This window comes from Mya arenaria, chromosome 13, assembly GCF_026914265.1.
Source record: "Mya arenaria isolate MELC-2E11 chromosome 13, ASM2691426v1".
NCBI lineage: Eukaryota > Metazoa > Mollusca > Bivalvia > Myida > Myidae > Mya > Mya arenaria.
The window spans coordinates 4,654,666-4,726,754 of record NC_069134.1 but is presented as its reverse complement, the minus strand read 5'-3'; the positions used below and the strand labels follow the sequence as shown (position 1 = coordinate 4,726,754).

Genomic DNA, 72,089 nt, shown 5'->3' with positions numbered 1-72,089 from the left:
TGACTGTATGTGTTATGAAAATACAAATTAATTTTATTTATATACTAGAAGGCCAATAAATTGTTATCGCTGTTAACAATGCACATCAAATATCAAGGAAATAGTAGTATTAGTGTCATCAAATTTACGCCAAGAGTGCCGAGAAAAAGAGAAATGTGCGCCGAAAGATAAAGCTCTTGGAAAAACTTTGAAAACATTTACAGTTGAAGCACGGGAATGAAAAATAACATTGAATATTGATCAGACGCATGCTTTTTATGAGACAATTTTCATGCCCACCAATTCGAGCAGATATTAAAGATGTAATAATATCCATCCTGTTTTTACGGTCAGCATCAAAATACCCCAATCAAAAGCACATGAGGAAGCCGAATGGAAGGCTTGACGATTAACCGGCTCTCAGCGTGCCCGGGGGGTTTTCGATTCAGAGTCATTATATAAACATTGACTTCTTTAGGAGTACAATGTATCTCGACAACGTTCGAAAGCTCGCGATCGTCGTTACTTGCCGCGTGTTGACAGGATATAATGTCGCCTCAATACCAATATTAGTTAACCATAGGCAACATGATCCGTATTTCGTACTGACATATATATCATTTCGCAAAGCATACTATTATAAACAGTTCAGTTTGTATTAGATAAGATAAGATAATCTTTATTTAACGTCGGTTTCATTCAGAAAGAGTACCATTAGCTATAAGATAACAAACATTGTTTTCGGAAAGACCAGAAATATATTAATACATTGATAACAAGAATACAATTAAATGATTACAACATATATAAAATGTCCTACAAACTCTAGTGTAAAAGTATTAGGTAAAAACATATTACATACCGACATAAGAAAGCATATTAAAAGGAATTATATACACGTATACATCAACTATTAAAGAAAACAATTAGTTTGGCAATGCTAAAATAAAACATTTAATTAGATAGAATAAAAAATTAGTATTTAAAGAGCAGTGCTGACAGATAGCAACTGAACTAATCAATACAGGTCACATACCTTACACCATTTATATTTTACAAACAAAGATAGCAGTCCTAGATCAGACTCTTGAACTCACCAATACTAAAGTAACACTGACTGTCCAAAGCCGATGTTAAGCGCACGGTTTTCTTTGATGTTCAAAGACAGGTCATAAATGTTGCGTTTGATATGCTTTTCACTTTGTGAATTTGGGAAAAGCAAAAGCCACGATCACTCAAAATTTCAAAGCTTCGTGAATGCTAAGTTCGTTAGCATATACGACGAGTCATGTGACTTTGAAATATCCAAATCCTATATCATCCGTTATATAAACAAAGGATCTACTGTCTTGTTGCTTAGTTCTTCCAAAACGTCATTTATCAGGAGACTCATATCTAATCTTCTGTTTGATGCGATGGCAGATTCTATATCTGAACCACTCTGTCATCAGTGCTTTGCGGTATTTCACCGTCTGAAAATATCAAAATCAGTCGTTAACATGGTATCTCTTCCCTTTACTGCAAATGCTAATATTGTTGGACAATCGTATCTCATTATTGCTATATGAATCGCATGATATTCCCTTCGGTATTCTGGAATTATATCGTATATCTGCAATTTGATCTAGAACGAATTAAGAATATCGTTTTGAATTAGTTGTGTGATGAAGAAATTACTTCATTTCGAACAGAAACGGCTTAAGCTGGCGAATATAACAATATCCAATGTTTTAATGTCTTAAGGTTTAATGACGTCGAAAAAACATTACTATCGAATAGTATACCGTTTCAACTGATGCTGTGATCATGTCCGAAATGCCACTGCTAAACAGTTCATCGATGATGTTCCATTATGTTTAGTGGTGGTTATTGCTCAACATTCTGCGAAACGCATAGCATGCCCGTACACAGTGTCTTACGCACGGTAGCAATTATAGTTATTGTTTTAGTTCAGTGTGCCAATTTTTCCCGTATACGTGGAAATTTGGAGATGCGTTGTGTAAGCTGGTCCACTATATACAGCGTGTGTCTCTCCTTTGCTCCGCCATGAACCTTACCTTGTGTTAACCTATTGCATATCCACAGTTCACGATTATTGATTAAACTCACCTCTATACATAATTAACATGTAATGCTGTAATGCGTATCGTAACATTGTTGAGCAAACCCAGAAGCTTAATTTACTTCTGATCCCAACGATGGTCAAAATAACAGGGCAATTGAAATAAGATATATAGGATCATATATTTAACTAGTCATTCGAATGAAGTCCGGCAACTTCCACGAAGTAAGTTTGCACAAGGAAAGAGCGAATATTTTTAATCATTTACAAAATTATATAAGTCAAGTATATTCACCTACCATATTTAGATAGTACACGGTTAGTGGTTCGACACGACGAATACATATTTAGCTTTTAAGCAGATGAGATAAATCATGTTGCATTAATTTAGAACATTATTGGAATCTTTTATTGATTAATCAGATGGTCATCAATGTCGCGAATATCGAGATTTATTCGTGGTACATGTATTACAAATGTTGCTTCTTCGATATTCTTGTCTTATGCATTGGCGCGTTAAGTTGCACCATTGTTTTGCACCGTCTTAATTTTCCCGCTCCTTTCAATGGTGCTGTTCGTGACTAATGACTCACATTTTCACTCATGCATGATTGCACTGTTTTTGACGGTGTTCCGTTTAGTATATATGGATGTTGTTTTGTACCAAGAACTTGATAAGACTTACTTTTGGATGTTAAACTCGCATTTGAATTATTAGTACAAATTATTAAATGTTTGAAAAATGATTATTCTTCTTTATTACTAAACTTTGATACAAAGGATAATTATTATCAGTGTGGAAAGAAGCTAAACTTCTATAGTCCAAATAATTACAATGATTAATGTGGTCGTTTCGCCACATTGAATGCTCCCACGAACCGGATACGAAGCTGTCTATTAAAAGTGAATGTTGCTTCGTAGATATCATATGAATCTAAGTATCTCCGGTTTAAAGTTAAAAATGAATTTTGGACCGAGTAAATACATATTCAACAAAGAAAAAGTGGAAAGAAAACGGTATGTACATATCACATAAAAGATACTAGTGTATTAATGTGTTGTTGTTGTTTTTGAAACAGTTGGCACTGACAAAAATGGAATAAGGTGTGGTCAGGTACCTAATAACGTTTAATGTGGAAGTATTGGGTGTTTAGTTTAGCATTTTAAAGAGCGAAATTCAAAATGGCAAATGTTACTTACATAAAGGGTTTAAGAACAAGGTTTCAAAATATATTTGAATCAGAAATTGGTAAAGCTGATATTTTATTAAATAATGAATCTAGTGAAATAAATCCAGATGACTTAATTTCAAACGTAAAAAAGGTGTTTTGAAAGATTGAATCATATATTGACAAAAATGGAGTTAAAAGTGAAGCATTAGCTTCTGCCATTGATGATAGTGATAGTTCATTAACTAACATATACTTGACAAGATTGTACATTAACTGCCGCGCCATGGATCGTTACTAAGAGTTAAAGCAGTACAAGGACAGAATAGTAAAAGAGGAAGAAAAGAGTGACACTATGAAAGCAAAACACATTAATGATTCAACCACTAGACCAAATAAAGACTTGCAAATAAATATGCAACAGCTTATGACCGTTCAAATGGAACAACAAGAACATTCAGACAGAAGGATAAAGGGAACCGTTAGTGAAACTACCAACAATGGAAATGACACCTTTCACTGGCGATAAAACAAAATGGATCGAGTTTTGGGATTCTTTTAGGAGTATCGTGCATGACAACAAGATCATATCGAACGTCGAAAAAATTAACTTTTTCATAGGCAACTGTTTGGGGAGGCTAGAAGTGCGATTGCAAGCTTAGCGTTATCAAACGAAAATTACTTGATCGCGATCGATATGCTTACGAAACGATATGGACATTCACTATAATCAGCTCATAAATTTGAAACCAGTGACAAATAATAACACATAAGCTTAGAAGTATTGAAACAACATGTGAACCAAGATGTATTTGTGTCTATCAAAGGATCAAACTACCAGGAGATGTTTTTATCCAGTTAAACGTCAGAACGGAATGGACAATAAGTGTACTGTGCACACTCCCAGTGACCGTTTACGTGAAAATGTTAATGTTCGTGAACGAGCAGCTTAAGACACAAAACCCCTGCTGTCAATAATAGACAACAACAATCTTTCCCCACAGCGACCAGCTTCGTCTCAAATAGATATCCTGAAGTAGTCGTAGGCAATAGCCTTCAGTACAGGCACTCACTGCTACAAGCACTTAGTCATATTTATTGAAAAGAAACACATAATTAAGAAAGTGCCGCTTTTGTCAGAAGAATCACTGGAGTGACGAATGTGAGCAATATAAAACTATTACTGGATAAAAGAAACATATCAAAGGGTGTTATCATAAGTGCTTAAAAGGGAGTAATTCATTTAAAGAGTGTAAGACAAATTAACTGCGTGGGTATTGTGGTGAAATATATGTACATCACAGAAGTTTATGCCCAAAATAGTTTTTAACTGAAAGGCTCAATGGCAAACATAGCAAATGAAATTTTAAGCACCTGAAGAATTAATCAGTGTTAAACAATATAAAAAATGAAAGGAAGCAGAGAAGAAATTACTAGCAAAGAGAGTTGCCTCTCTGAAAGCGAAAAAAAAACAAAAAAAACAGTAAAGTGATAATGAAAACAGTGCTAAATGGAATAAAGATGATTTCCCAGGTGAGGTTAATAAATATATTTTAATAATATTTATGTCATTTATCTGTATATTGTGAAGTATTAAAAGCATCATATAAATGTGATACCTTAATAGGTTCTAGGTGCTACCGTAAAGAGTGAAAACCCCGCGCAACGGTTCCATATTTAATCATAGCTTGACAGTACCCTTTACTTCAGCGTAGTCCTCGTGTATCCTCGTGGAACGGTTCCTCGTATGTATATGTATAAACTACTAAAACAATTCAGAGGTCTGGGTTAATTTAAAGCAGATACCATGTTTGTGTGTAACACGTGTCGGAGGGATTATAGGTCTTAGAAAAGCTTACAACGATATATAAAAAAACCCATATACTTGAGAAACATTATAAATGTACCAAAACGTTCACTTAATTGAAAGATACATGGCCCATGAAATTACACACAGTGGAAAGCTTGTAACTTCAAAACGGAATTATCGGGAAGATATTAGTGAGGATGAATCGTACTTTGATGCGTTGACTAAATCGCCTTATAAACCTGTTGTTGAGTCCATTTCTAGTGATGAAGATCTTTACAGGCTAATTGATATCTGCACATATCTACTTATGTATGTTAACAACAACAACAACAATAACAAATAGCAATTGCAGCTTATTGACGGAAAAAGTGGTGACGAGATTGGTGGGATTTCCACGTCAATGTTGGTATCGCTGAAGTAGATGAAGTTCCAGATGGCGTCAACGTTGGTAACGCGAATGGAGGGGTTACCCTCAACGTTGATATCACCAAGGCTGGAATTTCCCCAGTATCCGTCAGATGTAATTGATGTTGGGGACGCTGACATAGGTGGTTCTCCAGATGTCGTGGATGTTGGTGACGTTGACGTGGCTATTGTTGAAGATGTCGTAGATGTGGTTAGTGACGTTGCCAGTGCAGACGTTGACAGTTGAGAGATTTGCGGTGTTGATGATAATGATGGTTATGAGGATTGTGACGATGTGTCAATAACTACAATAAATCTCACCTTATCAAAAAACAACAAAAAAAAAACACATGAAAAATGGAGTTGATAAATCGGTTGTTAGGTCAACTTCTTTTGGCCATTCTCAGAATTTGTGTATAGAACATATAAAAAAAACATTACAAAATATCCTACTAAAGCTACTACAGATTTTTTTTTTCAAATATGACAAGACCATTGGCTGATTTGATCCCAGAAACGCCAAGTAAGAAGAATAGAATGAAGACACCAAAAAGACTTGGACGTGGACAAAGATGAGCAGAAGATGTTTGATGAATTGAAAGGCACATTATCGCGACCACCAATTTTGGCATATTCCATCTTTACTCAATTTATTTTACACACAGACGCATCAGGAAAATGACTCCGGTCGGCTTAATATTAAGGACATGATCAAACGCCAGCTTATCACTATCAAAACTACACAGCTCACAAACTTGAATTTCTTTTATTGAAATGGGCCGTCACAGAAAAGTATTCTGACTATTTGAAAATCAATAAATTTACAGTCTTTACTGATAATAACCCATTGACATATGTATTGACATCAGCCAAATTAGATGCGACCGGACACAGATGGGCGTCGGCACTAGCAAATTACAACTTTGATATACACTATAGAGCTGGAAAAAAGAATGCTGATGCAGATGGTTTATCTCGGTTTCCGTTTAGAGAAGATGAGTAAGAGAATATTATTATTAGATAACTCTGGTTAAAAGAGTTACATGGTTAAACAGGCAAAACCTCCCTTTGGCTATGATTGTTATACACCAATGATTTTGATAGTCAAAATAATCATTGAGTTAGACGTTTTTTACGTGCTAATCTATACTCAACGGCCAGTATTTGTTAGCATTTGTGGTCTTTTACATTTGTAATTGTTTTGCAATGTTTTGGAATGATCAATAATTTTTGTTACATAATTTCTTGACAGGTGTACATTTTGTATTGAAATCGAAATGACAGTTCTCTTTTTATTCTATTTCCATAACTTACACATGAAGGTTTGGTTTACAGATAATCAGCGTGTAAATTATACGGGCACCGTGAGAGAGAGATTTGGATTAACAGCGTCCAATTCCTTTAATTGGTAAGCTCATTGTTGATGTGATTGTTTGTGTGATGTACAATGTTTTTGTGATCATTTATCATATATGTTTGTTTTAGCTATTTCATTAACTCTGCCATTGCACACGATTAGATTATATAATAGACTGTTAACTATGTTCAGACAGTTTACCTTAATCTAATAAAATAGAGTATTATTCATATGCTCATGATTGTTAGTAGTTATCTTTTCAGAACGTTCAACTTGGAATTATGTGAGTATTGTTGACGTTTGATAAATATGAATTGAATACAGAGAATTGATGAACATTATTGTTTTGTTTAGTTTACTCAAGGATTATCTGTAAGTGCTGATGGTATCTAGGGCAATATTGAAAGCCACCCTCAACTGAAAGGATTATTCTATTAAAAACAAAGAATAACCTAGAAAGTCACATATATTTAAATAAGCGGCCTTACCAGCTTAGACTTGGGAACCAAAAATGTATATTTAAAGACGCGCATGCTATTTGACAGTATCATTATTTATATGAAAAGCTAAAGAAACAAGCTCAGTATCCAAAAGTTTAAACGTAAACCCCATAATGGCACAGGGTAAATGCCAAAGACATATAATACAAAAACAAAATATCACGAACAAGAAACACGGATCAACAGCACAAAACTCCACAAACAACACAGTGCAAAAAACTTACCCTTACCCTAACCTTAAAATTGCCCATTACGGGTATATGAAAATCTAACATAAGCAGGTCACGTGCGGTATAATAATATTGTATATGTTCTGAAACAACAAATGCTCTGATACCCAAAACAGTAAATTACCTTAGAAAAGTAGAAAGGAGATATAATTACTTGTACAATTTTTGAAATCTTTTTACTCCACCTCGTATTTTAGTAGTATTTTAGTGTAATATAAAACAAGACGATATTAAGCCCCAAGCATTGTAGCAGGCAGATTGAGATAAATCTTTGAATTAACTTAAAATAGCTGTAAAACCTTTTTAGGAACTTTTAAAGTCTGAAGCATAGTCTGAAATACGAATAATACTTTGGGGATAAAGACGCAATTCATGAACAAAAAACTATTCAACGGTTAATCCCTAGACCTCGAATGCCGATCTGTTTTGTCGAACAAAGAGCGTGTTTAAATGCAACAACATCTAGTATCTAGTATAGGCTAGCAATGTCATGGCTGAATTAATTATTTTTGCCGTATCAGCTGCTGAATTAAGCTTCTATTCTAAATACATATTAAAAAAGAAGAAATGCTAAGCCTTGTTTTTCAGATAAACGCTTGTTGTTTGTTGTATTATACTGCGTGTAAGCAGATTTTGAAATTAACAAGAGCTGTCACAGTTGACAAATGCCCCCAAAGTGTCATACAGTGCAATCATTATTCAGCATATGTCGACCACCATGATGTTGAAGTCGAGTGTAGAGAAAAAAATCAATAAAAGCTAGGGACTCTGGTCTTGCAAAGTAATATGAAGATCCCTCTGTTCATGGAAAGTTAAAACACGGACATGACAAACTATTCTCTACGTGGATATGCAACAGTTCATTGTGATAAAACTCTAAGTGCGACCTTGAACTTTGAAGGAGGGCCGTACGTCGTGCAAACGACACATCGCCATAATGAATCAAACTTGCCAATTTATTTTAAAACCCCTCTGTGCATGACAAAGTGACGGCCAGGACTCGATCAGCTATGCATTTAAATGCATTTAAGCAACATCCCAGGACAATAAACTTATAAGGGTAACCTTGGCCTTTGAGATAAGGTCATGGGTTTTGCTGGCGACAGGTCCTCCTTATATACTTAACGCACGTTTCAGGTATTTTTAAAACCCTTCCGTGCATGACAAAGTTGCGGCCCGGACACCAGAAACCGGATGGACGTACCGTGCGATTTAAATACGTCCAAAAACATGGGAATATCCGGGAATTGAGGAGCCTAGTGGCTTTTATATCATGAACAAAAATGGGGAAAATACCAAGTGTGTTTGTCTCTAAGTTATAAGTATTATGTTAAATAACTACAGGGACAAGCCCATGTCCTTATGATATATAAATAACTATACATGTATACGTATGCATTTCGAAGAATTTATGTTTAGATTGATATTAGCAAACGTATTTTTCCTTTTCTGAATATAATAGGATATCTATGCAACATAAGAACCATAGTTTGAAACCTCCATTGCACCAACAAACACATCTTTGAAGTTATCCAAAGATAAGTAAACAACATTGGACCCTTCTACAACCTGGCCATTTTTAAAGAACATTTTCTTTCTTAATGCTTTTAATACCGCTTTAGAATATGATGATTACCACAGAATGTTTTTCTTCGATTGACCATGCCCTCCATTATGAAAAGGTACCATATCTTAACATATTCAAACCGTATTAACGTGGTAAAGCATTACGATGTTTTATTTACAACTGAGTGATGTTTTGATGTTTTTTAGTTCAAACAAGATGACATTTATAACAGAGTGAGTTGTATTTGCATTATGTTTGGTAGATCCACAAGCATGTTGTCAATAGATACAGGACTGGGTACTGGTGCTCGGTAAGCTGGAAACGGCCGGTTTACATGTACCTCGCTATCCGATATATATTCCGCTCTGTTTCATGGTGTTCGCACATTCTAGCAATTGTCATCGCTTCTTTAAACAGCGACCTAACCTGTAGTTGAACTGTTGCAAACCGCTGATTGTGACACACACAACACAGCTTTCCTCGCTGAAACAATGCTGTAATAATACGTTCAAACCAGCTTTGCACGAGCCTGGTCCACCCTGTGTGGCATAGATAGAAACATTTACATGTGATTTCGATATCGGCTTGACGTGATAAACGTGTACATTCTGCACAAACGTGAAACAAATACATCGTACAAGAGGCGCTTATAATGAATATTAAATAATACCCGCACTTAACAATCATTCGAGATGACTGCGCGTGAAAAGAACGACTAAGATGGAATCCCAATTCCATAACGATGCAGACATTGTTGTCTAAGAACTCTCAGATGCTTCGACGCTTTACACACAAAAGCTCTGCATTAAGAGGGGAACACCATACTCGCAAACAAGTATCCATGTATTGAACCACAACGAATGGGTTTGAGGGCCAAAACGTGTCTTTAAGGTCCAATGTATATGTATATGAGAGCTTAAGAATACGCTATTTAGCAGAATTTAGTTTCGTAACTAACTTCTTTCAAATTTGATACTCTGTGACATTTTGAAACTAAAAGCAGGTTAATGTTGCCTTCTAATGATAACATGTGCAAACCAAAGTGCAGCATTTCGACTCAGAAAAGCCATTAGTCCCGTTTTGGATCACGCCGCCACGCTAAAGCACTAAATCCATATACTTTTATTAACGGAGGCCAAAGTTGTGACCCTTCGAAATCGCGGCCCGCTAACGACAAATCCTAGAACCGTCCCTGCCCTAGCAAAATAGCGTACTTCAAACTAAATGGCAAATAATATGAAACTTAAAGTGTATGTCTTGATGCAAGTTGAAATTTAAGAAGTTATACACATGAGTTTACACTTCAGCAAACGAAATTATAGAAATCATTTTTACTTTATTTATTGTTATAGGTAATATACATTATTCTGGCTTGCTTCGAAATTAAGCAGTGCTCCGGGTCGTCCCAGTCTATACTTCAGCGCTGCGGTATTTTGGATTCCAGTTTATTATTAAGCGGTGCTTCGGATTGCAGTTTAAAATTAAGCGGTATTCCGAATTCAAGTTCAAAATAAAGCCCTATTCCGGATTCCAAAGTGGAGGAGGTAATACCATCGGGTTATAAAGATCCATGCAATTATGTTTCGCCTATATGACTCGAGTGTTGTTTTTAATCACTGACTTTTTAACTTGTCCCATGCAAATGTATTGTGAAAAAAACACACAAAAAAAACCCATATGTTTCAGTTTTAAAATCGGACCATTCAAAGTCATGCTTTGAATGTTCCATTATTGTTCGAGAATGGAATAACACATACAAATAGAAATATTGGTTTTCCAACAAGTTTACTTATCATCCCCTGGAATCATTTTCTAATTCCAAGCAAGGAGGCCGTTTGACGTTGTTTTGATAATGTATTACTTTTTTCTGATTACTTCAGAAAATCAGTACAATGTAGTTTACTGCCTTAGAAACAATATCATTCGAAATAAGAAGGGGCCTAAAACAGACGACTTGTTTTTTCATCGAAGTTGGCCATTTTATTTCTAAACGATGTTCTTTTTTTCAAAGAAATTCTAAATTCGATTAGAACTTTAAAGCGTTGACACATTGTCACATAATATTGATAAAACCTTCATTAGGCTTATACTATTCCTCACCAATACGACAAGCTATGGATGATGCACCTGGACAATAAATGATTTATATATGTGTGTATTGTTTGGTCGTAAGATAGAAATTGGCTTGCTTTTAGATTCGGTATTTATATACACGACAGAGAACATTTTGATTGGGAAATAGTTTAAGCGGAGAGGTACTAAATGAATGTGGCTTGAAACTATGAATCACTTTCACCAAGTCTCGATTAACAGAATAGCAGAAGAAACATTGTAAAATGAAATGAATTCTTTGAGTTTCACAACTTGCAGTACTTCATCGTCGAAAGACGCCTACGCCGCTGCTAGCCTCTTTAGCAAAACACGGTAATCGGAATGCCTCATCCTGTCTGCCAAAGTTGGCCGAAGACCAGTGCGTATTGACCATCGTTCGACACCCATATCTATAGATTATTACGCTGGATCTTATTTTTTATCGATGTAAAACAAATTGGTTTAACAAAGCACGCATACAGAAAACAAATGTAGTTTCTGTTTATCAGTAATCTTCAGATTCTTTTGAATTTATTACTATTTTAATCACTCCATGTACGCGGTATAGAATTTGTCTTAGGCGGTACCTAACAATTCTTGATAAACATCCCTATATATTCTAGGGCAGTAATGTCAGGTGCGTCCATGCTCCCGGTTCATTGTTTTGAGTGGAAAACGTCCTCGATTCGGTGAGTATTACCACTGTTTTCTATATGTTTCAACGATAATTTTTAGAAACGACCTTGTGCACCGAATGAAGAGCAATTGATCGTTTACGAAGACGCTTGTTTTAGATCAAAATAATGTCAGTATTAAAATATTTCGTGAAAACAATGCAGGTTCTTTCTAGGCTTCCCGACTCACCCAATGCATTTTTTGCTTCAAAACAACTATTTAAGACCGTTCTCTTGCGTACAAACCCCACCCGAGGCTTTGTTTTGGACAATAACAGTATTTCTATTGTTTTCCGAATGCAGACAGCCAATTTTGGAGTTAAATCGGTTCATTTACGATAATGCTTGCTGGTTACTGCATTCTGCCCTTGATATTATGAATGAAGAGTATTGATGGTGGAGATTTGTGCTGTTGGTTCATGTCTCTGAATTGTGATTGTTTGTTTTTGTGTTCTATGTCTTTGTCGTTGACCCTGTGCCATTAACTGAGGTTTATGTTTAAACCTGTTTTTGTACGTTTTTTATATAAATATTAGACATTTATTGAACCATTTAGTTGAATTAAGTTCAACCGGACATGTTCTTTACGTTAAGCAGGTTAACAAAAATGAGTATTCAAACACACACACTTAAAGTTCAACAAATATATCAGGAACCGTTTACACAAACATTTCTATATTTGATGAATGTTCTTAATGACAGTCATGATACGAAACTTTCTCTTAAATTTATATCTAAACTTTATAATTCAACAATTATGATTATTTGATTTAGATGTTACGTTGAAAATGTAACCTTACATATTTATTTGTCCTCACTTTTATAGAACATGTAGTAAAAATGACAGGGCAATGATTTCGACTATCATCTCGCACTGTCACCCATTGTCGCATTGTAAACTCTTACGTCATGAAATTAACAAAACGCTAAAAATACGCCGCCATGTTGATTTTTTATTCATTAAACTGGCATTGCAACCTTAGAAAAATATATGAAAATGGCATATACGCTGCGAATACGGGAATTACTGGTAGCATTGAACTGAAAGTCTTTATCACCTGAGCGCTTTGTTTACCAGACGACAATAATTACTGTAGGTATGATGTCACCATTGCGTCAACTGTACTTCCGTTGTGTGGAAAATTCTCAATAAAAAAATGTTTTTATGACTGATAGACATGTTTTCACATGCTCAATACACTGAAAATCAAAAATATCATTATTCCTGAAACTTTTATACCTTGGGTATCTATTATGGCTTGATTTATCATTTAGAATAGATATTTAAGCATAAACTGCTGCCCTATAGTTGAAAGGTCATTTTGGAAGAACTGTCATGGCGGACTCTGCAATTTTTAGAGTTTGTGTCTAACGTGGAGAGATTTTTCTTAGGAATAACTTGACCCCCCTTATTAGTGGCTCAAAATATAATTTAGAGCTTGTACTTTAAGAATATATATGTTTATCATAGTCTGCATTCGCTCGAAATGCCTTTAAATGTTGTCTAAATATAATCAATTTACATTGAATTATAGAGGAAATGACAATGGTGGTGTGTAACCTGTATTAAAAAATGAAAGCCAGATTTGCAGCTGTCAGTGAAAATGATTTTCTGACAACAGAAACATAAAAAATATTCAGACAATACACGGATAATTTTCGTAGGGGTGTTGCTCGAATACTTCTAAAATTCTACGGTTTTTGTTCAGTATAACAAAATTGATATTTACTGTCTTGAGGGTGACAGTTGTCAACCTTCGGATAATAATTCGCCTCGGTCGTCAGTATTCAACTCAGGTTGAAAAATGTATATACATGTATAATTTAAACGGGACAGCAAAATCAACAAAGATAAAACATACGCAAGGTGAGAAGAAATTTTATTTTTAAGAATGATAAGTGTACACTGAAATTGACATGATCCAAATATGAATGAAAATAACTGCGCGTCATGACGTCAGTAAACATCATCGCACGTGTTTTGTGGTGAAATGTACAAAATATGTTTTCATATGTTATTTTTCACAAAAATGTTATTTAATGTATGTTAGAAAAATATCAATCATGTGTGTCAAGTCCGGATAGATTAATTCCGACCCTCGGGCAAGCTACAAAGCTGGTAACTCGACAAGCCTCTTTACCTGGCAATGTAGGTGCCCTCGGGTGGGATTTTCTATCCGGCCCGGAAACACATGACAGATATTATTAATATTAGAAAGTACAGTTTTTATACAGTTACAGAGTTTCCTTGTGAATCGAATACGAACAATAACACGACATCGTTCGACAAAATATCATAAAATCAATGCGGTTTCCTTAATCATTCCTCTTTTCACATAATCACCGATCAAAATTTCCTGCTCATACTTCAAAAATCAAGCATCGATAATAAAAGTACCTCAATACATCGATTCGATACAATAGCAAAATACTGTTAAGATGATTCTATGATAGTTTTTAATTCAAAATGGTAACTATATTTACACTTTAAATAGTATTAACTATCATTCTATACTTTTATTCCGTCTCTATCATGTATATTATTTTGTAATTATCATGTTTCCAGCAGGACTTATACTATGTTTTATACTACCTTTTTAAACAAACAAACCAAAATCAAGAAGTTCATAGCATATTTAGCTAGTGTCACACAAATAATTGAAACTTTTACTGAACAAAAAGGACAATCGTACCTAAACCGGCCAATAAGTTCTGGTTTCGAAAAATATATTATGACTTCTCAGAAATATTAATTCGGAAAAGTGATCGTTAAATACGTACATTGATAGCGGAAGGACAAAGAAGAAGATACATTGATAAGCATGTTCCGTCTCATTAACATCAACAACAAAATGCTTACATATTTTGTAACATTTTAACAAATTACTTAAATAAACTTTGAACATTAACACTGAATCATTCGATCTAAGTATGACTCAGTTCTAATCAGTAAGTGATAACGACTTGTTATGTGGTTTACAGGAAAAGGAAATGGAAAATATTTACTGGCCAACAAGATGAACTAAAGTGTGAGCAAATCAATCACCTGGAACATGAACGAATGAACGACTTCTTCTTTAGCATTCTTTAAACAAAACTGTCGACCTTTTTTTTATTTTTCACAAAAAATCAACCACAAAAAACTGTACATGTTATACCTGATGAAAAGATGACATGGTCAGAAAAATTGCTTATACAATTAATTCTAAGACCTAATTTACATTCGAATTTGACCTGACTCGTGTTATAATTATTATCAAACTTATTTACTACTTTGACACGAATCTTGGCAAATCATTTCATTTAAACAACAATATTACTTATTGCTGTATTGGCAAACATTTCGTAAATGAAGTTCTATAAAAGATAAATAACGGTAATAAACGAATCAAAAATGAATACATTTAAACGAAATAGATAAAAAGTATGAAACACATAATAATGAACTTCTTTAGAAAAACGCAACCGGCAATGAAACAACATTCTAACGCAAGCAGCAAATATAAATGATTATATGGCATGTTTCTTTTTTGTGCTATAAATTGAATGAAACGATTTCAGCATACACTCATGCGTACCATTTTGATAAAATTTGAAAGTTTATTTTATGACAAAACAAAACAAGACTTTTAAACGCCAAAAGTGTTAACAATATTAATTGTTATTTGACCTCAAGCAGTCAAGTTTTATCTGATATAATACTTTTCCAACCATGACATATAGCTCATGGACACCATCGATCTGATAATAAATAGATGGTTTTCTGACAGACGAAATCCAAAAGATTGCCGTGTATCCAGTGTAAGAAAGTGATGAGTTTCTTTACCACAAATTGTAGAAGTAACCTATTCAGTATGCCAACGAAACAGCAGGGCCAAGCTCAGCAATATTTACAATTATCAATACAATACACTTCTTACAATAAAAACATTTACAAACATAACAAATGTCATTTACAGATCTGTTGTTAGAATTTGTAAAAATAAAATTACACACAAACGTTTTCAAGCAGAAGTTTCGCTTATTTACACGGGTTCAAGGAAAATGACGTTTGGTTCGCCTGTACCGACTCTAATTATCGGATCCCTCTAAAGCCATGGTCATGTGCATCTGTAGGTCATGTGTTTCTTTGGCACATATGTCAAGGAATGATTTCATAAGAAAAGCGCATTGCTTTTGGTAAGCTTTGACCTTTAACATGTCTCCAATAATTGGAAGTGTATGCCAAAGTTTTGGTTCAATTTTTTTAACCACCCTATAATACATGGCAAACCTATCCTCGGAATCTACATATATGTGTGATTTCATTGCCAACTTGGCCAGCAATTTTTCGAAGTCAATTTCAAGACGATTTGCGATGATTTGAAGCGATTCTAAATTGAGTCCTAGCTGCGAACGATAAAATCTGCACTCCTTTAGCAACACGTCTATTTCTGCCGGATATTTGTTCGTGCCAGTGTTTGCAAAGACGGCCGCCACTGCAGCGGTTTTAGAAACCAAGCTGATTCTACTTTTCAAAATAGCGAGCTCCCTTTGAACAACTTCGTTTGTGACCCCAGTCAATGACATGATCATTGCTTCCCTTTTAATACGGGAAACCTTTTGGATCAGTTTCGAAAAGATTGTACCAAAATCAAAAGCTGCTGTGTCATGGTTGTCAACAAGATATATATCTGCATTGGATATCTCGCCTTTCAGAAGATTGAGCCTTGCATTGTCTCTGACTTCCTGCTGCAATGCGTGCATATCTTCCGCAGTCTGAAGTTTGCGTCGTCCTTTTTGGGAGGAGCGAAGATCATCGTCGATCTTTGTTCGTACAAAGAACAAGTTAAAATTTGGCTTCAACTTAAAAATTTCCTTTGCGAGCCAAATGTCATTTTCCTTAAACCTCGACGACGACAGGAGCAAAACAAAGTCAAAGCGGTTTAAATCGACTTCCTGCAAGTAGTTCTCCCGCGTGAAGTTTAACGTTCCTATTCCAGGCAAATCCCAAACCTGAAGATTTGGATTGTCAGGGTGGTCGTAAGCTGTGGGTTTCATAGTCGTTTCGACGGCGGAAACTTCAGCTGCCCCAGGGTCATCAGCCATTAACCCCCTGATAGAATTGATAAAGGAAGACTTCCCTGTGCCAGATTCCCCTGTGACAGCAATATTTATTTTGATTTTTTTCCACCCATTGATTGTCTCTTCTAACTTTTCACGAAGAGCTGTGTATCCCGTTTCCTTCAGTATTCGTCTGTATTCCTCTGTTTCGGTATCCGATATCTGAAAGAATTCCATCAATTTCACTTAGACATGTACTATATAATAGTTTGTACAAAACTTGTATGTTAATGTGAGTAAGCCAAAATCGAAATATATATTTGAGAATCTCTCATCAGTGTGTGTGTGTGTGTGTGTGTGTGTGTGCGTGTGTGCGTGTGTGCGTGTGTGCCTGTGTGCGTGCGTGCGAGTGTGCGTTTTGGTGGGGGTGTAGATTACTGTTGACCTCGGCATTAAAATAATAGCTAAGGAAAAAGTCAGTGGGTGTAATGAAACTAGGTCTATACTGTAATGGTAACATACATGTTTACCCGGACTGGATTATTCGGACAGTAGAAACGCCATATTTGAGATAGATATTGCAATGTATTCATGATATCAGTTTGGGTGAAGAACTTAAAGGAACTGTGTTACTGATGGTAAACAACGTTACTTTCTTCGATTTGGTAGTGAATCGTTTCCTAAAGACAAGGCTTAATTGCATAAGATCCCGACAACAGCGTACAGATCAACCGAAAGACGTACGAAAGTGTATGTTATCTATTCAATTCACTTTTATTGAACAGTATTGAATGAATACATAACAAAATGAATGGAAAGGAAACACAAACGTATTATAGAAGAAGATACTAATTGATTGTTGTGCGCCATTATGAGATAATTAATCTTGAGGCACTTATGGACATCTTCGGGAGAGCTTAGCATTACGGCGAGTAGCAACCCAGCATTTATTTCTAAGTATATAATATAATATCAAGTTGAAGTAAACAAGTACACCTATGTTCTGGTTTTCACTTACCACTTTAAGATCATCAATAAAATCACTTCCCAACTCGTAATCTTCGTATTCCTCTGTAACTAAAACATGAAAAAATGATCATTCAACAAAATATCGATACATTATTGCATTTTTATAAGCATCTTACTCAAACTAACTATTTTACACTTACACTACCTTTTCATTTCGGTCTAAAGCTATGAAAATAGTTATATTTCTCGAGTTGAGAAAGTCATGGTAAGTTCTTAAGGTATAATAATATAACGGAAAAGACAGCCAGTTGAATATGTAACGAAGACCCAGTTGAGAGGCACACTAACATATTATGGTGAGAAAATTGTAATGTTCACATGTATGTTATGCTTTCCGTTGAAATATGAAGTTTTATCAGTGAAATAACAGCAGTAAAATCAACCTTTCGATAATTGCTATTTGCACTATGGTGAAAATAACAACTAAAAGAAATACTTTTATTGTCAAGAGTTGTTACTTTTCTGCTTAAAAATGAGAAGTTCACATTTGAAACAACAAAACCTCTGTCAAATAAACAATTTTAGATGAAAGAAGTATTATGAGTTTTATAACAGACGTGTTTGTAGATAAACAAAACATACCGATTATTATGGAAATCTTATTCCTTTTTCAACATTTTCTTGAAGCTCCAACATTTGTTTTGTTTGGACATCATAACAAACAACAAATGTTTGATCATAATTTAAATGTTTTATTATATTTTAGGTATAATTTTAAAATGAACTTCACGGTAAATTTACACAAGAAACAGGCGTTTAATCAAATCGCTTTCTTTAAAACATTTCATCGCCTTTTGATATCCGGAATACAAAAGATGATTGTTCAAATAGCATAAAGTTGTTATGACAGTGAACAAATCCCAACAAACACACTCCAACAGAATTAAAAATATGTTGTTGTTGTTGTTGTTGTTTTGTAAATTTTAGTTGTTAGAATAATTAAAAACAGAACTTATTTTTTTTGCGTAAATATCTGCGAATCAATGATATCAAAATATCGGATCGCAGATTTTCATATTTTCGCTCGAAAATTAATGTTTTATGGCTTTAACCGTTACTAACGGTTTAAGAAAATGCAGAAAACATCATTTCTTTTCTTAAATATAATATACTGCAATTTGATTTTTTGTCAGCAGTGTCTGTCTTATTTATCTGGTTTCCAAAGATTTTCGCCAAAAATGGCTCGTTCAAAGACAAAAAAAAATGTCAAAGTTTTCAATCTGTGAGAGTGTAGCACAAGGTAACATACTTGAGTATAGATCGACCATTTTGACCTCTTGATGATAAGAATGTATCATTAACCAAATATTGTTTTACACAGCTCAGAATGGAATTATTAACTGTGGCAAAAGACCAACGTCAAGTAAGTGCAAATCATTGGCATTTCAAGAAGGCAGACATTCAAATTTCACTAAGAGAAAATCCACTATAGTTGAAATGTCCTACTACACGTTCTTTAACATAATATAGTGTAATACAGTAGAACTGGGATGTTTCAGTGATGTAATTCAAACGTAATTCAGTAACTTCCGGTAAATGAGCTTGCCAGACGTATTAAACAAACGTAACCACTGAGTAAGTCCGTCTTGCTTTAAATATAATAATTGCTAACACGATTAATATTATCGAACAGTTAGTGATTCACGAGTAACACCTTTCTTGCGTCCATGCATACGCTTATCACCTACATATGTCCATTTTGCTTTAAACCTAAGGATGATTTAAAAACCTTGTATCCTCCAAGAATTCAAACGAACTTTGATCTCTAGGAAAGAAATATCCATAGGCAGTAGCTTGTAATGTTCATTGGAAAGAAATACACGCCATAAACTTAACGACGATGGAGGGTTAGGTTTGAACTACATGGACAAAAGGTTTGAAACTGTTTTCATATTGCAACATAGTTTCCTATATGTTCAAAATTCCAACCCGCAACTACCACCCCCCATACCCACTCCCACATGTATGATAGCAACGAACAGGGCAACATTTACACGTCTGATATTTCGAGATTGTCCCTGTAGTTTTCGTTGTATTGTCTTTATACGATTCGACATCAAAATAGCCTTTAAGTTCGCCAAGCAGTGCTGTAGTTCGCCATTCTTTCAAAGAATTTATTGATATTATTTTAGTTAACTGTTTTCACTATTCTTTTCCAACTAAATTACAATTTATTCACAAGCACCACAACATTTTCCTTCGTACCATAATGTTCACAAAATCGAGCACGTAAAACAATTACGGTTTTATCATTTGTAACGAGGCAGCCTTTTGTCAATACTTATGTGAAAAACTACAGAAACAAGCTCAGTCACCAAAAGTTGAAACCTAAACCCCGTTTAAATGTTTCAAACCAAATGTTTTCACTCAAATGCTTCCCTGGCGTGTTATTGCGCGGTTAGATGATTACTTTTCAGATATGAATTCATGAACTGAAACAAGATAAAACCATCTCTAATATATAAGAGATTATACATAACTTGTCTTTTGTGTTCGTTGTGCATAATATCAATACATCGGGGATGCAGAAACTATCACATATAAGATTGATAGTATTAAAGGTTAAATAATTCACAAACCTTCATTAGTAGTTGTAGCTTCTGCTCCGCTCGGCCCTGTAAAGGGAACGATAACACTTCAATTTCGCCGGGTAAACTGTGCATGTGCATCAATATAGAGGCATCTAATTGAATATTTAAATTACACTTATTAAGTGCTTATTTGAGACCAAAACACGGTTTATGCTTTCTGCGTTTCCAAATACCTTTGTCGTGTATGTTACCAACGTTTACACCTCTTTGCCAATCAAATCTGCGCTACTATAGCTATATGTCTACTTCGTTTTATACCAAGGAACTAGTATTTTATCATTATCAAAGTATTGCAAATAATAAATATTACAGACGCCAACGCATTAGCCGATCAGTTGCATTACAAAATGAAGCCTAAATGAATTGTTTTAAAACAAACACAGTCCTATATTTTCTGGAGGCAATTAAAAGTATGATTATACCAACATAAACCTTTCTCAACTACTACTCATACACAAGTGGAAAAAAATGAAATCCCGTTGCCTTTAGTTTTGATATAGAGATTGTAATATTATGTTTCGCTGCTTTTTTTTAAAAATCTCGTATGCCGCAAATGTTATACTAGAGGCGACAAAAACAAGTAGTGTTCGTAAACAATGTATGTCTTTCAAAAACCTTTGAAAAGATTCAACAGTTTCTAATTATTCTGATTTTCCTTGATGTTGGAAAATATCAACTATCAAACGAATGTATAGGGGGAAATATTTTAGTCGCTGTTTAATGAAGGTCATCATATTTTTTATCATTAACAATGTACCAAAAATCTAGTAAAAAAATAGTCAAAATGTGTGTTTACAAGTCAACCGCCATAAAAGAGAATGTTGGATCAAAAAGTAGGTTAAATGATTGAAAACCTTGTTAGCACTCTCTCTCTCTTGAGTCCAAATTATGTTCCTGCTTATAAAGGATTTTATTATTGTCAACCTTAACATTGTCCTATTTGTCTTCCTGTTCATTTTGAGTTGTTGTTATTCAGATGATTACACTTATACAAGCACAAAATATACTTTGATAAATACCATCCTCGGATTCGCTCTCATCTTGAATGTCCAGCGACGAAATTGCTATAGTCGCTTCGTCATCTGATTCATCTGTACCAAAATAAAATAATGGTGTTGGTATTCGTTACTGTAAATCATTTATGTTTTAAGGGTTCAATTTGGGCCATTTTCAGAAAATATAGCGGGTGTACCTCTGCTGCAGGCAATGGAAACCTTCACTTAACTATTTTCATTTATTTGCATTTCGCTCCTACTTCCCCTTACCATTAAAAGGCATTGATACATACCAAATTAGGTATGGATTTATACACCACGCTATTGGCTGTAAGTTGTAAGCGCCACAGTGCGGCGCTTTCATTATTGGATTAGCTTCCATGCAAGATAGTCATGTTATAATGGCGGACAAGGATATCAGTTTTGACCTACTGACGTTAGATTTCGAAAGAAATTCAGTCCAACCGACTGCGACACAAGTATTTTAATTAATACACATGACCTCAAAGAAATTCTGGAGGCATATATCCATAGATAGTTTTGTAATTTTTGAATAACGTTTTAATAATAAATCGCGTAAAGTATTTGAATAATTGTGCTTTGGCAGATTTTGCTGGGGCTCTAGTGACTTGAGTGCCATTGAATGCCATCAACAATGAACATGATGAGTTAAACGTTTCATCGCGTCGTTGTGAGAAACTATGGATTTATCAGCTTTATCCAATTGCGCAATTAGTTTATTTACATCTATTCTACACTCCTCTCTCATAAACCCTTAACCTTTTAACAAATACAGACACTCTTTCGTTTACTTCCGACCCTAGTTTAAATAAGCCTTGGTAACTAGCACATGGTATGATACGTTTAAAAAGCATACAAATTAAAATTAGTTAGCTTTATTTAGGTGAGACGAAGTTTATGTTTACAACCATATATAAAATACACGTTTACAACAGCATTTCTTGAAAATAATAGTTTTGGGTTATATACATTTTTGTCACAATTGACAAAATACATTTTAAGAACAATTTGTTGAATGAAAGTAATGAACAAACCTAACCTTTTAACGCTTTTTTGACTTCTTATACATTTCTTTTTACTAGGAAATGTGTACAAAACAAAGAATCACGGCGCAAATAGAGTCATTCTACAATATTCTGCCAAGTTGACATTTAGGCCAAAGATTGCATCGTTAAAGTACAAGCAAATCTAAAACATTTCACTCTTGTAGAAGCAGAAGATAGCATAGTCTTTTAAAGGCTTAGAAATATTCTGACATCGATTCTTTCAAGAATGTTATTTGGGAATTAATATCACTTTCTTGCTTGTTTCCATATTCGTGTCTAAAACTGACATTATTCTCGAGGATTTGGTTTCGTCTGCACCGTTCCAACAATATACAATAGGGCGAATTTCGGATGCCTAGTAAGTTTCATGAGCAGGGGAAAATATGTATAACTTACGCTGAAAACACGTTGTAAACGTAAACATTTGGCCTTGGAATAATGCAGAAACGTTATTTCCAAATGCAAGATAAATATCAAAACAAATCTCATAGTTTTGCCAAAAATGTATATTAACTCGTGTATTGGAATCTGCAGGCAATACCCTTTCAAAAAACACCAAAAGTATATGGGCCGGTCACAAGGATTCAACATCTAATAAAACAACAATGGTAGGGACAATTACATAGTTCACTTGTACATCGGATACATTTTATAAATTAATTGAAAAAGATGCATGTAGAATGCCTCCTCAATGTATAAAAAACACCGGGGACAAAAATATTTTAATAGCGGTAAACAATAACAAAACTAAAACACATAATATCCAAAGTAAAAGGTAGGTTGGTCAAGTCAGAAAAAGGTTACTGTGTCAAATGTCTTGGTGAATGCGTAGAAATATGATGCACATGCTCAGAAAAATGCACGCATATTGAAAGTTTACTTAAAAGAGTGTTTAAACTTATATCTCCCCTCATTGAAATATGATTAAAATATATCTGTTCACACTTAAACCTATTCAGCAGCGTCTTTGATGTCTTGCATCAAAATTCATCTTGTTTAACGATGGAACAATTTTCATACCCTGGCTTTTCATTTGCTCTGAATAGTTCTCATGACATGATAACATACATAAATGGTAAAATGTTCAAGTTTTATACGTAATACTAATCAATGAAATGAGTAACGTTCCTTATCAGAAAAATACAATTTGTAGAACGTAACCACTATGTATTCGTTAAAGTGACCAAATCCGGTGTATGAGCACAAGTTATACGTTGAAATTGTAAACAAAATTTTTAGAACAAGTAGATCCAGTATGTTCAGCAAGTTTTAGAAACCACAAAACATTCTGTTTAAAGACGTAGATGTAAACAGATGTAAAGTATGTAAAAAAATCACGTTTGAAATGGTATGAAACTATGAAAAGGAAAGTGAAAAAAATTACATCTTACAATGAGCAATGTACACAAGTTATGCAATATTGATAGACTATGATCTTTGAATAGACTGATAAATAACAATAAGGGTCAGCTTTGATCACGAATTGAATGATAACGATCGTAAATCTATAAAGTCTCTGTAAATCTAGGTCAGCCTTAAAAGGACTCGCTAGAGAACAGATACTCATTTTTATGGAACTTTAAACACTTCATTTTGTAAATTTATCAAAGCCTATGATCATTCAATTTTCAACACCCATTCTCACGCTTTAAATGGCAAATTTAAGGCATTTTCTGTCACATTTGTAAATCATGCATATCAATAGAGCTCTGGTATGAATTGGTGGAAATGTTTTATAATCGAAGAAAACGTTTTGGTATGGCGGATAATCGACCAGAACCGTAACATTCAAATTGTACACAAACGCCAGCATTTTTAATGTAAAAAGGATAGTTTTTATTGTTTCTCCGATTAAAGAATAGATTTGAAGCAGAAAAATTGTTCTGAACCTGCTCTTCACTTTTCCAAATCTGCTGATACCTATTTCGCGGAAAAAAATCATTTACGGACTCAAGTTACATTTGCAGGAGGATATGAATTGACAGTGCAGTGCATTTTGCTGTGTCTTACTGTATTTGTCCAAGAAAGTAATATTTTGTTAAACTCACCAACTATATAATGCCAGTTTACATTTCTTGTTCCATGACAAAGTTCGCATACAAACAAAGAACTATTTTTCAGTAAATTTGCCGTATTTCATTGTCGGATTTTGGGACGACAATTATGATTTTTCCTGTTTGTTCTCATTTAATGTTGTTTTCCTATGTAAATGTATACAAAAAGATCGATTTTCTTTAAGCATCTAATTTCTAAACTCACATACATTTAGAAAGAAACTCACGAACTAGGGGAGTTCACGATTATTCGTGTACTGACCTCATGTTTCTCTTACATCGATGAATTCCAATATGTAGTAATGTTTGTGTTCTATGTCTTTGGCGTTTGCCCAGTGCCACTAAACCGTGTTTACTACTGAGCTTGTTTCTGTAGCTTTTTGCATAAATATATATAAAAATATATGTTCTCAAAAGAAAGGTAAAGTAGAAAAGGGTTAAATGATTATAATAACAGTTTTATATGGAACCAACCTTGTACAACTGGTAACGTCGTGCCGCAATTTAAACAATATTTCCAGCTTTCTTTCGCACATTCACCACAGCATGGACAAAACATTTGGCCCTGAAGAGAACATTATTTTACATTTACCAAAGGCATAACAATCAGTAATAAATTACTTATAATGTATTGTCTATTCACAGAGTAGTAATCAGCAAGCAATACCCTTTCAAATTATATACGCATCATGTATTTTGCATGCGCTGTTGTGTAACACAATGACCCTCGCCAATATTAATGCATCTCTGTTTAGTTCATAATTCCTTTCTTTAGCTACTAAGTGATCAAAATGCCATAGCGTTTATTTTCATTGGAGCTTCATTACCGTTACCGGCAGGTGTCGATTAGATATTCTGAGAAAAGATTGAATGGTCAATAGCATTAGCATATGCTAAGAATGGCCCTATGACTTGAAAAATAATTATCAAAGGACCTGCCTTTTGCCAAACTCATGCGTTACTTGGTACCATCGAAGATCAATCGGCTTTGTGACATTTGGGTGCCTACTTAGATAGTCTGACATATTTGATTCACCTGGCTTGTATATGACATCAAAATCACAGGCTTGCATTTCATTCGCAACGGTTCGAGTCTGGCTGGCGGTTTGGACTTCCGGTTTTTGAATATGTGTTCAATGGCTATTGCGTCTGTTGTGACTGTGAACTTGTATTTTTTGCGTTTGGCCAGTGCCACCAAACCGGGTTTATGTTTAAACATTTTGCTACTGAGCTTGTTTCTATAGCTTTATGCATAAATATTGTGTCAAAGAGGTATATATTCCATTGTTCACTGAAAACATAGCCGAAGAATTCAAAAGTTTTCTTGCTTAATTCACCTTTCTGTTTGTTCAGTGTGAATCTCTTTCCTGAAGATGTCGTAGGGCGGCTGCCAGTCTACTGTCGTGTTGCTCCTGTGAATTGCCAAAACAATTATGTCATTGCTGATGTTTTTTACTCCTTCAAGTGAGGTCCGTATTTCATTTTGGAAAACTTTATGCACATGTTAATGTACAGTTTAGTCTTTTGTAACGTCTTAAACCAACATGTGAAGTGAATGTGGTTATGTTGCGTGATTTCTTTGAGATTTCAAGTTGATGGAATGCTTGATTTAAATCTAACATTGAGAATATTTTTTAACCATTTAAGTCTACAATTAGATCGTCAATTTTTTATATAATGTGTCGAGTCCTTTTAATCGCTTCGTTAGAAATGCCATGTCTTTACAGATACGTATTTCATTGATTTTGCTCTTCGGTTTCGGTGCTACGACAATCGATAATACCCAGTCTGTTGGTATAACTACTTTTTCGATTATGTCCATGTCCTCGAGCATTTTAAGTTCAATTTCAACCTGTTTTCGAAGGTGAAATGGTATTCTTCTATGTGGTTGTTCAACTGGTTGAACTGTTTTGTCGACAAATAACTTAATTTGTGTGTCTTTCAATTTCCCAATGCCTCTGAATACCTCACATTCGTCACATATTTCACTTTTGCTTGTCATTGAATATTTTTTTGGAACGACTTGCAGTGACACTGATGTAGAGTATGAAAACAGATTGCCACTGTTTCCTTTCATTACACAGTTCCAGAGATCGCGCTTCTTTGATTATTTCTTCTAAAGACATTTCTGATTTGAGTGCTTTGCGCCTTAGTCTTGTTGACGTACAGCCTTCTATAATTTGTGACTTAATTTCCTTGTCTGTGTTTGCAAACTCGCAGTGTTCTCGAAGATTTCTGAGTCTTGTGTGGAAACTGTTTAGCCATTTTTGGTAAATACTCAGTCCAACTAATTAATTACACAGCACTGGTTTTGTTTACACAGTTAATCCGCTTTTCATGTGTTTTACACATCTCTTCCTCGTCGCCATTGTTGTGTTTCAATGTATGTATGTAATTAAGACACTTAAAGTTTTACTACATTTATTCTTCAAGTGTATTACATGTGAGTACATTGAAACACAACAGTATTTAATAACAATTATTATTCAAAATGTTACGAACTACTTCTACTGATGTACTGGCATACATCCGAGTCACAATTACTTGGTATTTGGACTGCATTTTTGGCCAGTCGAGCTACCTAATTCGAGCGATTGGTCCCTAGGGTGATCTCTTGTACTGAGAAGCATAAACATGTGTTCTATGATACACATAATAAACAAATAATCGAAGTTTTCGATAAAACAACTGTATACGTCGCATGCATGTTCAGAAGGAAGTTATCTCCAAGGTGAAATTACTCAACAAGCACAAACTAGGCGCGTGTTCGCAATTTTCTTTGTTAACTCTGCAAAGAATACTATCTATTTACTGACTCACAAATCTTCGCCAGTAATTTTGAGCATGTACACCGGCCGGACCCGGCATGCGCTTTCAAATATACGCGCGAACGGGAACCGGGGATATGTTTACCGCGTGACTGGTACCCGTCCGCGCGTAGAGCCTAAAGCGCATGCCGGGTTCGTCCCTTGTGCATACTCAAAAGTGATCAGAGCCAAGATCATGCACAGGTGACATATAGCAACAATTCACGATCACAAAGAATTGTGTGGTTGTACAAAAGATGGCAGCCGCTATACACAGTCATTCAATATTTAGTGGTGCAAAACCTTGAGTTGAGCATTCCAAATGAATTGGAAGATGATGATTTTTTAATCCAAAACTTAACAGTTTTTCTGGTTTTAGACGATTTATTTTCAGAAGTTGGTAAAGATAAAAGGATAACAGATTTGTTCACAGAGGGATCTCATCAGAATTATCTGTCTGTGATTTTTATCAATCAATTTATTTGTTACCTAACGCCGCAACTGCCATTAATTGTACAACCAAACGCTTCATTGAATACCTAGTTGGATTATATTGTTTTTATTCTTGATGTTTTACCACAAGCTGGGGGGGGGGCTGAGATGATCATAGTGAATTGGTGCTCAATATAATTGTATTGTCTTGAATATAATTATCTTCACATAGCGGTATCGTTCCCGTAATCGGTGGTTGTGGTGGTGGTGGTGGTGGTGATGGTGGTGATGATGGTGGTGGTGGTGATGGTGGTGGTGGTGATGGTGGTGATGGTGGTGGTGGTGGTGGTGGTGGTGTTGATGGTGGTGGTGGCGTTCTGATCATCAGTGGTGGTGGTGGTGACACAGACGTTCTCATCATCGGTTGTGGATTCAAAGACACTGTCTATTATACATGTTGTTCTTTAGACCTATATACTCCTTTTATGTTTGATTTTTGTATGAACCTAGGAGTGAATTGACTTTTTTGTTTCATTCCCTTGTAATTATCGCTTGACCACATACATATTAATATATAACTGTTGTTTGTATGTATGATTGGCTAAAATGTGTTAATTACAAGCAAAATCGTACTGTAATGTTTTTGTTTTTCTTATAGTTTATGAAATACACCAATATATTACAAATTCATAATCATGGTCAGTAGTAATCACGAAATTAACACATTGTTCCACGAAATGCATCAAGAGGATTTATTATCAAGATCCTACACATATATATCCCTTATAAACGGTTTAAGTCTGAATAGATTTAACAAGAGTGTTTATATTCCTGTGCGAGAACCCGTTGAGTGTCTAACGCTCGTCAATTGTTAAGTTACATTGGTTTAAGTGGTGAATACTTAAAACGAGAAAACTAAATATTGAGGTTAATGACAATACTAAGCAGGTTATCTGCTGTACGAGGTACAAAATATAAAACTAAACTATTAAAAGGCCGTCTGCTAGAGTCTGACTCACTAAGATGGTCGCGCCTTATAAATGTCTACTAATAAAAAACACTAAAATAAGTGTCAAATATTACAGCGAACTGTTATCCCGCTATAATGACGGACTATAGGAAAATTCAGAACTTGTCGTCTGCTAATTGGAGCCGCCGGATCAATAATTTTAAGCCTGAGCGGCTTCAATTCCCTCATTTTTCTACCTCATTCAAGATGGCGGATTTACATTAATGTATAATTGGGTCACCGAGGGAATATCGACTGGATGAGCACATTAGACTACTTATTTTTAACAAATGAATATGTTATTGGATGTATAATGAAATATGCTTCATATGGTTTATGTTTCAAATTTTATACAAAAATGAAAAAGTTATATAAATATTTTGAAACTGATCAGAAATCAAAGTGAAATCCAGTTTTCGAGAAGTGAAATCCACTGATAACTCATTCATTTTCATTTATGAATAAAATTTACTATCATTATTTTACCTATTTTAATCAAATAAACCATTTATGAAGCGTATTCCAAAATCTTTACAATAAATTTATTTATTAATTAAAATGAATGTGTTCTGGATTTCACGTGAGATCCACTGGATTGCTGTGTCCGTATTTAGTCATATAATGACTTTAATGAATCATTTAAGATCAAACACTGAGTCAAATTACTGTGTTTGGTACACGGTGTTCCTTGGCTTTTGACGCTCGGTAATGCGTATGATTCGCGGTACAAAGGAACTAAAATGACATTTTTCCCTATCCAGACTCTAAAATGTCACCGTAGGATCGCGGTGTTATGACGATATGGTGCTCACTTCACGCACATAAATTTTACATTTTTCTCTCAAAACTGACCTGATATGAAAACGTATATGATGACTGTGAGTTCTTCAATAAGTTATTATTGAACATGTGATATTACATTCCAAAAATGCAAAATAAAAATTATGATTCGATTTTGTATTTCAAGTGCGCCGTGCATGGAAAAGCGTTTCTTTGTAAAAAGTTTACGGATTTATGGAAGGTGGGGATTTTTGTTGCTGTCTCTTAAAGTTTTAAAAAAATCAACATTTTTTAGTTCTTCATGTTTGCTATAATTTATGCTTATTTAGGACATTCATATCAAAAATAATATACTATAATAAGTACTTCCTGGTTGTTTTGATTTTTTCATTGTAATGATTCATGCAAACAGTGGTATCACAGTTTTACCTCTCGTGTGTTTGTTAAGTATTGTAACATAATTGTTTTAATATAAAGTTGTATTGCGTAAAATTGATTTCTTTGCCTAATGGAATAAATAAATATCTTACCAAGTCTCCAACGCCCTTCACGCACTATTGTACATGGAAGTCAGCTATAACAATGCAACTCGGCCATCTCCGGCAAGCTTCGAGTCAATTCCGTAAGATACTGGTCGACGTGTTCCGAATGATAACGCTGATGCAGTCAATAATACAAAGGCACTTAGGCCTAAGTGCAGGATTAAACGCAGGAAACAAAGAGATAGAGTAACGTAGATAATATAGACAGAGAAGGAATTTATGAAACGCAGATAACATACATATAGAAGGCCATGGAGAAACGCAGATATCATATAATAAGAAGGATTTCTTTGAACATTTTAGTTCAAGTATACACGTTGTCCTCAATATTAAATACGAATCAGAATAGTGGTCCATAATCACGAGTTTATTACACGTTATTGTATTTTTTATAATTTAATACTTATATTGATATATTTAAACTGGATGAATATAATGGAGTATGATATTGATGATATTGCGCATGCGTGTAAAATGACGGTTTGAAAATTCAAGCAGTGTTATGAAATGGATTGTTTTATTGTTTTATGAAGGATATGATTATTTAAATTAGCTACAGTGTAACTCTATGGACTTATAAATCACAAGAAAACGAAAAAAATCAACAGTTTCGCCAGGAGAACAACGACAAGAGACTCCAAGTAAAAGGCGGGAACAAAAATGAATACAAACAAAGGATATTATCAATAATAAAAACAATGACAAAGGTCAGAGTAGTAACAGTGGTATTAGAAATAGCCAACATCATCTACTGCAGACCCCACATGCACAATTTTGCAGCCCGGGTTACATGTGCCCTATAAATATTAACATGGCCGCAAGCCCATACCCGGTCTGGGGAACAACGACCTAGTTATTATGCTAATTAAGCGATTAGGTAGTATGGATAGTAAACTTGCTCGCCCAGATTCCATACAGTTTAGTGTAAACACCATAAATACCCGAATACAAAGCATGGATACAAAGATCAATGATCTTCAGAGCAAGGTGCGTGACATCGAGCGTAGTCGCAAATTCGCCAAACCTTACCCGAAATAAGTAAAGAACATAAAGACTTAGAAGTCTTTACCCCCAAAAAATGAAGTAGTTTGAAAATGAGCATAGGGTAACAGAGACTACGCTGAAATCTGAGATATTAGATCTACAATGACACAGTATGCGTAACAACTTATTGTTTTACAAAATTCCTGAGGAAAAGGATGAAAAGCTCAAAATAGACAATGCTACTGAAAAAATACGTCTGCAGAGAGCGCATTGGGTCGGTCCCTACTTAGGAGATAAGACCCGACCGATTTGGGCCAAGTTCTCCGAATTCCTTGATCGTGAGAAAGTTCGTCGGGCGGCAACGGAACAAATGGGGACACAGTACGCGATCTCGGAATAGTTTCCTTAGCAGGTTATAGAGCAGCGCTGGAAACTTATGCCCGTCATGATTCAGGCCCGGAAGGACGGCAAAGAGGCGTTTATCAAGGTCGATAAACTGTTTATCAACAACCACCTCTACCGCGGACCCTGTTAGGAATTGTGTGAGAATGTTCTTAAGTGCCTTTCTTGGAACGTAGAAGAACTTATTCGAAAATGTAGAAAAATTCATCGGAAGATTGTGTTGATCTCATCTTTGAGTATGACATAATATGCCCGAGCATTTCAAGAACTCAATTATTGACATAAAAGGATATTCTAGCTCTATTCATTCTTACCGTAAATACCAGCATCAATGAACGAACAGTTCAAGTGGAGGCCTTACTTGTATATTAAAGATACTATTAGAAATGGAGTTAAACTTGTACAAAATTTAATAGACTGCATTGATTGGGTTTAACAAGAGAAGAATTGTTTCCATATTGATGATGATGTATATATTTGCTTTACATATATTGCCCCGGAGTCATCGCCGGTTCATAATATGTATAGTATATGTTTTTACACAGCTAGAACAAATATGGGGAAAAATATTTGTCAGTTGATTGTAATAACCGTACTAAGTACAGGCGATTTCATTCCATTTGCTCGTATTATTGATGTCAATGACGTAATTACAATAGATACCCCCACGCCTCTCACCTCGCGAGATATGATTTCTAATCGTTTCGGCGATTTTTACTTGACATTTCAGGCAAACAATCTGCAATAGTTGACGGTCGATAGCCTGGACACAATGGAAATTTTACCTGTATGACCCTTAACGGGGCTAGTGTTGTTGATTATTAACACTTGGGAACATTGTCAGATTTTTTAAACAGTAACCAAGGCTTATTCAAGGGGAGATAACATCTCCGATATTTTTCTCACTTTTCTTGAACGATATTGAAATGCATTAGCAAAAAATATAAATGAAGGCAATAATGTTGATCAAATAATATCTTCTGTGTTGCAAACGATGCTGTTATTGTTTCAGAGACAAAGGATGGTTTGCAGAACTCTTTAAATAGTTTATATTCATATTGTCGTATATGGAACCTCACGATAAACATTGATAAAACTAAGGTCATGGTATATAAGAAAGGTGGTAGGTTGGGTAATACTTTAAATGGTTTTATAATTATCAGGAAGCAGAAATTGTTGGTTCTTTTAATTGTCTAGGTGTTGTATTTACCAGTGGCGGTTCATTAAACCCTTGCAGGAAAGGGGTTGAGATCAGTGCACTCACTTATGGGGCTGGTTCGTTAATCAAAGTTCCAATTAATATCATGTTAATCTCTTCGACTCCAATGTGTATCTGTTTTAAACTATGGTTCTGAAGTGTGGAGTTCTATGAATGCGGAAGTCTCAGAGAGAGTGCATAAGAAATTTTGTAAATGGGTTTTAAATGTTAAAAAATCCACTAACGCTTTGGCCTTGTATGGAGAGTTGGGTGGATTCCCATTGTACATTGAACGCCATATTAGAATGGTGAAATACTTTGTAAAGCTCCAATCAGTAAAGCAAGAAAACTGTATATTAAATAAAATTAAATAAAATTGTCTAAATATCTCACACAAGATACAAAATTACTTATCTACAAATGTTTTGTCCGTTCCAATTTTAACTACTGTCCTTTAGTATGGCAATTCTGTAATCAACAAAACACTGAAAAACTAGAAAATTGCAATATAGAGCTCTGAAATTAGTCTTTAATGATTATACATCGAGTTATAAACAGCTATTAGAAAGGGTAAATATGCCATCCCTTCATATAAGCAGGCTAAGACAAATCGCTGTTGAAGTTTTAAAATGCTTACACAAGTTATCTCTCATTTACATACAAGAACTTGTCTCTGTTAAATCTAAACATTACTCTTTCAGACTTAAAACATGCTCGACATTCCAAGTGTAAATACAGTTACTTATGGTAAGGAAAGCTTTCGTTTTGAGGCCACCCAAGTATGGAACAGTCTGCCAAACGAATTACGCACAACTACTGATTTCAAAGAGTTTAAGAGACTGATCCATACTTGGAGTGGCAGCAAATGTAAATGCTCTATGTGAGTATAGTTTAACCGCTTTTCCGTTATACATTTTACCTTATGTGCTTATAAGCTTTACTAACCACTGCTTGTGCTTGTATAACAAATGTATAGCTGTAGATGAAATGTGTCTTAGTTGCTTTATGCATGAATTGTGAACTATGTGCTTTTGTTATCTGTTTATATATTCTCCAAATGATGTGCATGACCAATATAATAACCTCTTCATAGCTTATAGCCATATTATTCTGTGTTTTCCTGTTTTATTATTAGAAGAATGTTTTAGTATGTAAGTAATGCATCATATTTTTCTTTTTGCTTTTCTGTAGTCTGGTTTTATTCCTATGCTTGAAGTGAATGCTAATCAGTTCACCACAGGTCTGACCGTGGTGATAATAGGATCTTTTATACCCATTTTTATCTGTGCATCGTAGTGCGTGATTTTTCTTCAGTGTCTTTATTTCTTTTCGTCTTTTATATTTTTGGAAAACGATTAGCGTTCAACCTCCAGCATCTTATTTGTGTTATAGTAAAAATTGTCATATATGTTGAATTGCTAGTAATAGCCGCTAACAACTATCTTATCACTTAAATATGTATTGCTGTTTGAATTACATGTTTTGTGTTTTATGTTGCTTTATTTAAATTTACTAATGAATTGGACCAGTATTTAAATATAATATGTTTTATCTTGTAACTTTTGATGTATCTTGTATTTTTTATTTTTTTATATTATTTTTTTATAATGAAGCCTATAATCTCATTATAACCTATGTTTTAACATTTCAATTAACATGTAATATTATGATCTTGAATATTTTCAGGTCTTTTGTTTGCCTGTTATTGGATAATCTATTATGTCGGAAAATAGCTATCAGCTAGTGTTGTCTATGTTCATCATAACCAACTTTAAATAAAGATTATCTAATCTTATCTTATCTTATATTATCCCTCTAAAACCTGTTCTCCGTCAATTGTATATGATCAACTGTGTAGTGGTCAAACTGACCGATCAAACAGTCCTGCCCAGTTGGTAGTACAGTGATATTCAAATATAGTGGATAGCCAAGCAAATCATTAATTCGGTAGATAAACCTCTCTACCTAAACAATAAAAACTAAAGTCATTTTAAATCATGATAAAATAAATGGTTCACTTATGATTAAAAATACTAATAAAAATACAAGACTTGTGAAAGAGTGCACATCGCTTGGACAAAAGTGAAAATATTTTTTTTTTCAGTGATAATTTTTAGTTCCCGTTGGAAGGTTGAATTTTAGACTGTAATGAATGTCAGTTAATTCACATTGATGGGACAGAAGTGACAATCGCTTATAAAGTGAGTATTCATAGTTCCTACCTTGTGCGTTTTAGGCCTTTCCTGTGCGTTGGCGGTGGAAGAAATGGTGTTTGGTGCCACACGCGATTGCGTTTGGTTTTCGAAACGCTGCGGTGTTCTGTATTCAGGACTTTTAAAAGTTAAAAGATAAGCCCTTATGAGAAAAAGACGACCTTTATTGACATTTAATGTTAATGTTTAGTGTTATTAATAAGTACATTTAAAGCCTCATGTACTAAAGGCGAGCCTCTTGATAACTCAATTTTAAAAATTCTTTATTAACAATGAATGCCTGTATGAACATTTTAAAAATGAAACGACATTTTCAAATTTCACAATTTTCAGTTATTTATCGTCGAAAGATATCAAGGCCGTTACCAACCCCTCTAGCATAAGACGGAATTCGGAAATAGGTCGAATCTTTTGGTTTAAACAATATTGATTTCGATACTAAATTTACAATCAGTTAAGTTTAACAAATATGAGCATAATCAACGTTAACAATGACCAACTAGGTAATGCATTTAAACAAAGAACATGTAATTTATGCACAAAACCAATCGGAACGCCTGTTTGACGAATCTTGCTGAAGACCACAGCGTATTGACCATCGTTCGAAACCAATACTATAGATTACAGCTCATGATCCTGTTTTATGTTTGAAACAAATTGGTTTAACAATACGTGTATACAGAAACAGATATATTTTCTGTTGATCTGTTCTCTTTCTCTTTTGTTGGGTTGTTTTGAGATCAACACTGGTTTAATCACTTAATCTACGCCATGTATAATTTGCTTCAAGCATTTATTGTTCCATTAAGTTAACTTAAGTGTCAACCGGACTTGTACATTACGCTCAGCAGGTAACCAATACCGTTGTTTCAATCAAACTCAGTGCAAACACATATAGGTACCGTTTACAAGCAGCAGTGCAGAGTTGATACTATATTCGAAGAATGTTTATCAGCAAATAGAACATTTTCGTAATGAAAGTCAATGACATACATTCAACGATATTCATTTGATTTAGCACGTGATTCATCTTAAATATGTTAAACACGTCTTTACTAGAATCTTGTAGATGTAACCTACATAATAAGGTTATTGATTGTTTGGTTAAGACTTGTTAGATATGATTTTTATAACAAAACCAGGGGAAGAAAGAAACGCGCAAGATAAAGAAGAATTTTTATTTTTTAAGGAGTATACATGTATAGTGAAAATAGGATGACCCATGGACATTATATATCTAAGTTATTAAATATAAAGAAGCGTATATGTCAAACATGACGTACAATTGCAAGCATAATGTTGTAACCACATTGTATCTAACAAGATATATGCTAAGAATAATTAATGTTCAAAGTAAGAAATTACTTTAGTTATTTAATGTTTTACATTCTTTATGTTTATAGTACCTTAATCTATAGAATATATATTGGACATATTCAGCAATTCTTTTAATATTGCATAAAAAAATAATATTTCCGAAACGTTCATGCATTCAAATGATCGATACTATGCAAATATAGCAAGTTATTAAAACAAATCGAGTTAACATTTTGGTAAAAAATAGCTCCATGGTATTTAATATGCTTGAGTGTATGTATCTTTATTTGATTTTGAAATGCACGTAATATTTAAAGCAAGAATATGAATATGAATTCGAAAATATTACAAGATGAACAAATATATGATATCATATAAAAAATATACGTAGTAGTGTTTGATGGTCATCTCCATTAGCAATTTAGATTAAACTGAAAATCACACTTTTATCAAATGATACTCTTAATTGTATCTTGTGTTTTGACTTTCAATTAAACTCATATGTGGAGTATAAACACGATATACGAAATACAGTTTAGATCTTCAAACAACAATTACAACACAAGAATATATTGGAAGAAAGTACAGATTGCATACAGTTTCAGAATTTAAGGGCAAATGGATTAGATCGTCAAACATTTTTTTTCTTCTCTCTTTTTATATCACCAGCGATCATAAACTGTCAGGTTACTTTAAAAGCAAACACCGACAAAACGTACCTCAATACATCGATACGATACCATCTAATTTCGAAAGACGAACTTCAGCGTCCTTGAAACATAACTGTAGAGCTTATTTATATTTACACAAAAAGTAAATGCATGTGTTAAATGATGACAGGATCAGAATTATATTTCATACAATTCACCTCAATTAAACTCTACAGCAATATTTCTAATAGATATATTGACAAAAAAAGTCGTAACTTGTGAATGAATTTTTACAATATATTCTGAATATATCAAAAACACAACACTGCTTTAGCGAATGCATACATATCATAACGATATTTAACAAATCAAAATTAAATACATTCAGGCGAGATATATATATAAAAAAAGTTTGAAATGTAAATTATGAACTTCTTCAGAAATACACAGCCGGCAATGACAAAGCATTCGAACAAAACAGCACATATAAATGATTATACGGCTAGTTTGACATAGAATGAATGAAAAGAGTTAAGCATTCAAACATGCGTACCAAATTGACAACAAAATTAACATTAGTCTATGAACAAAACAAAACAAAATATTTTAAACATCAAAAGTGTTCACAGGATTCTTTATTATTTAACTTCAAGACGTACAGGTTGGTCTTACTTCCTACCTACCGTGACCTATATCTCATAAAGACCATCGATCTGATAAAAAAGTGTTCTGACGGACGAAATTCAAAATGTCAATGTTTATTCAGTGTAAAAAAACCCAACTTTTTTATATACCACGAATGGCAGAAGTAACATATTAAGAACATAAAAGAAACAACAGTGCCAGACTCGGCAATCATGACAGTTTTCAATACAATACGCTTTTTTCATTAGAAACATTCACACACATAACAAATGTCATTAACAGTTAAAGTGTAAGAATTTGTAAAACATATTTTCACACAAAAGTGTTTTTTAAGCAGAGTACACAGCAAAGGTTTTGTTTATTTGCTTGCGACGGGTTCAAGGAAAATGACGTTTGGTTCTTCTATTCAGATTCTTAAATTAGGATCCCTCTAAAGCCATGGTCATGTGATGTGTTTCTTTTGAGCACATGTCGAGAAATTTTTTCAGTAGAAACGCGCATTGCTTTTGGTGAGCTTTGACCTTGCCCTTGTTTCCTATAAGTGGCAGTGAATGCCAAATTTTTGGTTCAACTTTTTCAAACTGTTGATAATACTTGGCAAACGTGTCCTCGGAATCTACATATATGTACGATTGCATTGGCAACTTGATCAGGAATTCATCGAAATCAATTTCAATACGTTTTGCGAAGATTTGAAGAGATTCTAAATTGAGTCCTAGCTGCGAACAATAAAATCTGCATTCCTCTAGCAAAACATCTATTTCTGCCGGATACTTGTTCGTGTCCGTGTTTGCAAAGACTGCCGCCACTGCCGCGGTTTTAGAAACCGAGTTTATTCTACCTTTCAATATAGCGAGCTTGTTTTGAACAACTTCGTTTGTGATACCAGACAGAGACATGATCATTGACTCCCTTTTAAGATAGGAAACCTTTTGGATCAGTTTCGAGAAGATTGAACCAAAATCGAAAGCTGTTGTGTCATTGTTGTCAATAAGATATATATTTGCATTTAATATCTTGCCTTTCTGCAGATTGAGCCTTGCATTGTCCCTGATTTCCTGTTGCAATGCTTGTCTGTCTTCGGCGGTCTGAATTTTGCGTCGTGAATTTTGTGCTGAGCGAAGATCATCGTCGATCTTTGTTCGTACAAAAAACAAGTTAAAATTTGGCTTTAACCTAATAATTTCTTTTGCGAGCCAAATGTCATTTTCCTTAAATCGCGAAGACGACAGGAGCAAAACAAAGTCAAACCGACTTAAATCAACCTTCTCTAAATAGGTATCGCGTGTGAAGTTTGACGTTCCAACTCCAGGCAATTCCCAAAACCGAAGCTTTGGATTGTCAGGGTGGTCGTAAGCTGTTGGTTCAATGGTCGTGTCGACTGCGGAAACTTTTGCCGCACCAGGATCATCTGCTTTTAACCCTCTGATAGAATTAATAAATGACGACTTTCCTGTGCCGGATTCTCCTGTGACAGCAATGTTGATTTGGAAAAGTTTCCATTCATTAAAGGTTTGTTCTGATTTGTCATGAAGAGCTGTGTATCCCGTTTCCTTCAGTATTCGTTTGTAATCCTCTGTTTCGGCATCTGTGATCTGATATAATTCCATGTTTGTTTTAGACATGATTATATTAAACAGCAAGTAACTTTTAAAAACTCTTATTTTTCATTTAAAGATGGAAATACTTACACATTGGTTTCATGGTGTACCAGTTACCCTTGACGGACCTTACTGAAACACTGTTTCTTTAAAATACTTACAATTAATAATTATAAACCATTGATATAAGTATGCAACTAGAATGCCAAATTTTAGAGACCAATAAGTGATATTACCGGTATAATGTGAATTTGGACTGCGCGAGTCGGTATTATAATTTCAAATCGGGTATGTGCAATCCGCACGTGCTTCACATAAAACAAATAATGTCACTTATATAAGTGAAGAAACTGCTGATGAAAGTAGTCTTGTGATGATGTTCCCGAGCCCATTATGGACTTCTTTGAGAGAATATCGCATATGGGCGAGCAGCAATCTAACCATTTACAACTTAATATATACTATTTGAATACAAAAATAACATCTAAGTTCTAGTTTCAACTTACCTCTTCAAGATCATCAAGTATATCACTTCCCAACTCATAGTCTTCGAATTCTTTTGTTACTAAAATATAAAAGAACTATATTTTTCACAAAATATTGATACATTGTGATATGGTAATTAACTAAATAATTGACACTGACTAGTTTTTAACTTAAAGATGCACTCTTATTCCCACGTACGATATTCGACAATTCAAATGTTTGTTATATATTTCCAAAAAAGATGAATAAATGACAAAAGCAATGGTTCTTATGAAGGATACCGAATTTATTTTGAAAGAAATATGCTTAAAACACGGAACTTTTACTTTATGGGACAATAGAAAATCACAGTAAATATTTTAGCATTCACCAATCAGTTAATATTTTTGTGTTTTCAGCTATTAAAACACGGTTACTATCTTATTGTCAGTAATTAATATTTTCAGTAAGTAGTTAAAGGATTATCACTCAAATTTTATGTTTGTTATACTTGTGTATGTATCGATTTTGAATAAGAGTGTCACTTTAACACAAATTACCAAATCATACCATTTCAAGTCATGGATCAGCTCTAAAGTTGTAATTGAAAGTAAAGAAATTTAAATCTAACGAGATAACGTAGAGGCACAATAACATATTACGATCAATCAGGCCCAAAATGGGCCAACATTATTATTTAACGTTGCTATAAGTGTTATAGATATTCCATTTAATCGCAAAGTTACAGTATAAAATAAATATTTTATGTTCTTCGGTAAAATACAGAGTATTATCAGTGAAATTACAGCAATAAAAAATATCAAAAACGAATACCTCTCTGTTAAATAGCAACACTATGTCAAAACAATTTAATATGAAAAAGGTATGTGTATCTTTTAATATTGATGTTTTTTTATACAACAACTAACTATTTATTATGGAAATCTCATTTTTGCATACCGGACGTGTGATTCCGGTCATGTGACTAGTGCTGGAAAAAAACATCTTATATACCCCATGTAAGATGAGTCACACGCAACAACGCGCCACTTCTTATTTCATTTATTTCAGTATGGTTTATGAAAGATATAGTATGCCATTTCAATAAAGCGCAATCAAATATATATGTTTGCAAGACTTTTAATTAAAATCAAAAATAATTCATCGTAAAAAAACGCTATTTTAGTTATTTAAAATTACTGCGCTCTATGACGTCAGTAAACAACGACGCACGCGCTTTTTGGTGTAATTGTACAAAAGTTCGTTTTTTCTACGTCATTTTTTCACAAATTCATAATTTTAGGTATGCAAGAAAAAATATCAATCATGTTTTTCCATTCCGGATCGAAAAATCCGACCCTCGGGCACGCTGCGTGACCGGTAACTCGGCAAGCCTCGTTACCGGCTTACGCACGTGCCCTCGGATTTTTCTATCCTACTGGAAACACATGATAGATACTTATATTCCTGTGTCACATTTTCTACGAAGCTGAATGTGCTCAAACATTTGCTTACGTTTGGTCATTATTACCAAAAACATAAATACTCGAACACATCTAAAATAATTTATTATCTTTTTGTTATAATTGAAACTGGCCTTCTTTGTAAGATTAACTTCCCGGTTAATTTACACAACACACCATCTATAAGCAAACATATCCCTTCAACATCATCTGAACAACGAAGCTTTTACTTCGAAACATTGCTTCACTTGAGATGCCTACATGCAAAAAGGTTGTTGTTCTGACAGCAGATAAAACACCAACAGACTAATTCCAACGGACTTGATCATGTTTTATATATCGTTGGTTCCTTCATCGCTGTTTGAAATAAATATGAAATGGTGTCCCATGGCGACAAATTGCATCACTTTGCCGTTAAAAAATGTGTTTTTATTGGTAAAATAATATGAAGTTGGTTGAGTCATCAAAATAAGACAATTTTGAGTACACAACGTTTGAAATAAATCGGGATACAATGATAAACAAATATTATTGTTAGAGAACGTTTTTGTCAGTTGCTATACTTATGGTTTAAGATCAAAACTTCTTTAGATAAATCAAAGTCTGCAGAGAATATTGACTTATAATTGTAATTATTATAAATAATAATAATAATAAATAATATAATAATATTACCGCATTTACAGAGAAAACTGCTAAATAAAGATCCTAAATACAGGAAAGCATCTGAACTTAATTTCCATACATGTTAATTAGAATTAACAGAAACTTTATCTAAATATCGTAAAAGCTGGTGTATATATATTTTTTTTTAAATAGATGTTCATTAAGATTGCTACAGTGCGTACGCAACCTCGCGTGATTGACACAAGAGTTGCGGTCACCTTCGTAGTAGAAGTCAGGAACTTGTTTTATGTTCTTATTAAGGTTGTATTTGAAAGAGGGCACGGATAGCGATGAACGAATTTATTCCGGGAATGCGTTCCATGCGGATATAGTTGAAATGAACTCGTTAACAACTGTGACTTGCATGAAATGTTTTGAAGGTTAGCTGCATTTCGAAGGTTATACGAAGTAGTATCGTCTAATCTTGTTGGAATCAGAGTAGTTAGATATGCTGGTTCAAGAGAGTGAAACATCTTGTAAAATAGGATAAGTTTAAGTTAACGTCGCCTTTCTTTGAGTGGTTCGATTCCAGTTTCAACATAAAATTTGTCAAAGATACTAGTCAAGTTGCACCGGATAAAATTCTGGCCGCCTCATGTTGTACTTTTTCTAAGTCATCCTCGTCAGCTTACGTCAGATTATTCCAGACAACATCGGCATATTCCAACAAAAGCCTTATAAATGTGAAATACAGAACTTCAAGCGATTTACGATCAAGAACGTATTTAAACGATCGCATAAGTGAATTCGCTTCTAAGCCTTCTGTTTGACGGATTGAATATGATCATGCCAGGACTAGGTGCTAAAATGTGTGACGCCGAAGTGTTTATTAGTTGTAACTTAAGATATTTGGGTATAATTCATGAATATTTATGGGTGCACATGCTTATTTGACTTTCTAGTGAATAGTAGCGATTTGGTTTCTTGCAGGATTGAACGTAACGAGCCATCTCTCAGCCCACATATGATTTTTTTGCTAGGTCATCAGTAAGTTGCTGTGCAGCAAACACGGGGTCTTCAACAATTATATACAAGGTTGTATCATCTGCGAAGAGTCCTATATGTGATTGTATATCGCAAACAATGTCATTTATGTGGATAAGAAAGAGCAGAGGCCCAATAATTGAGCCTTGGGGAACTCCAGCTGATATTGTAACTGTATCAGAAATAGAACAGAAAGAACAACACGTTGTTTACGTTCAATGAGATAACCACAAAGCCATAACAATAAAGAACGGGTAATGCCACATTCACGAATTTTATGGATTATATCGTCATGCCATACTCGATTAAAGGCTTTCGAAATATCTCAAAATGCTGTTCTTACTTCTTTACCTTCATCTAGAGCGAGGCAAAAAAATGATAGATCGATACGAGTTGGTTGACAGTGGAGTCTTTAGGAACAAAATCAGATTGAAATGATGTTAGATAGTCGTTTTGACGCAATACATTAAACATGTAATTTTGCAAGTTGAATAAGATGTCCTTACATAACTAAGCTTTCAGTCCTTTGATTTTAATAAATTTGCATATTCGTGTTATCTTTAGAAACCGTTTAACGCTTGCTAGGAATGTTTTAGCGTGTGACGTCTCTTTCTTTTCTTTTTAAGAACGTTTTCTTTGTGTGTTCCCAGTTTTAGTACAATGATGCTTTCCTTATGAAACTCTATGATCACAAATTTTTAAATCTTTTATTTGCTAAGGCTGTGTAGTATTATCATAGTTTCAAACAATAACTGCATCGTATCGTTGAAACGTTTTTGCATTAGGTACTCTTGATTGTATTCCTTCGTCTTCATTAAGATTTGGAATCTCTAATCATAAAAGTATTTTAGTTTTACCTACTAGTTTATTATTATTTGTTTCATTATAAAGTTTCCTCAAGTTAATACATACTTTGATAAGATTTACCTTTTACGTTTTTACTTTATTGCAGATTGTTGGGATAAGAGTGAGGTTGTGCACACGAACTGGTTTAAACCTCCAGTCAATTTCCATTTTACTCACTGGCCGTTCAAAGGCGGTACCTAACAATCCTTGATAAAAATACCTAGTTTTTTATATAGTACGAAGTGCACAGTGTTTGTGGAGTTTTGTGCCATGTTTTTAGATTGTGATTGTTTGTTTTTGTGTCTAAAGTCTTTGGCGTTTACCATGTGCCATTAAACGGGGTTTATGTTTAAACTTTCGACTACTGAGCTTGTTTCTGTAGTTTTTAATATAAATATTAGTTTGGAGCATTGTTGTTGTCAAGTTATCTGCTGACCAAGAGATTATTTCAATCTAGCTCGATGAGTAAACTCATACACAAAAAACACATTCAAATGGGTAAGTTAAGTCCGATATATCCCGTATGAAATTAATTCCCACTCTTTCTGCATTCAAAATCCAACTGTTTTCAAATAAAATTCCATGTTACTAAATGTGTTGTCTACAATGATATATGTTTAAAATTGGTTTCTTCTTGGTTTAAACCATTTGTAAAAAGGTTCACGAAACATTAAAACAATACCATTGCCTGTCTTCACTTAACAATGTTACTTCCATATAATACGTGTTCGTAGTGACCAAGGTATTGAGAACATCATGATAAACGAAAAGCTACTTTTCTTTGCGTTATTACCTCCATATGTTTATTTCCTTATATGGTAAAATAATTTTCGAATATTTTTCCACTTACACGCATTAAAGATGCACTCATACTCCAAAATAAGATTAACCACAAATTATAAAATTGTTTATAAAAACATACCAAAATGACGAATTCATGTAAAACAATGGTTCATATGAAGGATACCGAGTTTAATTTGAAGGATAGGTGCAGAAAACAAGGTATTTCTACCTTATGAGACGACAGTAGATCACAGTAAATCTTTAAGCATTCACCAATCATTTAATTATGTGTTTGCGTTTTCAGGTATTATAAACACGGCTACAATATTGTTATAAATAATTAATACTTTCCCTAAATGCATTAATTAGTAAGTAGTCAAGAGTTTAACACTCAAAATTAATGTTTGTTTTCCAGGTGTATGAAATGATTTTGGAATAAGAGTGTGACTTTAACTTAAAACTTTCGGAAAAAAAAACAAATGATCTCAGGAAATGAAATCACGTCATGAATTTAACTGTGATGAAGAGTTCGGTTTTGGACTGCATTTGCAAGAGGTTTGTGAAATCCTTCGTAGATTAACGGCATTGTTCGACAATTCTGAAATCATGCTAATCAAAATATCAGTAGACCAACGTTTATTTCACAAATTGACAAATCGTATCAAGTACAAACACATTACGTTCCATGGCATGAGACAAAGAATTTTCCTTTACCAAAAGAAAGTATACCTGCAACGAACGATCTGTTCAAGTCCATCTCTATACATTGCTTGAGCAACGCTTACAGAAAATGAAACCGCCAATGTCTGTTTTGAAGTCTTAGCACAGATTGATATAAAATTAGTTTTTTCTTATCATACATATTTGATTACAACGAATAGGGCAATCCTTTACATACGTGCCATCTCGGTGCAAGAGGTGCATTTCACCGTAGTTAGATATCCGTCCACGTGTGATCAAGAGCAACGTGGAAACCTTTGTATACGGCGAAAGTACTAGCACGTCGTGTCAGGTTCGATTCCTTTACACAAAAGGGGCTTAAGTACTACATGGTCTAATCTTTCTCTATGGGTAGTTGTGACAGGTGTAAAATACTCGGCTAGAAAAGACTCACAGTGATCGGTCGATAATTAATACACATGGAGGTGTCGTGCTGATACAAACATGATTAAAGTTTCTAAATTTGTAGTAGTCTTGATGATATTTGGAGTTGGTTGACAGAATATAATTTTTTGCTAAAGAAAGATGCAGCAATCGCAGCTCTCAATGCCAAAATCATAGATAACGCTGAAATAACTGATTTTGAGACAGATCTTGTACAGAGTGATGCATAATCTAAGTTGAAATTTGTAAAATTTCGTGAAAAAGTGTATCATGCAACACTTGCATCACATTGACAAACAAAGCCACTGTACAGACATGGAGAGAGCACCGTACATACCATCGGAAGCCACACAGCCAAACATTTTTCAAACACATGACATTTCTAATTCCTGCAAAATATGAAACAATTTGCCAAATCGCAATTCGCTGCAAAAATTGAATGACAATGATCCTACGGCCGAAAAAGTAAAACTCGAAACGTTTCACGCGTATCTATGGACTATACGAAAGCAGAGAATACTTCGTCCGTTTCAAGTCATATGGCGTCTGATTTTGACACGTGTTGCCTTAATAGCTCTGGTCGGTAGAGTCAACTGTTAATAAGTGTCGATTACCGAGAACTTGCAGCGACACTGGCATTATCCAATGTGCCAAGCTGGCGACAAATTGTGACGATTTCGCATACCTAGGGTACGGCACTTCAAGTATTTGACAGCAGTTACCTGGCAAACATCTTCGTCCAAGGCGGACACACCAATACCTGACTTACATACTTTTAACTTATATTCACCGTTTGTATTTCTGTCAGAAACAAGCAGACGCTAAATTGCTGCGTAAGTATACAGAAGCGGTCTTGTAGGATATGGACTTTTTCCAAGTGGTCATTTATATAGTGGATAATTACTTGTTTCAGTGTGAGGTCGAAATATGCTTCACCGAGTGAGCACCAAATCATGTATTTCAGAAATGACGTAGCGTCGAATGAAATAATTTCTTTTGCTGTTAACGATTTTAAATGTATTGCGATCTTACACTGAAACAAAAAATGTACGTTATTACATTCCTAAATTAGTACAAGAATTGACATTTGAATAAGCACGCAAAATTGTACCGAAACATGAATTCATTTCGATAATGATGTCTTTAAATTTGTGCCCAAACTTTGTGCGATAGCGTTTTATTTTAAACAGTAAAATATCGTTAATACTCACAGATAATTCGCTATAAGCACCGGAAATCATATAATCAATCAAGCACTACCATGACTCAGGTACTTTAAATATGTGCTAAACTTGAGCAAGCACTTATTGAAACAAACGATAGTTTGTTGTATTGTTCTATTATAAACCAAACTGTTGTGTTCCCATAACTAATAGTGCATACTTGTCATATGTATCATGATGAGTTTCCAAAATGAATTGTTAATATTTATTCGGCATCTCAGCATAACCCTTCTTCATTTACTAAATATACGATCTGATATATAACTCGTATGTATATTTACGCAATCTACTAACCTTCCAGGGCCACAAAATTCAGTGGCACGAGACCCCCTTCATTGTTGTATTGTGGGCCTATATGCCGAGCGTAACACCAGCCTTCAATCCTAGAATAAGGTACATTTGAAATGTCAAAAGTAAGAAAAATCAACTTATCAGTACTGGCTTCTCAGCATTTATATTAAGTTTATGAACTTTTATGAAAGTATGAGTCCAGAATAAATTATATCACTGACTTTAAGACTTAAACAGTTAATTTGCAGACTGGTTTCTTCCAAAGATTATTGCGTAATTTGTTTTTAAATGAAACTTAACCATAAGTTAGCCCAAAACAAAAGCATTAACTAAAGCATTTAGGAAAAAAAATATAGCTTACTCAATACGATTGGCCATGAGAATTAGAACATCTCCTCTGCGGAATGAGAGTTCGTCATCACGTTCGGCATCGACGTCATAAAGCGCATACGCTCGTTTCGCACTGCAACTGTCTGGAATATGACAGAATGGCCAATGTAACCTATTCGATATATATCCTAATAAATTCACAGTCGAGAGAGGGGGTGTCACTTCGATGGGTATTTTGACTTGAACAAACTATGTGACAGGGTGATAAAATCAGTAGTGTAGTTTAACCTTTTAATAGATTTTCTTTGGGTTAAATTCGAGGAGTTTTACGAGCGGAATCAGAAATACTGACATTTTTAGTAGAGGTGGATCAAGAAATATCGGCATATTAAATAGTTTTGCACATTAATTTAGTGCCTTAACATCTTCAATAGATATTCATATTATATAAGACAAAAGCAAGTAGTCTGTAGGTTTTGTCTATTTCTGTATTTTTGTCCTTGATTGTGATGAGCGACTAGATTTTGTCTTTGATACTTTGCGGGTTGTTTGTATTCAGTTATAATACGCTTTGCGATTTCATCTCTATAAGTCACGTTAGCAACTGCATGGTGTGTAACAGATCATATTTCACCAGGTCCTCCAGTCCAGGTTTGGGAGTGAGATTTTATGTTTGCGTAACGAGTCTAAAGTACCAGATACTTTGTTAGTATGAAAACAATGTTGTTTGGTGTGTAATATATGCTATTGTATAGAATATAGGCTATTGTAATAAGAAGTGTCACTTGCCCTGAACTCATTGTTTAAATTTATAATTTATTTTATTACTATTTAACCGTCATGTCATTGTTTATCATTCTTAAAAAGTTATTTAGTAATGTCTCCAGTTTTGTAAAACATTGTTATTTATGTAATTGCAAGACGTTATTGCCATTCCAGTGGCTACAGACATTTGCTGAATGTGTAGATGACATAATAAATATTAAACAAACTTTATCTACATTATCGTCATTTGAAACGATAGTAGAGCAAAAAGTTACAACTACACACAAATTAGGTATTGCTAGTCATTTCTCGTTGGTTAAACAGTATCAAAAGAAAAACGGAATTCAAAGAGGATGATATAATTTTGGTGTTCATTACTTATATGGCAGTTAATGATAAAAAAAGCTTTGCTTACCCATAATCGCTTAGATAAGTAAACATTTTGGACGTGCACAGAAGTGATTGAAGTACTAAATTTTTAAGCTCACCTTAGCCCTAGGCTGAGTAAGCTCACCTTAGCCCTAGGCTGGGGTGAGCTATTAGGATCCATGAATGTCCGTCGTCTGTCGTCTGTCGTCCGTCCACACTTAGTTTGTTAACACTCTAGTGGTCACCTTTTCGCCTCAATTTTCACGAAACTTGGTCAGGATGTTTGTACCAGTAATTACTCGGACGAGTTCGAATATGGGTCATCTGGGATTAAAACTAGGTCACATGACCCAAAAATAGAAACATCTTGTTAACACTCTAGAGCTACTTTTTCAGTTCAAATATCCTGGATATTTGTCAGAACGGTTGTTTCGATGATGTCTAGCTCAAGTTTTAATATGGGTCATCTTGAGTCAAAAACTAGGTCATAGAGTTTAAATATGGAAACACGTTGTTAACACTTTAGAGGTAACATTTTCAGCCCAAATATCCTGGAAATCTGTCATAACGGTTGTTTCGATAATTTCCAGCTCAATTTCGAATATGGGTCATTTGGGGTCAAAAACTAGGTCACAGAGCCCAAACATGGAAAAACCTTGTTCACACTCTACAGGTAACATTTTCAGCCCAAATATCCTGGAAATTTGTCAGAAAGGATGTTTCGTTGATTTCTAGCTCAAGTTTAAATATGGGTCATCTGGTGCTAAAAACTAGGTCACAGAGCCCAAATATGGAAAAACCTTGTTAACACTCTAGAGGTAACATTTTCAGCCCAAATATCCTGGACATTTGTCATAACGGTTCTTTCGTTGATTTGTAGCTCAAATTCGAATATGGGTCATCTGGGGTCAAAAACTATGTCACAGAGCCCAAATATGAAACAAACCTCGGTCACACGGCACAAATATGAAAAAAACTTATTAACACTCTAGAGGTAACGTTTTCAGCCCAAATATCCTGGATATTTGCCAGAAATGTTGTTTCATTGATTTCTAGCTTAAGTTCGAATATGGGTCATCTAGGTCCAAAACTACGTCACAGAGCCCAAATTTAATATCAAAATATCAATCATGTTTTTCCATTCCGGATCGAAAAATCCGACCCTCGGGCACGCTGCGTGACCGGTAACTCGGCAAGCCTCGTTACCGGCTGACGCACGTGCCCTCGGGTCGGATTTTTCTATCCTACTGGAAACACATGATAGATACTTATATTCCTGTGTCACATTTTTTACGAAGCTGAATGTGCTCAAACATTTGCTTACGTTTGGTCATTATTACCAAAAACATAAATACTCGAACACATCTAAAATAATTTATTATCTTTTTGTTATAATTGAAACTGGCCTTCTTTGTAAGATTAACTTCCCGGTAAATTTACACAACACACCATCTATAAGCAAACATATCCCTTCAACATCATCTGAACAACGAAGCTTTTACTTCGAAACTTTGCTTCACTTGAGATGCCTACATGCAAAAAGGTTGTTGTTCTGACAGCAGATAAAACACCAACCGACTAATTCCAACGGACTTGATCATGTTTTATATATCGTTGGTTCCTTCATCGCTGTTTGAAATAAAATATGAAATGGTGTCCCATGGCGACAAATTGCATCACTTTGCCGTTAAAAAATGTGTTTTTGTTTGTAAAATAATATGAAGTTGGTTGAGTCATCAAAATAAGACAATTTTGAGTACACAACGTTTGAAATAAATCGGGATACAATGATAAACAAATATTATTGTTAGAGAACGTTTTTGTCAGTTGCTATACTTATGGTTTAAGATCAAAACTTCTTTAGATAAATCAAAGTCTGCAGAGAATATTGACTTATAATTGTAATTATTATAAATAATAATAATAATAAATAATATAATAATATTACCACATTTACAGAGAAAACTGCTAAATAAAGATCCTAAATACAGGAAAGCATCTGAACTTAATTTTCATACATGTTAATTAGAATTAACAGAAACTTTATCTAAATATCGTAAAAGCTGGTGTATATATATTTTTGTTTAAATAGATGCTCATTAAGATTGCTACAGTGCGTACGCAACCTCGCGTGATTGACACAAGAGTTGCGGTCACCTTCGTAGTAGAAGTCAGGAACTTGTTTTATGTTCTTATTAAGGTTGTATTTGAAAGAGGGCACGGATAGCGATGAACGAATTTATTCCGGGAATGCGTTCCATGCGGATATAGTTGAAATGAACTCGTTAACAACTGTGACTTGCATGAAATGTTTTGAAGGTTAGCTGCATTTAGAAGGCTATACGAAGTAGTATCGTCAAATCTTGTTGGAATCAGAGTAGTTAGATATGCTGGTTCAAGAGAGTGAAACATCTTGTAAAATAGGATAAGTTTAAGTTAACGTCGCCTTTCTTTGAGTGGTTCGATTCCAGTTTTAACATAAAGATTTGTCAAAGATACTATTCAAGTTGCACCGGATAAAATTCTGGCCGCCTCATGTTGTACTTTTTCTAAGTCATCCTCGTCAGCTTACGTCAGATTATTCCAGACAACATCGGCATATTCCAACAAAAGCCTTATAAATGTGAAATACAGAACTTCAAGCGATTTACGATCAAGAACGTATTTAAACGATCGCATAAGTGAATTCGCTTCTAAGCCTTCTGTTTGACGGATTGAATATGATCATGCCAAGACTAGGTGCTAAAATGTGTGACGCCGAAGTGTTTATTAGTTGTAACTTAAGATATTTGGGTATAATTCATGAATATTTATGGGTGCACATGCTTATTAGACTTTCTAGTGAATAGTAGCGATTTGGTTTCTTGCAGGATTGAACGTAACGAGCCATCTCTCAGCCCACATATGATTTTTTTGCTAGGTCATCAGTAAGTTGCTGTGCAGCAAACACGGGGTCTTCAACAATTATATACAAGGTTGTATCATCTGCGAAGAGTCCTATATGTGATTGTATATCGCAAACAATGTCATTAATGTGGATAAGAAAGAGCAGAGGCCCAATAATTGAGCCTTGGGGAACTCCAGCTGATATTGTAACTGTATCAGAAATAGAACAGAAAGAACAACACGTTGTTTACGTTCAATGAGATAACCACAAAGCCATAACAATAAAGAACGGGTAATGCCACATTCACGAATTTTATGGATTATATCGTCATGCCATACTCGATTAAAGGCTTTCGAAATATCTCAAAATGCTGTTCTTACTTCTTTACCTTCATCTAGAGCGAGGCAAAAAAATGATAGATCGATACGAGTTGGTTGACAGTGGAGTCTTTAGGAACAAAATCAGATTGAAATGATGTTAGATAGTCGTTTTGACGCAATACATTAAACATGTAATTTTGCAATTTGAATAAGATGTCCTTACATAACTAAGCTTTCAGTCCTTTGATTTTAATAAATTTGCATATTCGTGTTATCTTTAGAAACCGTTTAACGCTTGCTAGGAATGTTTTAGCGTGTGACGTCTCTTTCTTTTCTTTTTAAGAACGTTTTCTTTGTGTGTTCCCAGTTTTAGTACAATGATGCTTTCCTTATGAAACTCTATGATCACAAATTTTTAAATCTTTTATTTGCTAAGGCTGTGTAGTATTATCATAGTTTCAAACAATAACTGCATCGTATCGTTGAAACGTTTTTGCATTAGGTACTCTTGATTGTATTCCTTCGTCTTCATTAAGATTTGGAATCTCTAATCATAAAAGTATTTCAGTTTTACCTACTAGTTTATTATTATTTGTTTCATTATAAAGTTTCCTCAAGTTAATACATACTTTGATAAGATTTACCTTTTACGTTTTTACTTTATTGCAGATTGTTGGGATAAGAGTGAGGTTGTGCACACAAACTGGTTTAAACCTCCAGTCAATTTCCATTTTACTCACTGGCCGTTCAAAGGCGGTACCTAACAATCCTTGATAAAAATACCTAGTTTTTTATATAGTACGAAGTGCACAGTGTTTGTGGAGTTTTGTGAAATGTTTCTAGATTGTGATTGTTTGTTTTTGTGTCTTTGGCGTTTACCATGTGCCATTAAACGGGGTTTATGTTTAAACTTTCGACTACTGAGCTTGTTTCTGTAGTTTTTAATATAAATATTAGTTTGGAGCATTGTTGTTGTCAAGTTATCTGCTGACCAAGAGATTATTACAATCTAGCTCGATGAGTAAACTCATACACAAAAAACACATTCAAATGGGTAAGTTAAGTCCGATATATCCCGTATGAAATTAATTCCCACTCTTTCTGCATTCAAAATCCAACTGTTTTCAAATAAAATTCCATGTTACTAAATGTGTTGTCTACATTGATATATGTTTAAAATTGGTTTCTTCTTGGTTTAAACCATTTGTAAAAAGGTTCACGAAACATTAAAACAATACCATTGCCTGTCTTCACTTAACAATGTTACTTCCATATAATACGTGTTCGTAGTGACCAAGGTATTGAGAACATCATGATAAACGAAAAGCTACTTTTCTTTGCGTTATTACCTCCATATGTTTATTTCCTTATATGGTAAAATAATTTTCGAATATTTTTCCACTTACACGCATTAAAGATGCACTCATACTCCAAAATAAGATTAACCACAAATTATAAAATTGTTTATAAAAAACATACCAAAATGACGAATTCATGTAAAACAATGGTTCATATGAAGGATACCGAGTTTAATTTGAAGGATAGGTGCAGAAAACAAGGTATTTCTACCTTATGAGACGACAGTAGATCACAGTAAATCTTTAAGCATTCACCAATCTTTTAATTATGTGTTTGCGTTTTCAGGTATTATAAACACGGCTACAATATTGTTATAAATAATTAATACCTTCCCTAAATGCATTAATTAGTAAGTAGTCAAGAGTTTAACACTCAAAATTAATGTTTGTTTTCCAGGTGTATGAAATGATTTTGGAATAAGAGTGTGACTTTAACTTAAAACTTTCGGAAAAAAAACAAATGATCTCAGGAAATGAAATCACGTCATGAATTTAACTGTGATGAAGAGTTCGGTTTTGGACTGCATTTGCAAGAGGTTTGTGAAATCCTTCGTAGATTAACGGCATTGTTCGACAATTCTGAAATCATGCTAATCAAAATATCAGTAGACCAACGTTTATTTCACAAATTGACAAATCGTATCGAGTACAAACACATTACGTTCCATGGCATGAGACAAAGAATTTTCCTTTACCAAAAGAAAGTATACCTGCAACGAACGATCTGTTCAAGTCCATCTCTATACACTGCTTGAGCAACGCTTACAGAAAATGAAACCGCCAATGTCTGTTTTGAAGTCTTAGCACAGATTGATATAAAATTAGTTTTTTCTTATCATACATATTTGATTACAACGAATAGGGCAATCCTTTACATACGTGCCATCTCGGTGCAAGAGGTGCATTTCACCGTAGTTAGATATCCGTCCACGTGTGATCAAGAGCAACGTGGAAACCTTTGTATACGGCGAAAGTACTAGCACGTCGTGTCAGGTTCGATTCCTTTACACAAAAGGGGCTTAAGTACTACATGGTCTAATCTTTCTCTATGGGTAGTTGTGACAGGTGTAAAATACTCGGCTAGAAAAGACTCACAGTGATCGGTCGATAATTAATACACATGGAGGTGTCGTGCTGATACAAACATGATTAAAGTTTCTAAATTTGTAGTAGTCTTGATGATATTTGGAGTTGGTTGACAGAATATAATTTTTTGCTAAAGAAAGATGCAGCAATCGCAGCTCTCAATGCCATAATCATAGATAACGCTGAAATAGCTGATTTCGAGACAGATCTTGTACAGAGTGATGCATAATCTAAGTTGAAATTTGTAAATTTTCGTGAAAAAGTGTATCATGCAACACTTGCATCACATTGACAAACAAAGCCACTGTACAGACATGGAGAGAGCGCCGTACATACCATTGGAAGCCACACAGCCAAACATTTTTCAAACACATGACATTTCTAATTCCTGCAAAATATGAAACAATTTGCCAAATCGCAATTCGCTGCAAAAATTGAATGACAATGATCCTACGGCCGAAAAAGTAAAACTCGAAACGTTTCACGCGTATCTATGGACTTCACGAAAGCAGAGAATACTTCGTCCGTTTCAAGTCATATGGCGTCTGATTTTGACACGTGTTGCCTTAATAGCTCTGGTCGGTAGAGTTAACTGTTAAAGAGTGTCGATTTCCGAGAACTTGCAGCGACACTGGCATTATCCAATGTGCCAAGCTGGCGACAAATTGTGACGATTTCGCATACCAAGGGTACGGCACTTCAAGTATTTGACAGCAGTTACCTGGCAAACATCTTCGTCCAAGGCGGACACACCAATACCTGACTTACATACTTTTAACTTATATTCACCGTCGTATTTCTGTCAGAAACAAGCAGACGGTAAATTGCTGCGTAAGTATAAAGAAGCGGTCTTGTAGGATATGGACTTTTTCCAAGTGGTCATTTATATAGTGGATAATTACTTGTTTCAGTGTGAGGTCGAAATATGCTTCACCGAGTGAGCACCAAATCATGTATTTCAGAAATGACGTAGCGTCGAATGAAATAATTTCTTTTGCTGTTAACGATTTTAAATGTATTGCGATCTTACACTGAAACAAAAAATGTACGTTATTACATTCCTAAATTAGTACAAGAATTGACATTTGGATAAGCACGCAAAATTGTACCGAAACATGAATTCATTTCGATAATGATGTCTTTAAATTTGTGCCCAAACTTTGTGCGATAGCGTTTTATTTTAAACAGTAAAATATCGTTAATACTCACAAATAATTCGCTATAAGCACCAGAAATCATATAATCAATCAAGCACTACCATGACTCAGGTACTTTAAATATGTGCTAAACTTGAGCAAGCACTTATTGAAACAAACGATAGTTTGTTGTATTGTTCTATTATAAACCATACTGTTGTGTTCCCATAACTAATAGTGCATACTTGTCATATGTATCATGATGAGTTTCCAAAATGAATTGTTAATATTTATTCGGCATCTCAGCATATCCTTTCTTCATTTACTAAATATACGATCTGATATATAACTCGTATGTATATTTACGCAATCTACTAACCTTCCAGGGCCACAAAATTCAGTGGCACGAGACCCCCTTCATTGTTGTATTGTGGGCCTATATGCCGAGCGTAACACCAGCCTTCAATCCTAGAATAAGGTACATTTGAAATGTCAAAAGTAAGAAAAATCAACTTATCAGTACTGGCTTCTCAGCATTTATATTAAGTTTATGAAATTTTATGAAAGTATGAGTCCAGAATAAATTATATCACTGACTTTAAGACTTAAACAGTTAATTTGCAGACTGGTTTCTTCCAAAGATTATTGCGTAATTTGTTTTCAAATGAAACTTAACCATAAGTTAGCCCAAAACAATAGCATTAACTAAAGCATTTAGGAAAAAAAATATAGCTTACTCCATACGATTGCCCATGAGAATTAGAACATCTCCTCTGCGGAATGAGAGTTCGTCATCACGTTCGGCATCGACGTCATAAAGCGCATACGCTCGTTTCGCACTGCAACTGTCTGGAATGGCCAATGTAACCTATTCGATATATATCCTAATAAATTCACAGTCGAGAGAGGGGGTGTCACTTCGATGGGTATTTTGACTTGAACAAACTATGTGACAGGGTGATAAAATCAGTAGTGTAGTTTAACCTTTTAATAGATTTTCTTTGGGTTAAATTCGAGGAGTTTTACGAGCGGAATCAGAAATACTGACATTTTTAGTAGAGGTGGATCAAGAAATATCGGCATATTAAATAGTTTTGCACATTAATTTAGTGCCTTAACATCTTCAATAGATATTCATATTATATAAGACAAAAGCAAGTAGTCTGTAGGTTTTGTCTATTTCTGTATTTTTGTCCTTGATTGTGATGAGCGACTAGATTTTGTCTTTGATACTTTGCGGGCTGTTTGTATTCAGTTATAATACGCTTTGCGATTTCATCTCTATAAGTCACGTTAGCAACTGCATGGTGTGTAACAGATCATATTTCACCAGGTCCTCCAGTCCAGGTTTGGGAGTGAGATTTTATGTTTGCGTAACGAGTCTAAAGTACCAGATACTTTGTTAGTATGAAAACAATGTTGTTTGGTGTGTAATATATGCTATTGTATAGAATATAGGCTATTGTAATAAGAAGTGTCACTTGCCCTGAACTCATTGTTTAAATTTATAATTCATTTCATTACTATTTTAACCTTCATGTCATTGTTTATCATTCTTAAAAAGTTATTTAGTAATGTCTCCAGTTTTGTAAAACATTGTTATTTATGTAATTGCAAGACATAATAAATATTAAACAAACTTTATCTACATTATCGTCATTTGAAACGATAGTAGAGCAAAAAGTTACAACTACACACAAATTAGGTATTGCTAGTCATTTCTCGTTGGTTAAACAGTATCAAAGAAAAACGGAATTCAAAGAGGATGATATAATTTTGGTGTTCATTACTTATATGGCAGTTAATGATAAAAAAAGCTTTGCTTACCCATAATCGCTTAGATAAGTAAACATTTTGGACGTGCACAGAAGTGATTGAAGTACTAAATTTTTAAGCTCACCTTAGCTCTAGGCTGAGTAAGCTCACCTTAGCCCTAGGCTGGGGTGAGCTATTAGAATCCATGAATGTCCGTCGTCTGTCGTCTGTCGTCCGTCGTCCGTCCACACTTAGTTTGTTAACACTCTAGTGGTCACCTTTTCGCCTCAATTGTCACGAAACTTGGTCAGGATGTTTGTACCAGTAATTACTCGGACGAGTTCGAATATGGGTCATCTGGGATTAAAACTAGGTCACATGACCCAAAAATAGAAACATCTTGTTAACACTCTAGAGGCTACTTTTTCAGTCCAAATATCCTGGAAATTTGTCAGAACGGTTGTTTCGATGATGTCTAGCTCAAGTTTTAATATGGGTCATCTTGAGTCAAAAACTAGGTCATAGAGTTTAAATATGGAAACACGTTGTTAACACTTTAGAGGTAACATTTTCAGCCCAAATATCCTGGAAATCTGTCATAACGGTTGTTTCGATAATTTCCAGCTCAATTTCGAATATGGGTCATCTGGGGTCAAAAACTAGGTCACAGAGCCCAAACATGGAAAAACCTTGTTCACACTCTACAGGTAACATTTTCAGCCCAAATATCCTGGAAATTTGTCAGAAAGGATGTTTCGTTGATTTCTAGCTCAAGTTTAAATATGGGTCATCTGGTGCTAAAAACTAGGTCACAGAGCCCAAATATGGAAAAAACCTTGTTAACACTCTAGAGGTAACATTTTCAGCCCAAATATCCTGGACATTTGTCATAACGGTTCTTTCGTTGATTTGTAGCTCAAATTCGAATATGGGTCATCTGGGGTCAAAAACTATGTCACAGAGCCCAAATATGAAAAAAAAAAACTCGGTCACACGGCACAAATATGAAAAAAACTTATTAACACTCTAAAGGTAACGTTTTCAGCCCAAATATCCTGGATATTTGCCAGAAATGTTATTTCATTGATTTCTAGCTTAAGTTTGAATATGGGTCATCTAGGTCAAAAACTACGTCACAGAGCCCAAATTTAAAAAAAAGACCTTGTTAATACTCTAGAGGTAACGTTTTCATCCCAAATATCCTGGATATTTGCCAGAAATGTTATTTCATTTATTTCTAGCTTAACTTCGAATATGGGTCATCTAGGTCAAAAACTACGTCACAGAGCCAAAATTTAAAAAAAAGACCTTGTTAATACTCTAGAGGTAACATTTTCAGCCCAAATATCCTGGAAATATGTCGGAGAGGTTGTTTTGATAATTTTCAAGTCAAATTCGAATATGGGTCATCTGGGGTCAAAAACTAGGTCACATAGCCCAAATATGGAAAAACCTTGTTAACACTCAAGAGGTTACATTTTGAGTTACCTCGCAATAACAAAGATAAAATAGGATATAATAACTTTGGGAAATCTCTTATTGAGCTATGTTGTACTCATAACATACATATTTTAAATGGACGTATTTATGACGACATTGTTGGCAATTTTACATGTAACATATAATGGTGCAAGTGTTGTTGATTATCATATTATGTCTATTGAGCTTTTTTCTCATTTAAGTTTTTTCAGTGTCACAATGCGCGATGAGTCGGATCATTTACCAGTTTGTTCTAAATTGTCATTCTTCATAGATAGAATAGAGCATACTGATGAAAACCTAGCGGGACCACTAACCAACGATGGTTTTGTACGAGTAGAAAAGTTTAAATGGAAACTCGCATGTAAAGATGAGTTTTTAACGTTATTTGCAAATAAATGTAATACGCTCGTCGCTCAAATTGCACTTGAAATTAATATAAATATAAATGGCGCGGTTGAGAAAATACTTGGACTTTATCGGGATTCTGCTCATATGATACGCGTTAATAACCGTGATTCAACAAATCGCGATGTAATTTCAAACAATCAACCCTGGTGGGTGAGAGACTTTGCTTTAGCTTAACAATTAAAGTACGCTGTAATGTATAATCGTTTTAGAAATGGCGGGCCTCTGCGGTCATACGAGCATTGGTATTTTAATGGAATACCGCTAAATGTTACATCGGTATACAAATACATGGGACTCATATTCACGCCCAAATTATCCTGGACAAAGTCAAAATCAAAATTAGCTGCACAAGCCCGAAAGTCAATTTATGCTATAAAGGCCTACCAGAGGGCTTTTGGAAACTTTTCTCACACTGAACATTTCAAAATATTTGATTCTATGGTTAAGCCTATACTTATCTACGGTGCTGAAATATATTGTACGGAAATATCTGATATTCTTGAACAAGTACATATTCAATATTGTAAGGAATTCCTTGGGGTAAATAATTATGTTAACGATTGGGGAATGCGGGAGGTTTTCTCTATGTATTGATCATCATGTAAAATGTATTAAGTACTGGTGCAAACTGCTATACATGTCCAATGAACGTTATCCAAGAAACTGCTATATAATGCTCAAACGACATGATGACATTGGAAGAAAAAATTGGGTTACATCTGTAAAGAATTTATTAATCAAATATGGTTTTGGTTTTGTTTAGCTAAGTCAGGAAGTTGGAAATGTTGGCGATTTTTTAATATCATTTAAGCAAAGGTTAGTTGATTGTAAAAGACAAAACCGGTTCGAAAATGTGGGAGACACGATGTGATACATATAAGCATTTTAAAACTTTGTTAAATCCAGAAAGATATTTATGTATTAATCTACCATTTTATGTGAAAAAATCGTTAGCGAGATTTCGATGTTCTAGCCATAAATTGTTTATTAAGACTGGTCGACATTTGGGTATCGAAAGGGAAAGAAAATAGAGTGTGTAGATATTGCTTAATTAATTTTGATATCAGTTGTATAGAAGATGAATTTCATGTATTCTTTCAATGTAACAAATTCAGGCAAGAAAGGCAATTTTATATCTATAAATGGTATACGGGTAGGCAAGACTTCCAAAACTTCTTAAATCTTATGCAAAGTCTAAACGATGACCGAATAAAAAATATAGCATTCTTTGTAAATGTAATAATGAAACAAAAAGATAAGAAAAATGACTGTCATTAAGAAACACAATTCTAAAGATTTTATGTTCTGTATTGTTTGTGTTGTATAATGGGCCGGAGGCCTTTCTTTACACAATAAAATTTGAATTGAATTAAAAAATTTCAGCCCAGATATTGTGGAAATTTGTTAGAAAGGTTGTTTTGATGATTTCTACGTCAGATTTAAATATGGGTCATTTGGGGTCGAAAACTAGGCCACAGGGCCCTAGTATTGAATGAAAAGCCGTGTTAACTATTTATAGAGGCTGCATTTTCAGCCCAAATGTCCTGGAAATTTGTCAGAAAGGTTGTTTTGATAATTTGTATGTCAAGTTCAAATATGGGTCATTTGGGGTCAAAAACTAGGTCAAAGATCTCAGTTCTCACTATTCAGTATAAATTTCTTCAACGTCAAGGACGGCACTGTGGTGTAGGAATAAAGCATCTGATTCCTTATCTGTTGGTTATGTTGATATTATCCTTTTAGCGGTTGTTTGCACGTACTGCGGTTTTGCAGAATATGTTGGATATGAACCAGATGAGGGTCGAAATGGCCTGCAGATCTAAAACGGTCTGTGCCATAGACCGTTTTACAGGTGAGCGATCTAGGGCTATCATGACCCTCTTGTTTAATCATTAGTTTCTAAAATGTGATATATGTCTATATAAACAAACAAAATGCATTCCAATGGGTGCTAATTATGCACATTTACCTGCTGACCTCTTTTTATACTGCTATGAAAGTGAATATATGTTGAAAATAACTACGTCTGGAGATCCTGTTGATGAATTCAATAATCCTTTTAGATATATTGACGGTATTCTGAGTTTGGATAATCTGGTATTTGCAGATGGAATTTGAAACTTTATAAATCTAAAACATCCTATTTAAAAGCAGACAGACAGACGGACAGAAATGTTATAATTCTTTTGTGATTATGATCACGGTAGAAATAGTTTATTACAACAAAATTTTATAATCCTAGCATATCTATTGACGTATAAAGGGTATCTACCTATTTCACCGTAAACGGCAATGTTGTATGAACTCATATTAACACCTAGAATATATGTATAAAATTTGAGATGAATTCGCTTAATAGCTTTCGATTTTGAAAATCCCCATATCTAAGACCCATGATTCAACATGGCCCCAAACAAAGGCGTCAAACAATTGACAAAGAATACTAGGCTAAAAAAATGTAATGCTTTGTATTATTTATAAGTACATAATGCATTAATGCCTTTTCCTGCTATGAATTCTTGGTTTAAAACAAACAAAAACCGGTGTAGTTAAAACTGTTCCATTAATTAAAAGCATCAACTGTTTCAAGATCTTTATTGTAATATGTCCATTTTTCATTTTCACGTAAATTGCCCCTTTTCCGAAATACCATTATCTTTGTCTTTTCTATGTTAACCTCTAGTCCCCATTACAAACAATTTACATACAACAAATTTAAGCTATATTTGTAATTCATCAAATGTATTGCAAAAATTACCATATCGTCAGAAAATAACATTAGCATAACAGTGATATCATCTATTATAGACTGCCAAAGGTAGTGTTTTGTAAACCATAATTCAAGAACATTTTATACATTGGGTATGTTCTGAGAACAATCTTCTCTGCTTCTTTATAATGTAAACATTCCGAGCATTCTAACTTTACGTATATTTTGTTTAAAGGTCGACCCTAAATTTAACCTTGTTCAAATGGAGTAAACGTCATTATTAGCTTAATTTTAAAAGTGCAAATTTGGAGAAGGTGCTGAAGGCAAAACAAGTTTTTAGTCTTTACGCCGCCCCGAGATATGGTTGGAAATATTAATGTAGTATGACGTCACCTTGATAAATGCAACGTTCATTCATAACGTCGTACCGGTATGTTTAATGGAATTTGAGTTTAGTAACGTGTTCGAACACGATACGACGTATTATAACTTTGCTCCGCTAACAAAAATACACATTTGTATTCATTTTTGGACATATGTCCTGATTTTTGCCGTGATAACACACGCGTAAGGATCCCATTTACTAAATATAATGGCCCAATAAACCATGATATTGCAATACTGCAAGAGCCCTCTAATGCGATGATTCGATCATCAAGAAAACGACACTCTATGCTCACCTTGGCCAGTCAAGAAACTATTTTAAGACAATTGTACCCTACCTTTGCAGCACGCGTAAATAGTATATGGAACAAGAACGGGGATCAGCAGGAGAGTAAAAGAATAATGAGGTGGTTAATTTATTTTCGATCGGCTAGATAGTGTTTTGAAGTTTACCATTAATGCTTAATATTTCGTATCAGAACGGTAACGCGTAGTCAGAGCTCTAACCATGCAATAAGTTGCTTGTTTATAAATTGCAAAAATATGTAGTATGCGCATGTTATTTGTTACACGGTCAGCTCGACAATATGATACATAACAGTTACTTCGACCAAGCCTTCCGGTTGAAGTAATAGTTACTGAATCCACTACCTGTGTTCTTGAAGTTATACGAAAACAAGGGCAGAGCGATAGTTATAGATAGTAACAATCACGGGTTTGGGTGTATTACCTGTTAATTTCCATAAGGCACCACGTGTTATGATAGCATTCGTTTATTAAATAAGCGTTGTAATTTATCCACATGCTTCATACTGCACGGTCAGACTTGTTACAGTTCTAACACGAACATTAAAGCATATACCAGAATAAAACAAAACACAATCCAAAAGGGTACAGGTTACATATAAACTGTCCTTTGCGTCCGATGTGAATAATTTCAATGGATCTGGTAATGGGTGCAGTAATTATAAAACTATAGGTTCAGAAATTCACAAACCTGCACTGGCACTTGTAGCTTCTGCTCCGCTCGGCTCTGAAAGGAAAGAAATCACCCTTAGCAATTTCGCCGGAAATACTGTGCACGTATTTCAATGTAGAAGATATTAATAATAACCAAACCATTTTTAGTTTTTATAACATAACTCACGGCGCAAGAGTGGTACAAAGCCATGTAATATTGATAATATATAACTAATGTAAAAACTATGCAAATTAGGTAACCGCATCACAAAAAATGCACTGATTCGCGCTGTCAAAAACGTTACGAAACATGGCGTCGGTCGAAGTTCATTTTAAGTCTCTATAAATAGTAAAGCGACTGATGCTTTTACCGAAGTTGTATTCCGTGACTTTGGATCATTTTACTCGGTAAAAAGAATGGTAAAGAAGGATGGACTATATCCGAACAAACGCCTCCACTCACAGCGCCATAAAATACCTCGTCCAGAAATTGAATGACAACAATGTTCCCGCGAACCAGATTTTGCAAGCATCGGGACACAAACCATTGCTTCGCATAGCCACATAAATGCAAATTAGCACAACGAAATAAACAACATCCTGTAGTAAAAATACACCATCTAATGCCATGCATAATGCTCAGTCTAGCCAGTCCGCCATTAATGGTCAAATTCACACTCACTGAATCCCTAACAAATCTCGCTGATTCTGAAGGATTTTACAAAATTTTGGTGCTCAAATTGACTGAGGTTATATTCATGTGCACATCAATTAAAACAACAATGTGGAAATACAGCAGCTAGAAAGCGAATTCAAACCATTTAAATTTTAAAGCGACAGTGACACTGACTTAATAACTGATGATGTCACGTAAGTACTACATTGCTCTTATTATTAATTTGGCTGATTTAAACGGATTAAAAATATATTTTGCTTAGCCCTTTGAAAACCCTTTGATAATTGATACACAATTTATGTTTTTATTGTAAGTATGTATGGGTTTCTTCAGTGCGGCTGAAACAGCCACATAAACAGCTTTATAAACGCCAAATGTAATTTCTTTCCCACTAGGACACGAGAATGTGTATTGGAAAATCGTTTACACGAGAATGTGTATTGAATTGATTTCGACGGTAAATGAGTTATACCATTTATCAAATGTGCAATTCGTGTTTAATTTGTATCAAATTTATACAATTACCGTTCTTACCGTTTTTAAATGAACTCGTTTAATACATTCGATATAACAATAACACTCATTTGGGGTATAATACATCTCCTAGCATCAAGGAAAATTTAATTTAAAAGACTTCAATTATCTTCGAATAATTGTAATTTTTCCGTCTCCTGAACGTCAAAAGAGACATACGAGGTTTACGAAGAACAGCTTCATTCAAAACTCAAAACTAATTGAAATAAGATGTTTTTTTCTTCAACTTGTGTATTGGTAATCAAAATGAAAATGGGACTGAGTATAGTATATTACACTTAAGCAAAGCGCAAATAAAACGTTATACCTTCGTTGGATTCGTTCTCATCTTGAATGTCCAGCGACGAAATTGCTTCAGTCGGTTTGTCGTCGGGTTCATCTGTAAAAGTAAGATAATGGTGTTGAAATCCGTACCTATACACTGTGTTTTAGTTGATAGTGTTTGATGGAAGGTGGCATTCCTGAATATTCCTTAATCCACAGAGGAACCGGTGGGGATGCGATGAGCAACTCATTTGAACTTTTTTGATGACAGTCTTTCAAAACGCATCGTATCAATAATCGTTTGGCAGTTCAAAGGTTACGCGTGACACTGTGCTTTCGTGAAAAGTTACCATAATCTTGCAGTATAATTGTCATGTTTGGCGATATATTTTTATGAGCAGTAGTGTTTACAAAATTATTGCAAACTAAATGTATTGAAAACCTCGACGTTATAATACTGGGCGACCAAATTTCGTGTCAGATCGGCACAAAAATGCCTCAAAGAAGTAAATTAGGATTTTTTAGCTCTATTTTCGGCTGTCTAAGACAAACTCGGCGGCGATTTGAATATAACACATTGTAGGCATCATGGCACGGTTCAACCCTTTGATATCCATAATGGTTCAAATACAAATATTTTTTCAGGTAAGCTCGGCCCAAAATTGCCAACAGACAATTTCGAATTTTGAACTCTATTTCAGCTACTCAGGACAAAAGCCACGGAGATCTGAATAGGGCATATTGTAGGCGTCGTGGCATGGTTCAATCCTACAGTTTTAGTTATGATTGACTTAATCGAATCTTCGGATCGATTCTGTGTGCTGCTAACTTCACGCACATTTCGCACTACCATTTTACTTTGTATCCTAATATTACTTGGTAACAGTTTGTATCAAGTCAAGTACATGTTATTTATTATTTGATGTAAACAACACAATTACGCAAGATCTGGAAAGATTTGAGTCTGAATTTGTATTGACATACTATCTCGAATAAAGTTCCATTACTAGTCTGATTGCTTCAGTAGCTATTGTGTGTAAACGCTTTGTCAAAATATGACCGACAATAAACTTACCTTGCTCACTAACTATTTTTAACCCACTATTTACCTTTCTTGGTTACACTAATTTGGGCATAAACTCTTAGACATATTTCATAACGAGCCCGGTAGCTTAAGTAATAGTAATAAAAAATGAAAAGCGCAGGAATACGTCCAGTATCCAAAAAAGGCCCCTGTTTAAAGTCATATTTACTAAAGCTGCCGTTGTCTTTTTTCACAAGTTTACGCCTTTGAATTGTATGTATTGATTAAACGTCTAGCCCATTTTAAGTCTTTTGTAATTCTGCAATAAAAATAATGTTCATTATGTCTTCATTTCTGAACCTTTTCAATTACTGCAGAATAAAAAACTTGTTTTTTTGTGCCTTCGTAGGAACTATACACCCAGTGGAATGCACCAGACTGCATCACCTTATCGTTTAACGATGAAACATGAAACATTTCAATCTGCGTTTCAAAGCAGCATGGCCATGTACAGCGCTTGCTAACAGTCCATGTAATAATGTGACGAAATTAACCGTGTTCATAAACTCTTGACAGTTAGCAGTATAAAACATATGTTTCCCGTTTTGTTTTCACCTTCATTGAAGCTTTATTATACTGTTGGGAAGAATGCTTTGAATGAAATAAATACTTCAAATATGCTTTTTTATTGGTTAAAATCTTTTTTATGCCGGTTTATACAACAATGCAAATTAAAGGGACTGGCCAGGTAGTCGACTGGTCGAGCGCGCTCGACAATATTCTACATTGTCTTAGATATGAATACAATAATGTTGTAATATGTGCCTGCCAAAACAATAAAATGTCGAATTAAAGTTAACAAGAAACGCCGCAATGCGACGAAACCAGGTGTTCAGTGAAGACAAAAGAACTTCAACTTTCGTTTTGAGATTCAGTTTCAATTTTTTATTCTATTATTAACACTTTTCTTTACCTTTAACAAAGGGACCCCAAAGGCAATTCAATAGAAATCCTCCGAAAGCTCTTCCTACATACCAAGTTTGGTCACAATATATGAACTCTAACTTAAGTTAATCAGTACCAAACAGTTATCTATTTTAGAAACAGTGACCTTGACCCTAGGGACACAAAACGCGATCCCATGAAAGGTCTCCATAAACTCTTCATATATTTCAAGTAAGTCACAATACGTCAAACTGAATTAAACTTATTCGATACCATATGTGATTTTGACACCGCCCCCGCACCCGAACAACGACTTTCGTCATTCTGATAATAAAATATATGTATTAAAAATATTAAAATATGCCTGTCAAAAGCCCCCAAAAAGTAAATAATGGTAAACAAACAAAGTAAATCAAGGGCAATAATTTGTAGTTAGGGTTCATATAGAGTTATGTTACCGAAATTTTGCGATGGCTACTGTGTAAAGTATGAAGTGTGAATGCCATTCAATGAACGGATTTTGAAATCTGAGTTTGATCCCAAACTTGCCAGGAAACGCGGCTCCAATATATTTCAAAACCGCGCCTTCTATCGTCACGCATCATTTAACAACAGCAGCCGTCCGGACCGGTCGATTAGCGAATGTGTCATCAGCGTAACCAAGGATACTTGAAAGTGTATAAGTGCATGCTGAATTGGCAATTTCTAATGCATGACTTCATGATGTTTCTTAATTGTATATACCCAATGACTAAAACTAAAAAAAGAATGGAAGGGTCAAATCAATCAAAAATCGTTAAATTTCCCAGACGTTCGTTTGGTATCAAGAACCAAGAGCAGAGATCATTTCAGACCAGATGGCTTGACATTCATCCCTTGATCCATTATAACCAGTTTTAAAGACTAGGCAGAACCATTATTGACCGTAAAAATACGAAAATCGTTTTGACATTTCATTTGCGTTTTTTTTAAGGCAGCGGACCTAGCCTTCTGTTTCATATCCATGAATAATATGAGGTCTTGTAAAATGTTTGATAAATACAATATACTTTATCCTTAAATTAAGAACTGGTCAGTTGTAAGAATATTCTACAGACTACATGAAGTAAAATAATTCAAATGTACTGTATATACAACATGTATATCATACATACTAAAATCAGTATATAGCTCTTAATTGTGTGCATGTACAAGAACATATCACAAACATGCTATGGGTTTAGTTTTTCGTACATATATTTACAAATAGCATATGTAGAAATAAGTTATGTTTAATTAGTATAGTCATTAGATAATGTTTCATAAAGCTGTGTGTAAGAAATTTCCCTGTGGTGAGCCACGAACCACGCACTCCGTATGTGTACGGGGGTAATAAAGGTTCACATAAAGAAAAAAAAGAGTGCATGTTAGTTTCATGGTTATTGGGGGGGGGGGGGGTTACCGCGGAAATTCACGGAACTCGCTCATGTTTTTGCAAAATGCATTTTTTATGGCGAAATGAAGTGTGACAAATCATCAGGAGTGTTAAAACTAAGATACCAAAACCTCGAACCGTTCAGCAAACAATTTTCATTACCGTTATAGACGCGCTTAATGTCACTTAATAACGACTTTGGTTATACGTATTTTGTTGATTGACATTATCACGTTATGTTACCAAAATGTCAAATATCCATCACTTTTGTTAAGGTCCTGGTGGCCTAGTGGTGAAAATCGATTTTCTAACTTTTCTTGAAGTCACAGTGAGTGAATCACTTGGGAAACCGATTAACACATACAGCATGAACTTGCAACATGAGCAAAGTATGTCTTATTAACAACATGCTTGACAAAAAATGGAGCTTACAGACGTGGTCGACTGGCCGAGGAAAAACTGAGATAAAACCCTCCTTCTTGGGAAAACTCAGAAACCTCTGCCCGTTTGTTATCCAGATTTACAGGATTTGTCTCGTACCACTAGATGTCGAGCCTCATCACCCATAAGCTCCTTAACAAAGATGTATAGAAAAACATATAATTTTATGATTCATATATACGTATTTTATCAATTCCATGATTATTTTACATTCAAAATCGACATATATCATGTTATTTTACATGCAAATATAAACCAATTCTGGCAACGTTTTATCTCCAAAGAAACATCAATGACATTCGAATCGTATCTACATCCAAAAATTGCAATACTGCCTCTGCTTTGTTTGCATGACTGAATTATAAAAATACAGCGCCTTGCAATACTGCCTGCGCTCTTTAAATAGCTCAACTAGAACAATTGGCGCCTTGCAATACTGCGCGCCCGCGCTCTGTGCATATTATGTTTATCTATCATGCATTTTTGTGCCTTGCAATACTGCCTGTGCACACTGTTTTCATATGTCTAAATGAATCAAATACAGCGCCTTGCAATACTGCCCGCGCTCTCTTTAAATATCAAATTGAATCAAAACCAGCGCCTTGCAATACTGCCCGCGCTATGTACATGATTAAAATAAAGTGCTGCGCCTTGCAATACTATCCGCGCTATTTACATGATTAAAATAGATTTCCGCGCCTTGCAATACTGCCCGCGGTCAAACAAGGACAATACTGTCATATTTCTTAGACCAAGCAACATTAGATCAAATCGTGCAATACTGTTTTAACTATATACAAAGACCATATATCAATACGTAACGTAAATCATTGCCCTTATACAAATGTACATTACATGATTATGTTCTTTGAAGAAAAATGAAAAACCTATTTATCATTCATATGATGAAATTGCATAGTAACTGAAAACCTTTCACAATAAACATTTTCTTGTAAAATTTAACAATCAATTGAATCGATGTGAACGGATCGGTTCCCCAAAGCTGAATGCCTTTACATTCATATTCGCACGAATTCCTCGTGCTTATCAATCGCCACCTGGCGGTTATTACATTATAAACAAGGGAAATTAATTTCCTTCTAATTCGTTTTACTCAAACGTAGGAAATTATTTCTAACTTTTTCTTGACCTTACCGGAGTAGGTTCGCACCCCACCAAAACCAAATTACTTGTTTTACAATGTTTTTTTTGCAATTTCGATATCATAGAGTTAATGAATAAATAAGTGTTTTCAGATGCATAACCGGGAGAACATTTTTTTGGTCCAAAAGCATGAGCGAGACCCTTTAAGGCGCGAAATAACAACTATAAAGCTAGTGCTTGATAGGCGATCTTGGCCATGACACTGAACAACTGCCTTGTGAGCACCATTTGGATACATGAACGTCCATGTTCTGCTTTGGGCGAGACGAGATTATCAAGAACACACATAAGCGACCCATAGACATGTGAGCATTAGAACTTTGTCTATACCGAAATACAAATACAAAAACATGACTGAAATGTTTAACCATTCATGATCCAAATCAATGATTGTTAATATATACACTTTGAATAGTTTGAGACTGTACTGTACTTGTGTTTGGGTTATAGTCTACTCTTAATAAATGATGTTTTTTTGTAAATAAAATGTAATTATGCGAATGCTCTGTTTGATATTTTGTTTTTTTTTGGTGAGATATCACATTGATAGTCATCTGTTGGGAATCATCTTGGCGTTACACATTTTTGAAATTTTATACAAAACCTATTCCTATTCTATAACTGTTTTGCGATCACTTATTTTAATCCCAATCAAAATTAATTGTTTTCTATCAAATGCTTAAGAACCCCCCCCCCCCCCCCCCCAAAAAAAAAAAAATAAAAAAAAAAATACTATACTCTTTTGAGTTCTGTTATGATGAATAGTCATAAGTTTACATCCGCTCGGTACTCTTCGTTTTTTATTTTGTGGTTTAGGCCGGAGATCACGAAATAAATTGCCTATATATGCTTCGGTGAAATGACCGATTTGTACGCGAAATAACACTGATTTCTTATGTATCACTACCTGAAAAACACATATTGGAAAGTTCCATTTGTGCACCAAACATTATATAATGCTAGAATAACAAAACAACATTGTTTGGTAAAGTTAACTTGTCCAGTGCATGACTACGAGCAGCGCAAACAAAATGTAAAAAAAGTAAATAAAATAGATCAAGGTTGAACATTAAAGTTTAGAAATCAATTTATTCAAATCTTATAGACAAACACGATGGAGACGTTAATTTTTAATGTAATTTAAATGTTCATAGACAGAATTAATCCAGTTATACCCAGAGATGCCGACAAATTTGGTGTCAATTAAAAAGTATATTTGATCATTTTACCAACTCGATTTATTTAAACTTTAAATCCAAGTTTTGCTCTCTTCGAACAATTACAACAAAACACAATAATAAACGTTTTATACTGCTAATGAAGTATATTTATAATTAGCATGAAAAACAGAAACACTATGTCAACCTTTACATCCTTTTGAACTATGTAAAATCTAAGTGAAAAATAGAGCAATTTTCCAATTAAAAAACGGTTTTAAAGTTCTATTTCAACAAGGAATTTTCAAAAGGAAACGGCCCCGCAATGACTGCCCTTGTCACAAAAGGAAGGCACATTGTTTTGTTCATGACTCCGTCTAAATACGTGAAGCGGCAAACGAAGCCCCAGGTGCACACTCATCACTTGATTCCCGAAAGATTCCTGACACTAGGTATAAGGGTTTGGGAGTTTTGATCGACATATGTCCAGATAAGTCAGTTTCTGCTTAGTCAAGGGCTATAACTCTACTTTTGGTAAGTGAAGCGGGAAACGAAAACGCAGATGCAAAACTTCATCACCCCAACAACTGTCTCCTAAGCGTTTAAGTGGCTTTTATTTATATAGTGTTAGATTTTAAGCGTCACAGGTCCAAAAAGCCAATTTTGCTCATTCAAGGGCCTACGCAACACTAGGTGTAAAACCTAATTATCTTAATAATATTCTGCCAAAGTTTCTTAACTCTAGGTGAAATAGATTAAGAGTTATAAGCGATGTCTTTGTAAGACTGAGTAGGTAAACAACACGTCGTGTCAGGTTCGATCCTTTTACTCAACTATATATATATAAAACAACGGAAGTGACTTCGACGTTAAGTCCTAACGCCGCGACGTCACGTTACGTAAGTTCGCGCGTAATGTTATACAAATACAATATTTATACAAATACAATTCATGACAAGCGACACAAGTTCGGGTAATGATAACAGACGGAATTACCGATGGACGGACAGACGCAAGCTCGGACGGATAATTGCAAATATATATGCCCTTCTACCCACATGTTTGTGGTGGCAAAAATTGGAGATTTTTTAGCTCTTTGGAAAAAGACATTACAAATTCGTGTTTTTGCGCAAAGAATGAAATTGTATTTGACATATTTCACTCGCTATCACTTTATTTTGTCTGTCTTAACGGTATTAAGCTTTTTTATTTTTTATTTAGACTTTAAATAGTCATTAAGAGACATGCATTTACATTTCATCATAATTGAACGCGTTTGATGACTTCCGTTATTTTATCAAAATTTCAAAATCAACGATTTGTATGTTTAAAAGTTGGAAACATGTTGAAATGTCACAAAATCAAAGTTTGAATAACACATATTTTGGTAGTTTTAGGTAACTCTGAGTTGATCTTAAACGCTAGATACCACTAAAGCAATTTCCTTTTTATTATATTGTCAGCCGATTTGCGCGCAAAATAACATTGTAAA

General features: G+C 34.5%; 2 protein-coding genes across 4 annotated transcripts; both read right to left on the bottom strand.

Moving 5' to 3' along the window:
* Positions 1-13,707: 13,707 nt before the first annotated feature.
* Positions 13,708-30,414, bottom strand: LOC128214133 (T-cell-specific guanine nucleotide triphosphate-binding protein 2-like). 3 transcript variants are annotated; one of them, XM_052920405.1, is made up of 6 exons: positions 30,182-30,412; positions 25,098-25,188; positions 21,527-21,598; positions 20,496-20,531; positions 17,906-17,964; positions 13,708-17,109 (listed from the first exon to the last, which is right to left on the bottom strand). In XM_052920405.1, exons 2-6 carry the CDS (start codon positions 25,180-25,182, stop codon positions 15,916-15,918), a joined length of 1,446 nt encoding a protein of 481 aa, XP_052776365.1. In that variant the 5' UTR covers positions 25,183-25,188; positions 30,182-30,412; the 3' UTR covers positions 13,708-15,915. The 3 variants fall into 3 exon arrangements, with proteins under 3 accessions (XP_052776365.1, XP_052776366.1, XP_052776367.1); XM_052920406.1 differs by lacking the exon at positions 30,182-30,412 and adding an exon at positions 25,961-26,035; XM_052920407.1 differs by lacking the exons at positions 20,496-20,531; positions 21,527-21,598 and having other exon boundaries at positions 30,182-30,414.
* Positions 30,415-38,021: 7,607 nt separating this feature from the next.
* Positions 38,022-39,227, bottom strand: LOC128213810 (interferon-inducible GTPase 1-like). The gene has a single exon (XM_052919866.1). The coding sequence runs from the start codon at positions 39,225-39,227 to the stop codon at positions 38,022-38,024; it is 1,206 nt and encodes a 401-aa protein (XP_052775826.1).
* Between the last annotated feature and the right edge of the window lie 32,862 nt (positions 39,228-72,089).

Coding starts and splice junctions, on each gene's coding strand:
- LOC128214133 (XM_052920405.1), bottom strand. CDS start 25,182: ATGTTTTGTCCATGCTGTGGTGAATGTGCGAAAGAAAGCTGGAAATAT. Junction 20,532..21,526: donor TGAGAGCGAATCCGAGGATG/GTATTTATCAAA, acceptor TTCCCTTTACAG/GGCCGAGCGGAGCAGAAGCT. Junction 17,965..20,495: donor AGCTACAACTACTAATGAAG/GTTTGTGAATTA, acceptor TTCATGTTTTAG/TTACAGAGGAATACGAAGAT.
- LOC128213810 (XM_052919866.1), bottom strand. CDS start 39,227: ATGTCTAAAACAAACATGGAATTATATCAGATCACAGATGCCGAAACA.